This window comes from Fistularia commersonii, chromosome 14 (genome assembly GCF_037954325.1).
Source record: "Fistularia commersonii isolate RoL2024-O1a breed Wild chromosome 14, RoL_Fcom_v1.0, whole genome shotgun sequence".
Taxonomy (NCBI): domain Eukaryota; kingdom Metazoa; phylum Chordata; class Actinopteri; order Syngnathiformes; family Fistulariidae; genus Fistularia; species Fistularia commersonii.
Window position 1 is genome coordinate 11,793,754 of NC_141297.1, and position 63,752 is coordinate 11,857,505.

The window sequence follows — 63,752 nt, forward strand, 5'->3', positions numbered from 1 at the left end:
ATGCTTCTAATAACAGATGATGCTTAAAATGTTTAATTTTTTTTTCGGATTACGCAACATCACCTACTTAAAGGGAATGACTATTTAAGTAATAAATCAATATTTTAATTTGAATAGGAACCCAGTCCTTCTGATTCATGAGCCATAAAAAACAGATTTGAGGCTTAAATGAGTACTTTAAAAATAGATTTCAATCCAGGCCGTACACACAGAGTAGAAGTATAAGGCTTCAGTTATCCAAAGCTGTGTGGTTTTCGGGTTGGGGTGTCCATTATGAATGGAGGTCAGTGTTCTAACATTGCATTTGAGTTTGAGAACATTGAGTTTGTGTGTGTGTGTGCATGTTTGTGTGCGTGCGCATGTGTGTGTTCTAGTCCTAAACCTTGCATACATCTCTGTTTATTTATCTTTTAAAAATGTTTTTATACCGAAAACAACTTGTCTTTGATTGTTTGCCCCTGAGGCATTGCGGTTGCGAGATAACTACTCCCTGGGCCTCGGTTAATCTAATTTGACCTTTTAACAACATTATTGGGACATCTGCAAAGGGAGTAAGGGATTGTTGACAGATGAGAAATACGGGCATTTTCCGGGGCTTACGTCAGCAACCAGAGCCTGGGAAGTCAATGGCGGACAAACTGTCAATGTCAAATGAACTTCCAACTAGAGAATCACTTTACTGTTACTCAGCCCTAGTCTTAATGGTCTATCTCTTTTCTTTAATGCTATGTTGCATTTGATTAAAATCTTTCCTTTACTTTGTGGTATTATTAGATACACAAGTACCACTCTTTGTGTAGATCAAGTAGCCACGGTGCAGTCTAGAGGCAGTGAATGCTGAAATAAACAAAGGAGACCTCAGCAGTGGGCCTGTTAATTGTCCGCATGCAGTGCTCAGGATCAGTGAGATGGATGCAGCAGGATGCAATCATGTGATGAATTGACCCCAGTGTTAAATGCTGCCACTCAACCTTTTAAAATTCAATAAACAAGTCAGTAGGTTGTGCCGAGATTCATACCCTCATCATCGTGAATATCCTGCTGCGAAAATAGGTCACCAACAAATGTGTCCCCCGACTTCCGTATTTCAGCACCTTAAAGGGATCCCCAGTTACCAAGACATTATTGTCCTATTTGAGCATTAGTTGTACCAGCTATATGGGTTGTATACAATTGTAAAAAAAAACAAAAAAACACTCGTAGGTCCCCGTTGTTGTTAATATCGCTAAGCTGTCTGGGTAGTGATGCCATATGTTGTACTGGGCTTGGTCCCATTCACTTTACCCTAAGGTAATTTGAAGTCAAGAGAAACGTGAGTGCGGAGGATAATGCTAAAGAAAGATGTCAAAATGAGCTTCAAAATTAAGAACAAAGATGCGAAGAGGCAAGAGTCGGCCAAAGACGCTGGTGTGCGTGGGGCAACTCTGTTGCTATGCCAACATGGAGAGAGAGCGTTTGTTGTAAGGAGCTCTACTTTTTGGCATCAGCTGTTTGCTGTAGACTTACGGGCTGCTGTGTTGACTGACTGGGTGACTCATCCTCCGTGATCATGTTGATGCCATTTCTTTCGCCATCAGATGCGACTTCTGCAGTAGAGGGTTGTTGACATCCTCTCCCGCAAGCTTTTTCAGCAGCTTAAGTCGGCAAAATGCATCAAACGCATCCGGAGAGAAGTGGCAAGAACAAGGCTCGGATTCTTAGGAAGTTCGTTATATCCAGAAAGCAATTTCCCATTCTTTTCTTCTCATCTTGTCCCTTGAAAAGCTGTTTAGAATAACATCACTCTCCTTGTTTCCCTTGGGCTGGAAATTTCACCCAAAAGCAGCACAATGTAGCATTATTACTGACCATACCATACCTAACCAAGCAAAAGTTAACTCGAACGAAAAGCCAAAGTTAACACAAAGCAACCATTATATGTCATCAACCCAGTATGCATTGCGAGAGTACTATGTGTTATGAATTGCGATTTTCAAAGAAATAACAATTCATCATCCTTTTTTTAACAACACATTCTAGCATGAGACAAACATTTAAGCATATTTATGCTAATTAGTCCTCTACGGCAGGCTTCCCTTTAAGAGAGGATAGCTAACAGTTTAAGTGACAATGCTACCCTTAATGTTGCATATGATTCCATGCATTTCAGTAACTGGGCTTTTGGACATTCATTCATTCATTCATTCCCCTTTCCACTTATCTTATGGGGGGGGGGTCATAGGGTCACAGGTGGGCTGGACCCCTTCCTACCTTCCTGTCTTTGGGCAAGAGGCAGGGTACGTACTGGACTAGTCGATCACAGGACCACACATAGTGATGAACAACTGATCACTCTCATTTATACATTTGGGCAATTTAGGGTTTCCAATTTACCTTTTGTATATTTTTGGACTGTAGGAAGAAATTAGAGAAACAAGAGGAAACACGGGCATACAGGGGAGAATGTGCAAACTCCACACAGAAAGGCCTCCAGTAGATATTGGATGCGCTAACCACTGCACCACTGAACCACTGGATTTTGGACTTATATCCTATTATTTCACTTGTTGCTCAATGACAGATGAAGCATTTGGACACTTAATTCAACTACTGATTTTAAGTACTGCTTAATACCAAAATGGGATAACGCTCCTCTATAAGATTATTTTTGATTTGCTGAAAGTATGAATGGAAAAAAGTGATGTTCTGCTGAAATGATCCCTTTCAAAAACTATACATCTAATTGGGAACATTTAGGGATTTATGTAAATGCCACCCTATGGAAGATGTCAACGGATGAGATCATTCTAACTACTTTATTTACAGCTTTACAATCGTCATCAATTGAACAACATTCAGCAATTAAAAAAGAAAATCACTAAATGGGCTCAAAAAGCATAAGCCTATTTCCATCTTGCATCAAGGGATGGGAAAAATGCATGGAAGAAAGAGCAGCATTTCCATCTCAAATATAGCAGGATGTAATTATATATTTAAACTATATCAAACTGTGTATTCAACTATATTAAATTCTTAGATTAATTTCATACCAGAACTATCTGAGGTGTTCCCCATTTTGCTGGTCATTTGACATAGCTCTTTTAGATCAATTGAAATAACTAAGAGAAGTTATTTCTCTATATTTAATAGATAATAAGCACACTACGATGCAATTGAAATATACAGAATTTTATTAACAGATCCACGCCACCATGAGTTATGCTCATGATGATGTAATAGAATAACTTAGAATTAAGTATTTGTTATTCTGAGCTAATAACTATTATCTACCTAAGGCTGCACAGATCGTCAGAAGACATGTAACTTTTCCCTGCTGTGGGACGATTAAAGGAATATTCTAACTCCAATACTGTTTCTAGTGCTTTCAATATTTTGCCGTGCCATGTTGTTTAATGCACGAAAATGATGACTCTCCTGGTTAAATGTGGCCCGGGCCCCTTCTCTCCTTGACTCACTAAATGAGCCGAGTGAAGGATGTTGTGCTCTTCTGCATAAACGCTCGCAGCAAAATAGACTTTATTAAGACCCATAAAAAACAACATTAAAATTCACAACCGAGGGAGCGTCGCCTGACCCCTGGAGAATGATAAATTAGCTTGTGTTGCTCCAGCAAAACGACCATTTTATACCTTCATCTTCCCCCTCAGAGCTGACTCCTCTTCAGGGTAGAAGTGTTGCACTGGATGGTGAACAGAGATGGAGTGCAGTGTGGAAACTTAACAAGATGTCCTGCACCTCTCATTGGAAATCACTCAATAGTTGGAAATTACATTAAATTCATCTGCATTTCATATTCATCGGCGACAAATTGGAAATGCATTGAATCACTCCTTGCATATTGTACCTCCTTTTAAGCACCTCTGAATCTGACAGTGGATTTGCTTCTCCAATAATAGAGAGCAAAGGCAGATAAAATAGAGTTTAGAAATCTCCTGGCTGGCATGAGCTGTAAATGGCAAAGACATGTAATTTTTAAGGTTCTCATGTATTCAAGGAAGACCTGTGAAACAAGTGAACGATATCCTAGTCAAAGATATCACACGTGGAATGAGAGAAAAATAAGCAACATATTCCTTGAAAAGCTTTTGTAAGTGTAAAAACACATCCTCAGGTATTTAATGCCCTAGGGGGGGTACGACATTGTATTTAATCCACCTCATCACATCAAATTTCTCCTACACTCACATTATCAGCTTCAACCGCTTGCTTTGTTTGCCATGATTGTCAGAAGCCCATAGAGAATTTCAACACACTGGCAATTGACAAACCAGTATTTTGTTGCTGCAATAGCTTCATGTCAAATCCAGGTTTAGCTGGAATATAAATGTCCATACCAGCTGCATCAGCGGCAATAAACAATGAACGCCGTTTTTAGTGATTGTTACGATTATGAGTATACGCAATAACGCCGGCCCTGATACAGATTGACCTGGTGCTTCCATTGAGAGATAAAATTACTGTTTGTCATTCAAGCCATATTGCTCCTTAAATATATGATATCCTGGAAAAGTCTTGAGAAATGATGTCTAGAGAAGAGCACTAACCCTGACCGTGTGTGACGTGCTCTGCTTATCCAAGACAGAAATGTAATTGATGACTGCAGCCTCCACCTCGGAGGTAAGTTGAGGGATGGTGCTGCAGATTTCATGTGACAGCGGCATGTCAATTATCCACAAACATGCAGGTGTCTGGATGGTCAAAAAGAGAGAGCGAGAGAGACTGACAATGTGAGGGAGGGAGAGAATGATAGAATTGGCTGTAGGATTAAAGTGTCACAGTTATTTCAACTAAAAACAGTGCGCCACTACAGTATGTCCCAGTGTTCTACAGGCCATGAATTTTTTTATGCTCGTAGCCGCTGCCCCATAAGTGTCTACCTCTAATGCCGATTCACTTGCAAACCGAAGTCCCTTGTGAGTCGTCACCTGCAACTGATTAGCACTATGCTAAGCTAATGGATCAGAAAATGGATTTTTATGTGGGCATAAATGATAATTTGCTACACCGAAGCGCTGCTCAATGACGCAGGGTTTAGCAAGTCATTCTGTGGCTCGGGGAGGGTGTGTGTGTGTGTGTGTGTGTGTGTGTGTGGGGGGGGGGGCTTCATTAGGCTCGGCCAGAGATCAATCCCGACTCAGTTGGAAAAAAGAAGAAATACAATGGAGACGGATGTAGGAGTTCAAAAAACTTAACCCAAGGGTTCTCACAGAGGGAGAAATTTTCTCTCAAGTGGAAACATAATGGCTATTTTGTAAACAGAAAACAGCCAGTAGGACCAGGAGCAATCGATGTCACTGTCGATTATGTTACATCATGCCATCGTGATGCAAACCGGGGATGCTTAAAATCACTTGTATTAAGCGTGCACCTAAGAAACATCAAAAGGATGCGGACTCCTATCCATGGCATTGTACGTCTCATTAACATGTTTTAGTTTGTGCCATATTTTCAATTTATGACAAAATTGTTAGGCAGGATTCACATGGTGAAACTTTTCCATGAATATGGTCGCTTGGATATTTTCTGTTGCAACTCAGTTGCATAATCAAAGACTGTGGAATCCTGACTGTTGACGAGGCAGAAGGAGTTCCTGTGATAGATTTAGACTCAGAAATGCGCATGTAAAGATCTTAGAAAACAGCAAAACAGAAGATGGTCCCTTGAAACCTCACATGCAATACTGGCGATGTTTTTTTTTAAGTCAAACAACTGAGCGATGTCAACAAACAAATGTGGGCAGTAATATTAATATTTAATTTCTCAATACTAACAACTGACCTCACAGAGTTTATTAAGGGCTTCATGCAACGGGCAAATTGCAATTTGTGGTGTGCATGATTCACTCTGTAAAAACTAACAGTACAACTATATTTTGACAGTAATAAATGTCCTGACAATTTCGGACGGTTCCCAAGAAAGATTATTTTTTTCAGTGATGGCTTTATGGAGGTTCATCAAAAGCTTTTCTCAAAGTAAGAGCTTTCTGTTATTCTGTGTAGGAACACCACCTTTAACACCACTTGTTGGTCTTGAAAGTTCACATTCAAAACTCTGAAAACAGAATTATGCATTCTGACTGAAGAATCGGTGTCAGGAGCTCCTACTGCAAGGTAGATGAGAGAAATCCTGGCAGAGAAAACAAACCTCTCTAAATAAGGATAGACAACATGGTGATATATTATATATCTTGACTTTTATTACAAGAACTACCACCTGCCTCCATCGCCTTATGACAGCATAAGGTAAGCATAAGGACACGACCGACAAAAAATTATATACATGATGTTTGTAAACCTTCTGAGATGAGAGTGCTAATAATGACTTTGTTTTAAAAAGAAAAACATGTAATATGCCTCTATCCCAGTCATTAATCATTAATCACTATTGTTCCATGGAGTGATACGATTGACATTGATACTAGTGACATGAACCGCTTTGCGTCACACAATGTCATCAGACAACATCAGTACGGGAAAAAGATTCTCCAATTTGAAATTTAAAGAATTATAATCATCTATGATCATTCAACCTCAAGCAAAACCGCCTTTTGATGATCTTTAATCTTCATAATCCCTGCACTGTGGCAGGCCTCTGCAGGGAGCCCCTGACTCTGCGAGGGTAGTTTTAGTGAATGGAAGTAAAATGCTATTGTAAAATATATTAACAAAAAGACATCGAGTAGAACGACCAAAAGGGATAGGGGGTTCAAATTAGATTTTTTTTTCTGTTTTTTTCAGACTTTGAAATGGGTAAATTGCTCGATCCAACACAGAAAGACTGCAATGAATGATTATTCTCATGATCCATTACGATCTAAATGATCTACTCAATCAGTCACTAAGCTGTCTGACCCATAAAACAGAAAATTAGTGAAAAGCCACTGAATTAAAGCCATTAAAAAAGGTATTTTTAATCTAAATTGTTTACAACAAATGAATTGCCTGTCATAGCCTTAGAAATATGTTCTTTGGCTTCACTTGAAACTGATTTGTGGTTTCCTACTTAAGAGTAACTGTTTTTCTATGTGATCCATTCATGTAATTATCGTCTAATGTTTACTTGCATATATAAACGCATTTTAAGAGTCCCTGTGAAATACACACTGCTGTTCATTGGCAAATCTACATGGGGGAGACTTGCAGCAAACAGTGAGCAGTTAAACTGAACCCAGAACAACCCCTCTCCAGCTTGATGGGCCTGTAAAATGACAAAAAAAAAAAATCAAATAAATTTGCTGTGAACATGATGACCATAGACTATGAATACTATGTAAGAATGCATGTATGTTATGAAAAATTTTGCGTAAGTAATAAGTAAAGCATGTGACTGGAAAAACTCCTGGTTTAGTAGCACCTTTAACGCAACTCATTTGAGATGAAGAAGCTTGGACAGTCAGATACGCTTGTTGTAAAGCGTATCCGACTCTGACTGTCGAGCGTTTCATCAAGTGCAGTGATGATAGTGTGGTGCTAGGACACCTGTTTTGCTCATATGCCTGCCATGCGTGTCTGGTGTCCAATTGGCTGACCAGTGTTTGCTCAAAGTACATCCATTACTTTAATGAAGGGATGAATCAAGGGCCCTTTGGCCAAAGCCTTGTTGTACTGAAAACCCACTGCACTGAGGAGTTCGAAAGCTCTTTAATCATAAAATAAAGCTCCTAATATTAACATTCAGAGAGCTATGAATATTTCACATGATGAATCTGATATTTTGTTGGTCCTTGGTTTGAAGTCAGACCACTTTTGGACATACTTTTTGCACAAAGTATGAGCAGAAATGATCAAATCACTACAGCTCTGCAGTTAAGAAAGTAGTCCACTTTTTACATTTTTCCTGAATAACGGGATCATCCCACACAGGCTTACAGCTCTTGTGATGTAATTGGCGACGTTTGAATGCATTATACCGCATTTCATATCAAGACACACCACATACTCGAAATTAAAAGAATGCCTTCCAACAGTTCCATTTTGGACAACATTTTCCAATCCATCTTTGATGACGTTACTGTAGTAGTGTTTTGTAATTTTTTTACCAAAATTTCTTTCAGTACAAGGACAGGACATAAACAATATATATATTTATATGAAGACAGAATTTGAGATTTATATTACGTAGTCTGATGGTTTGAATTATTACATTCTTGAGATATGGATTACAGGTCCTCTGATCTAATTTAGATCGGACAAAAAAATGTTCTTTTTTTTTTTTTTTTCTGTCGGTTAGTGTTTGGTAGCAAGAACAGTTTTTGCACCTACAGAAATCAAAGGATAATTCATACATGGTGTAAAACAAAGGCTCTATGAATAAATAAATAAAAATGGAGATGTTTGGGAGATTTAGAAAACCCAATCTGGTCACATTAACAGGAACACCTGCACGACATAATGCAATTGTGACTCACCACTGCTGTAAAGCTTTTTAAACGGCTTCAGAGAGATATTAATTCATACCACAAACCGCCGTGCATCTTGAGTGTTATTTAAATCGCATTTAACTAGCTTCACTTCTTGTTTTTTGAATATCTTACCAGCGGGGTTTTAGACCAGATTTGAGGTAAGAGTTTCAGTATCATTTAAGACAAGATAAGATAATACTTTATTGATCCCCATAGGGGAAATTCAGGGTCAACTATAGTCAACTTGGTCAAAAGCATAAGGATTTGGGGCCTTATTGGAACACTGATCAAGATTTTGTTATTGTAAAGAGGTCTTGTAATTTTCCCCACAGATATTCATATTTTTATCACATTATTTAGAAGTTCCAAGTTGCATACGGGAAGTTTTAATGTTTCCCACCGACTCAGCTATTGGTGACATTGGCTATTCTTTGGTAAGACATTGAAATGGGACTGGAATACTGGAAACCCCAGGCTGGATAGAAAGACATGGAGATTCAACTGCAACACTGCTTACAGCTGTTATTTTATCAATTTCATATACGTCCTCTCGTAGTTATAAGACTCCTAAACTTGTGGTGAGATCCACAGAATGTATAGTACAATGATGAATATGTATGATGCTTGATTCTTTATGTATATATATATATATATATATATATGTATATATATATCTCAGTTATTACATATCAAGCAAATAGCAAGTCCGGCTAGGCAAAACATTTCAAATCAAAATATAGTCAATTTAGACAGTACACTGAATTACACATGAATTGATTTTAATTACAGAATTTACCTTATGTGACATACTATAGAGCTTTACCCAGTTTCAATAATATAATAATATTTTCCCCGATATAAATATCTATTTATCAAACAAAAGATGAGAAAGAATAGAGAAGTCAAACTAAGAATTCATCCATGAAAATTCAAATGAAAACCCAACTTCTGTAACATTACAAATGCTCCTTTTTTGCCAGATGGCCAGTTCTGGTCTGGGCGTGTCCCAAAAATATACAAGAGTATGAATAATGCATTGGGTATGATTTATTTCACAGTGTATTTCTGGATGCGCAAACACAAACACACACACGCACCCAGCACAAAAGCATACAGTCACTCACACACACGGATGCATACACGCACACACACACACGCGCAGGCAGGCAGACACACACACACACACACACACACACACACACACACACACACACACACACACACACACACACACACACACTAAAAACCATTAAAATGAGCCAGGGGTCTACATCTGCTAAATGCTCCCAGTTATGTGTATATGAAGTGTGAGCTTTGTTGACAAAAAAGTACTCTTCTAATCTATATTGGCATCACATAAAAAACATGAATTATATAGTAAGTCATCCAGGAAGTCCACATTTCTCGGCCGACACTGTTCACTGAGAATCACATCAGTTGTCTTCAGTGAAGTCTGTGACCAACAGAATTTCATGCTGTTTCACAATGTCCGTACTATATTTTTGGAAACATTTTGGAGGCTCCAGCCTTGTAAAGTTTCACCAGACCAAATGAGTAAAAGGTGTTAAAGAAGAGAATCCAATGGGCAATATGACCCTTGCTGAACCTCAGTCAAGTGATGACTCTTCAGCGGCAGCCTGTCAGAAAGAGAAGTGGCTGGAATATAACCCCGATGGATTCACAGTGCCGATAGTGAAGATGAGGTGTTTTTTTTTTTTGAAAGTCTTAATCAAGCCAGAAAGATACAGAAAAACTTCAAGAAGCCTCAAGACATGACAATGTCTAACAAAAAGAAATAACTTCAACAAATATTTTGCTGCTGACGACTGTTCCTCACAGGGTTTTGCTCTATAATGTATCTGTAAATTTTGTTGCCGTGACAATGTTCAACCATGCTCCTTACTAAAGACTCATAAGAGTTCTGAGAAAAGTTGACCAAATGAGCAGTCTCTCGGTTTCAGTTTTTATTCTTTTTTCTTTTCTTTTTTAAATGAAGGTCAGGCTGGGTGTAAAGTTTGACCCTTTTTGCTGAATGGACAGAATGTTTTGTTGTAGTGATTGGCCACAGTTCCTCTTGCAGCATGGATCAATGAACCTGTAGAGGAATGCAACAAGAAGACAAGGACAAAATGTTATAAGTTGACATTTTACTGTGACAATAACACAAAGGTCTGACATGCTATTCCTTTGATCTAAAAAGGCATCGATATTGTGGTAGAACATCTATCTAAAATGCATTGAAACCAACATTACAGCTGACTAAATCTTGTACATGTTAAGTTGATGCGGGACATATCAAGAACTGGGAGCATTTACAAGTCTGTACTATATGCCATATCTCATTATTAGTTTTGAAAGTCAAATTTTAATTTATCAGTATATATGGTTTTCTGTGTGTTTTACCACTATGTAAACTATGAAGGACAATTTGGCATAAAGGTTGCTGCAGCTGTTGATATTAAGTTATGATTAATTATTCATGAATTTATGCACCATGTATTCAGTGAAATGAAGCTTTCCCGTTGAGAGAAAAAAAAGCCGGATTTTTAACACATGAAGAGTCTATTTAGTCTGAAAAGTAGAATATTTAGAGCTTATGATGTTTATCTCACACACACGGAATAAATATATGAGGTGATATGTCGTTTCACTGAACAGAATGAACATGGAATATTGTGATCTGAGAAGTAATGTAGCTAAAGTCACTGGACAAATGTTGTAAAAGTCCAAGACAAAATGGCAACAGGAAATTTGAATCACTTACTTTATGGTAATCTACATTTTATTAGTGGTCAAGTAAAAGGTTTTTAGCTACTGCCCAGAATGATCGGTTATAAACTAAACCAATAAATAGGTCAACCAGGGAGTCAACCATTTTTATACCTAAAAAAATCCTATGAAAGCTACAGAACACTAAATTAATAGTACTTGTAATAGTAATAGTAATATTATTTCATGTGCAACAATCACACAAGGACTTAACTTTCACGCCCTTGTGTGAGCCCTGTCTCACGTCAGATCAGTCTGTGAGGTGAGTGAAAGAAACATGGAACAATGACATCATAAATATTCGTCCTGACTCTAAATCACTAGATCAAATTGAGAACTGACGGACAGTCTCAATCTAATGTCTCGTCATTTTATGCTTGTGCACCATCTGACAGCAGGGCCCTCTCTCTAACAAATGATGAAAATGATGAGAGCGCTATGAGAGCTTCACTATGGGTAGGTGCGGAAAATAATTTATTAGATCTTTGGCGGCAAAATAGATTTTAAAATCAGCGATGCAGCCGCTGAAAGAACAGAAAACATTTTTGCTCCATCGTATCATTATGATTTATATCGTTACTGTTCTCAGCAGTGTCATTTCCACCTTTCAGAACAGCTGATTGTAAATATGGCAGTGGCTCATTTCATAACGGCTCTATTATGTGTGAATAATGCCATCCCAGAATATTTATAGTGTGATGGTTATGTCTGGAAAGCAGATTGCTGAAGGTAGCCATGTTATGTATCCCATTTCTTGAAGGAACTTTTAACAGTCCACCAGATTTTTTTTTCACAAAATGTCACCTCTTTAACAAAGTAATTGTCTGAATAAATCTGCGAAAGAATGCTTGCATAAACGTACATGCTAATCAACTATTTCCATATGGAATACATTTCACCTCCACTGAAATTCTGCAGTTAATGACTTCATTTAACCAATCATCTGATCAAGGAACTCATTTGAATAATAATAGAATTGCATGACAAATGTGCAATATGGATAAATCCATAAATGTTAAAATTCAAACGATCCAGGGTGACAGTGGACAAATTTGACACCCAGGAATGAATAAATAAATCATTCAGACACATAAATATGAGTTGGCAAATCCACATAGAATTGCACAAATTCCCAATGCTGGCAAATAAATATTTATGACACCTCCCCATTCCCCCTTTCTCCTTGTCATTGGTAATTGTGTATGATTCATTTTGTTTTCTCAGTGGAAGAGGGGAAATCAATCTTAGAATATTGGCTAGGAGACATATAGCATGCAAATTCCGACAGCCTCTGGTTTTGGAGAGTATAAAAACTTCACCAGCACTAAGTCGTTTTCTCAAGAGAAGAATTTAACTAAAGCTCTTGTAGATTTTATTGGGTTTTTTTGAGGGTGGGGCGAAAAGTCTGTGAAAGAGATGAAAAACCTGCCAGCGTCATCAAGATAATTTGCTCCTGAATCCAGTTTAAAAAAAAAAACTTTTAATGCAACTTAACTTGAAGGCTGTAATATATAAAATTTATATCTGAACTGTCAGGCATGCCATGAAATCTCAGGAATGTCACTGTTGGCTTGTTTATCGTATTTTTCCTAAATGAAGATCATCAGGTCATCACGATAACTCGCTCCTGAACTCAGTTTAAAAAAAAACTTTTAATGCTACTGAACTTGAAGGTTATAATGTATAATATTTATATCTGAACTGTCAGGCATGCAATGAAATCTCAGGAATGTCACTGTTGGCTTGTTTATCGTATTTTTCCTAAATGAAAACCCGGCCCTTTTCTTTGATGTAACATCAGCAGGACTTTTTAGCTTCCATCCTTAAAACTTCCAGCAATTTAGTCAATCTAATTTCTACATAAACATTTATCAGAGTGATTCTTCAACCTGAAAATTTAAGGATTCTACTGATTTTTTTTCTCAATCATGGGTGACATTGTGTTAAGCTCTCCCACACATGCAATAAAACAAATGATCTATGAACTGTAATGACGGATCCAGTTCAGGGTCCAGCCTTTATTTAGCTTAGTATTTGTTGCAATACAGATAAATAGCTTTAGTTGTTCAATGAACGTGACTCATCTTTGCTTTGCCACAAAATAGGTCAAAATGTCTCTGGTTGGTTTGAGTCAAATGGAAAACATTGCAAACAACATTAAAATACATCATTAAGAACACACTCACATACTTGCTTTCGTGTTGCATCCTACGATGGCTCCTTGGGCAAAGGCTGAAAAGTAAAGTAAAGGGTCAAAAGGCTTTGAAACAGAATTCCAGCCTTCACGCAGTTTTCATTCAAATTTCCCTCAACACACTAGCCTTAGACACAGTGCAACATACTGTGTGTCCATTTAAAAGCACATATGGTATTGATTCAAAATATATCTATATAGCTTTCCTTCTGTTTAAAAGACCTTTTTAAGATGCAGCTAGTCTCCTGCAATAGAAAAAGACAAGCACGCAAAGGCCTCATCCTCGTCACCAGCATTAACAAGTCCTTTCATTCTTCCATCAATGGCATTGCACAGACAGAACATTTCATCACATCAGCTGTAGGGCAGGATGATAAACAATGTCCCTCTTGTTTCCTTCTCCAAAAACAACTTCTTGGCGCCCATATTCATCTGTAGAAGAATACATGAAAACACTTGAGCGGAGAAAGAAAGCAGCTTCCTTGTCTTCCTAATATTGGTGAATGAGCCACTTTTGTGTAGATAATGACTCAGCTAATCATAATCAGGAAGCTAATGATGTGTTTAGCCAATCGGAGGAGCTGAGGTGAGTCTGCCCGGGCAGCACATTGGCATTCCCTGCAGCTGCCTCTATACCCTGGGCTGTGCCAGGCGTTCCTGCGGCAGCAAGGAGGACTTGGTATTCTGCTGCCCACCCCACTTGTCCTACGATCTGTCGTTCTGTTGGTCCAACCATCCCACTGGCCCCTCTAAAGAGGACCGAATCGCACCTCTCCAGCAGCATGTCATCTAAATGCTAAGTACTTCCACTGCATCTTTAAATCAAAACAAGAAAAGAAATGGGTACATGAAGCGAACTGGTGGAAAGGCTTAGAAAAGCTTTCCTGAGAAAAGCTTAGAAAGCCACAATAGAATCTTGCAAGCAAACCCTTAGCTTTTTGATTACATTCATTTTCAGTGGAGAGCAAATGCACCGGGGGTATGTATGCAAGGAATCTCTTTTTGTCCCTGCAAATTTGTAAGGTAAAAAGAGGTAGTTGTTCATACACCGACCCGATGGTCCCAGCACGGAAAGTAAAATGTTTTTTTTTATTTTCCCATGACTGAAACAGCTCAGCCGCCCCTTAATAGAGCCCCCTCATCTGCCCCTTCTTCCTGTGTCAGATCCTGGTTATCGATCCAATGGATTCTTGAAATGGGGGCAGAATGCTGAGGCAGCAGAGGAGGCCAGCGCTATTAACTACTCCCACTAATTAAAAGGGTAACAAGGTGAGCTCGGCCCAATGGGACCGACCGTGCGGGAGTTGGAGTCGTCTGTTTGCCGCGCACACTCGTAAACAATGCTCATCGCCTATGGTGTTTACAAGACAGGAAATTCAAGGACATTGAAGACATTCATCTCCTGCTGGCATGAGGGATGAGGGAGATTTACCGATAAGTTATATGAGGGAGAGGGTGGGAAAAGTGGGAACACACAAATAAGCGGTTTGCTAATTGCAATGTGCGGTGAAACATGGATGCATTCGAACCTCATCTCTGAGCTGGAGGTGCCCCTGTTTTATTATCGCTTGTAAAGAATGGAAACGGAGCAGAAATGAGGACACTTGGTTCGCATAAAGTGCTGTTCCTTGATATTTGAGAGGGTACCAGTGGTACCTCCTCCTTTATCATTAATACAACATATTCTCGGATCAAAGTGTTATTAAGATAAATTATATAGCTCAAATTACACCAATAAAATCCCATCAGACATGGTAATATAACCACTGAAATCAAAACTGCAGGTAGCGCACAAACAGTGTTTGCTCACTGCTTGAGGGGAAACAAAGTGTGTATTTGGTGGCCACAAAAGTCTCACCAGCAGCCCACAAAGCTATTACAGAGGCAGCAGTGTGCCATCACTGGTAAATAAAAATCGGTGCTTGGGGTCTCTACTCACAATTGGACTCCAGCAAAGGAGACTTTTAAAGGTCCCAACCATTACCAGCCACAGGCACTTCAGTTGTTATTAGGCTCACCGAAGACCATAGGACTCATTCGTATATAAAAAAAGATCAGACAAAGAGCTTTCTCAGAGGACAAAAACAATGTAATTAACCAAAAACAGAGATGCAATATTTTTTCCAGGGGAAGTAAAAACAAAAACAAAGCCTTTTGGATTTACTTTCTGTCACTGATGTGGCACAGAAATGTGTCTAAAGTGGCGGGATTTGGATTTCTTTCTTGAGCAAATGTGATAACATCCCAACCTTATAATTTGTATAATTAATCGAATGTAATAAATAAATTGATATATGTAAAGCTGGATTATATTTTTGTACCTGGGGTTTGAGGGTAAGACTTTAATACTGACACATTTGTTCATGAATAAAGTAAATATTTACCAATATTTGCTGTTCTAAAGAAAATCAACATATTGCTATAATGGTCACTTATCAATTGGCGTGCTTTTGTTTCCCTCAGCAATGAAAAAAAAATCTGAATCTTCAGCTGCTAAATGTTCTACTGTGTCTTCTGTTCGAGTGGTAATTGTGTTTCCTAGGATTTGAAAAAACTAGACAGGTTTGGGTTCTTTGTTCATCAAGTAAAAAAACAAAACAAAACAAAACTAGAAAAGAACAGAACAATAATTATTACTGAAACTCTCGAGTTCACAGGAGCAACAACACCGGGCAATAAATCTCCGGTCCTCCATGGTCAGTACATCCATTACTATATAGAAATATGGATGAAAATGTTCCTAATGATGGATAATGCGAGATTATCCCCTGTCAGCATTAGTACCCTTACTCTTATCCTTAAAATTAAGCAAAAGAAATCGATGAAGGAAAATTAATGAAATGTGAACGCTTGACACATTAGAGAGGGTTGCTAAATATTGACGTGCAGTAATTCGAAAAATATTTTGAAAAAAAAAAAAAGATAGATAAGGTCCTTTGTGTAAATGTAGTGTGAAAATGTATAGTATACATACAAAAAGGACCCTTTTCATCTACCTTGCATTTGCTCATATTTTTACAGTGAGTGAGCTTGAATTTACCCTAAGGCCAATTTTCACACGATATTCCTGGGCAGGGAGGAGACGCAAACCCTTTACCAGACAACACATTTCATTTTCATACAAAAGTATATATTTTGACTTTACAGTCAGAAAAAGACATGTAAAATAAAAGAGAGTAGAAGCTGAAAACTATAAATGCCAAGAAGCTCCCTCCAGAGACAAGGCTGGTCCCTCTGTGTAAAATTATTGTAATTCTTTGAATATTTTAAAAAGTTTTTCAAGTTATGAAACAAGCATTACTTTTAGTGGATGAAAAAAATATTTAGGTGGCACACCATAAAACAGTAAAGATATTAATATAGGTAGAATATATCATATTGCATTATTCTGAAGAAAGTTCTGCATTTTAAAATCCACAAAAAAATTCACGTTATACAATGTGGATGCCTTTTTTTTTAATTAGTGGGGGGCACTAAAAGGAGAAAACGAAACAATGATAGTATGCTTGTCCCATCCAGAGACAGTCTTTGTGCTTTAAGTATTATAAAAAGCCTGTGTTGAAATGTGGCCTATGGCTCTGACAATTTCATACCAGATGAAACTCTGTAGAGGAGCGCTGTGCAGGGTAAAATACAAATGGCAGTTCAAAGCCTGGCAATGACAGAACTTCAATGGAGAAGCGGGTGAAATGTGCTGAAAGTGACAGCAGAAGGGACCACATTCAGTCAGGGTCTCAGACAAGGAAGAGAGGGGGCAATATACGGCAAAATGAAAAAAGAAGGCTTTTAATGGAGGTTGGCAGTATCAGAGGAAACAAAAACAACATACAGAGGAAAAAAAAAAGCGGTGCTGCTGTTACATCCTGTAAATGAATAACAAACAAATAATGTCACAAGGCTTTCTGCATTACATTATATGTTTCGCAGCTTATAAGGTGACATAGATGAATAAAGGGCAGGAGGGTTGAAAAATAGGCTGGTATTGGCACTTTCTCTTTCTAAACATCTTGAGAAATCTAACCTATTTCCATATATTTTCTGCATCACTCCACATGCTATCTCCTCAAGACTGATGATCCTGCCGCATATTCCAACAAAAAGATGAGTAACTAAAGGAGGCCGCTTTTCTTTCTGTTTGATAAATAAAAGATCTATGAACAAAGCAGAGGTAAAGAGCATATTTGCTTGGTAGGTGTTACATCCGTGTGCTCTGCATGTTTGGCAGGGATATAAATGCCATTGATAGGCCAGTTATTTTGTGAATGTATGTCCGAAGGCAAAGCGGCCTGGCAGGGTATGTTATCCCTGAGGATTCAGAGAGGGGTTGTCAAACACAATGTGACAGGAGAACTCTCTGCACACAAACTGGAATGTATATGAAACCCTGGAGCTAAGTGCCTGAAAATTTCTAGCATAAAAAGGCCCAGTCCTGGATGTCTGTCTCAATGAAATGCTGGTGGCACATTTAAAGCGTCAGATTGACAATATATTGAAAGCAGTACTTGCAGTTAATTGGAAATTTGTATCAGTCTTGGTACAAAGGGCTTCAAAAATCATCCAGCAAAGGTTAAACTCAGAATCACACTGCTGATACAGATTCTATTAGTTGTATACAGTTGTTAAAATTACCTGCCGGTTCACAAAATCTAATAATTTCAACTGTGAATGAGACTCAAAAAGCACTGGAGCATTAGAGGACACTGAGCATGCCCTGCATATCTAATATTTGGAATTGCTCCTGCCTGAAATGCAAACATCTTCTCTAATGGCCTACTAACATTTTGCAGCAAGGCCATCTAGAACATATCCTCTTATGTAGAGCTTATTCAACTGCATGTACTAGTGAAAATGGCAAAGTGCCTCTTTTTATAGTGTGAGACGGCAAGGCTTTGATATCATGAGGTTCAGTACCTGCCCCAAGGACACTTCCACTTCAGCACGTCTCCCAAAGAGCCGACCATCAAACCAGCAACCCTGGGATGACCACTTTATACCGGTGCCACGAAAATGAATAATAATTCCAAACACTGAATTAGTTCTTTCATTACGCTTTGTATTCAGGCTAAATGAATACTGCTGGCCACAGAACCACATGACCTAATGAAAATGATTTCCCCACCATAGACCTTCATCTGCAGGTGGCATCCCACTGAGAAAATAAATCTGTATGCAAGAAATCCAGTGGCCAGATCTGAGACAAATACACCAGGATATTAGGTTACACTCAAATCATAGAAGAGATGAATGCAAAGACAAATAGATTATTAAGCAATGGTAAATTAGGCTGAAAGCCAAATAAGCAGTGAAGGGCCTGTTTTTTCCCGATGATTAGATTGGTTTTTTGCCAATGGGATATGCATTTTAGATTTATTTGATTCAAAATTGCACTCACTGAGTAATGATCAGTACTGTAACATTCAGACTGTTATCCTGAATCTATTTCTGAGCGCCGATCCTTATTTTTCATGGGCACAAAACCAATGGAGCAGCACATTTCGGCACATTAGTCCATGCAAACACAATATGAGCTTAGTGATTTGATTATAACACACTTCACAGTCTCTTCACCAGCAGAAGCTCATGAGATAACATTCTGGCACTGCCATGGCCTCTCTGTCTCTCTGGGTGATTAATGAATTTGCACTCAAATACAAGTACTTTGTTGCAACAGTTGCAAATGAACAATGTAGATCTGAACTGCGTGTCTCATTATTCATGCATTTCATTTCGGTATCATACCAATCTTAATTTGGCTAATGTCTCAAGGGCCAGTACTTTGAAAATAAAATGGTGAAGTTTGCTTCATTTCCCAAAACCTTGGACTGGATTTATCTAAGAGCACTGATGAATAGTACTTCAGTTTGCAAAGAAAGAGTTCTTATTAGAGTTACATATTTGGTAGTACAGCAAATCAGAACTAAAATATATCTGAGACAAAAAACAAACAAAAAAAAGTCTCTTTTCCTGGGGATTGATTCATGAAAAAGAGGAGGTTGACCATGTACTCTATATGCCTTTATGAGTCATCTATTTTAACGCACAATTGTTTCTACCAAAACATAAAAGGTTCACCATAGTTTTGATGGTATGCTGACTTTTGAGGGAAACTAATGCCTCTTCTCTCTGAGCTGTGTGTTCCTGCTGCCGCATGATGTAATTTGAGCTGACCGGGCCACAAACTATATGAGTAATGCCTGTAGGCACAACAGGCCAGCTCAGAATCAATATAAACATATCACAGTGAAACCAAAAGGTGCTTTGCTTACTGTAATAACGTGTTTCACTTCCCTCTAACTTCATCCAGCTCCTGGTATTGCAGTAAGAATCAGCAGACTTCAACTTTAAAAAAAAATTGCAAAGGAAGGTGATCCATATCTAACAGTGATGAAATGACCTATTATCAGTGGGAATGTTTATAATGGGTTTTACTCCTCAGTTGTGCTAATTTCTGTGAACTAAATCTGAAGGGGCCCATGAGAATTGAGGCTTTGTTGTAGTTTATATTCTAGAGGCTCAAAGTGTTTGTATATGTATAGCATCTCTTGAAAAAAAGAACACGATCTTTTCATCAAATTCTGATTGAAGGAAAGTCAGACAAAGTAAACCATGTCACAGCAATAAATTAAATCTCAATTTTTTTAATTCCTTCTTAGACGCCGCGTCTTTTCCAGCCCATTAGACGAATGATTCCGATTTAACAAGATGCTGTCATCTCTACGAGAAAAATAAGCATTTCATTCAAAGCAGCATATAAGCAGCTGTATTCAGTGTGTTACATCATCTTTGAAAAGGGAGCTCATTAGAAGTCGGTCTCCAGTCAGACAGGTTGCCAGAGCAGTAGTGACCATGGCGACACATAACTACTTAACTGCCCGGTTGTTCATCATGAACATGAGTCCTTTTTAGCCGTGATGTAAGGGAGTGTTACATAATAACAATTTTGGAAAACATCTGTATTTCAGAAGAGCAATAATAATTGAAAGGGTTTTTGTATTGACAAGGTACCACAACTCAGTGCTTTTTCCTGATCTGTGTTTGTGTAATCTAATTAGTTCAGTATTCAGAACTCTGTGATTTTTCCACACACAGTGCATCTGAAATGGCACGCTGTCAAAAAAACACTTTGGGTGTGGTGATATGATATCTTGTTTACGGCAACACTGGCAAAACTACAGAAACACACTCCACTTGTGCTGGCTGTTGCTGGAACAGAGAGCACATTGCTGGGGGAGGGCCACCAGAGTAGACAACAGAGAATAAAATCTTAAGAAAAAAGAATGATCCAAGAATTTCTGACCTACTGGGTGAGTTAATGCGTGTCTATGGCCATGTGTTACCTTTGCGATAAGCCTTGACCTTGTGTGGTCCAGTAAATATAATTTCTTTCGTTAAAGTTAAGATTAGATGCTAATCTGTTTGAGCTGGGTCCCAGATAATGAATAAAAGTCAATGACATGTCCTCACAAGGACAGCTGCTCAAAATATGTGTAACACAAGAAGAAAGACTTTATTCTTTGCAGAATCCTGTTGAGGTCTGTCTGAGGGATGAAAAGAACATGAAACTCGAGTCTCAATATGATCAAAACAGGATTTTAAATTGCTTATAGTTCACACTCCAACTGCCTCAAGGCTGAGAAGTGACACAGAAACTAAATAATGATAATACTGAGGAAATAGTCAGAGTCTCATCCGGATTTCAGTTTGTTTCTATCAATGCTTATAACCGAGATCTCTGTTCACACCATGGTCTCACAAGGCAGAATGATTCACAATAGCAAAAAGGCTTTTCTTTTTCTTTCTGTCTTGTCAGCCCCCCCACCTGACTGCGATCATATAGGACTTTTACTATCATAAATGTCCCACACAAAACTATGTAAAACCCTCCGCGTTACATACACACAGCCGCCACCCCCCATTTCTCCACCTCAGAGAATATCATATGTAGACCTTTCAACGGCTCACTAGTGAAGACAAATTGCCAGCTTGTTTGGGGGCCTCCAGAGAGTGATTCATATTAATGGGTGGCTGGCAGTGGAGAGCAGGCTGCGTATGCAAACTCCATTAGAAGGTTAGGCTGAAGTGTGTGACCGGGCAGTACAACCACGAGATGCACACACTGGAGAGGCTGAGGGGGCAGTGAGTTGTTGATGCAGCAGCGTGTGCGTTTGTGTCGCTCCCTGTAAATATATTAGCCTGAATTCCCACAGTTTAAGTCAAAGCAAAGTTAAAAGTTACTGAAGTAGAATCAAAGTCAAAAGTGAGTCCCCGTGACTCTTGTGTGAATAATCAAGGTTGTGTTACACAAAAAGATGTAGCTTACACCTTCAAAAACAGTTTACATCCTTTGCATCAGATGCACTCAGTTGCACTACTTAGAGCAGCCTAACTTGAGAGAGCACTTAGTCCCACTGCTCAGAGAAACTAGGATGAGATGGAAAGAGATGAGAGTAGACTTGATGAGATGGTAATTCAAACATTTTGTGTGTCATCTGGATTCCCTTCGAACCTTTGGATCTTATTTAGGATAATTGAGCATGAACGTTTGGTTTTATTTTTCTTTACTACGTTACAATTTTATTGTACTATTTACTATTTATATATTGGGGGCAGTGTGGCGCAGGAGGTAGAGCAATTGTCTTTGGAACTGAACATTTCTGATTCGATTCCCGGCTCCTCCTACTGTGTTAAAGTGTTGTTGAGCAAGACACTGAACCCCTAGCTGCTCCCCTGGTGCTGGTGGACAGCATGCCTACTGCTCATGGCTCATCCATGATGGCTTAATTGCAGAGAACAAATTTCCCCATGGGGATTTATAAAGAATAAATTATTATTATTCTGATTTCATCCATTAAAAACCTCTGGTACCAGCCATAACCATTTCTGGTGTGCTTTGTAAGCACAGAAACAGTGAAAGGAGTTGCTCTACAAAAATCAGGACTGTACATCACTAAAATCTTGGCAACTATTTGCCATTTGTAAGCTTCAGATTGTGAATAGTAACCTTAACTAATATCTGAAAAATCTCAAGGAAAGCCCTTTCATGGGGACCAGGAACATTTGCCTTTAGTCACTGTTTTTTATATGCCTTACGTGTTGATGGCAGAGTTGTGTGTTGGAGCAAAAAAATATCATTGGCCAGTATCCTTCCCCAGAAAGCATGCCAACATCAATTTTAACAGCGAGCCTCACTTGGGTGAAGCCTGCACAGCCCTGCATGAATAATGAGTGTGCCCGAGTGTGCTGATCAGCTCTCAAACACATAGTCACACTGAATGCTTGGGTATAATTTGATTATCTGCATGTGGGGATAGATTTACTTAGAACTAAATAGTCACACTCTCCTCTAACAGATACTTTCGCACAGGTGTGGACGGAATAAGCTTGGCCAGAGGCCACGTAGCAGCCTGGATCTCCTCCCTCCATCCTTCTCTCTACACTCCATTCTGATCAATACTCTTTATAGATTTCTCATTTTTATTTGTCTTTCACATTGAGTTTTTGTTTGAATTGATGTTTTCCAAGAAAAATCTCTGGAAAAAGTCTGGGGGGGGCGGAACACCCACCAGCCTTTACACCCTCCAGCATTACATTACCTCTGATTACAGATAATTAAGAACCTGTGTAATTTGCATTATTATGTACAAGGAGAAAGCAAAACAACGGTCTAACTGTATTGCCAAGATTCTGCAATATGGTAATGCTCATGTAGATCTCCTGCCAGGCTCGACAGAGGAGGTAGAGGAGTAATAGAGGAAGTGAGAGCAATAGAAGAGAGCGGAAATAAAATCAACAATCCCAGTCACAGGTTGACCATTGGCCTTGTGTACCTGACAGGGAGAAACAACTTCTCCATCTCATCTCTTGCTGACATTGACAGGTTGAATTGCGTTGTTTAACCTTACCTGTCTGTGATGGTAAGATTTCCGAGTACCTCAGTGTCTCTCTTAACTTTCACCTAATGTGTATAGAAGTCATGGTAAAAAGTGGTAAATCTGCAGAATGTATCAATTCACCATCCTACGGGGAAATATCAGCCATGGACTCTATGTATTTCTGAATTTGATCATTAATTGACAAACTCGCAAATGTTCCCAAGCAAATGGGGGCCGAGACTAAAATGTTTTATCAATTTGAGCTAACTGATATTGCATTTTCCCCTCTGACTACATGCATACAGCCGTCTGTCAAAACATCTATACTACTGTCAAAAACACTATTTTCTAAACGTGAAAAAAATAGCAATGTCCTATTTTTCCATATTTACAATTAGCCATATATCACATTCAAGCAGGCAGACAAGTTACAATCCTAAATCCATGCCTTCTGCCAGCTTTTGGAATGCAGTATGAAAACGTAAGAATTCGGAAAGAACCCAAGCATGCACAGGGACAGCATGCAGATTTGAGTCCAAAACGGTTTTTCTGTGAGGCAATAATGCTAACCACTAAGCAACGCTAATATATACAGCCGATATATGTGAGTAAATATATATATATACATATATATATATATATATATATATATATATGTATATATATACTGCTCAAAAAAATAAAGGGAACACTTGAACAACACAATGTAACTCCAAGTCAATCACACTTCTGTGAAATCATAGTGTCCACTCAGGAAGCAACACAGATTCATTTCGACTTGTTTTAAAGACATTACATCAAAGTTGGATCAGCCTGGAGTTTGTTTTCACACTTTAATTTTGAGTGTGATTCTTATCCAGACATCCATGGGTTGATACAATTGATTTCCATTGATCATTTTTGTGTGATTTTGTTGTCAGCACATTCAACTGTGTAAAGAGCAAAGTATTTCATAAGAATATTTCATTCATTTAGATCTAGGATGTGTTTTTTAAGTGTTCCATTTATTTTTTTGAGCAGTCTATATATATGTACAATTGTATGTGTGTGTCGACACAGACAGACAGACAGACAGACAGACAGACAGACAGACAGACAGACAGACAGATAGACAGATAGACAGATAGACAGATAGATAGATAGATAGATAGATAGATAGATAGATAGATAGATAGATAGATTACTGGAGTCATATGGATCTGAGCCAGGTTTTAGTGAATTTGAGAGTAAAAGGAGCAGGTTTGAGATATTGTGATAAGGGAACAATTCCAATGATAAGGGAAGGATGAATGATAGAGGTAATTAAAGCAACCAGTGAGGGGAGACATGCTTTAACTAAAACAGTGGAGAAAGGGTCAAGCTGGCAGGTAGACAGTTTGGATTTTACAATGCTTTTTGATATACACCTGTGGCCAAAAGCATTCCAAATAATCAGAATTATGTGTTCCAATCACTGGCCACAGGAGTATAAAATCAATCACCTAGGTATGCAGACTGTTTTTACAAACATTTGCGAAAAAATTAGTCATCCTCAAGGGCTCAGTGAATTCCAGCGTGGAACTGTGATAGGGTGCCACCTGTAGCACAAATCTGGTTGTGAAATTTCCTTGCTCCTAAATATTCCTAAATCAACTGTCAGCTGTATTATAAGAAAATGTAAGTGTTTGGGATTGAAAGCAACTCAGCTACGAAGTTGTAGGCCAAGTTAACTGACGGAATGGGGTCAGCAGATGCTGAGGCGCATTGGTGCGAAGAGGTCACCAACTTTCTCCAGAGTCGATTGCTACAGACCTCCAAACTTCATGTGGCGTTCAGATAAGCTCAAGAAAAGTGCGCAGAGAGCTTCATAGAATGGGTTTCCATGGCCAATCAGCTGCATCCAAGCCACACATCACCAAGTGCAACGCAAAAAAATCCGATGCAGTGGTGTAAAGCACGCTGCCACTAGACTCAAGAGTAGTGGAGACACGTTCTCTGGAGTGACAAATTGCACTTCTCCATCTAGCAATCTGATGGATGAGTCTGGGTTTGGCGGTTGCCAGGAGAACAGTACATGTCTGACTGCATTGTGTCAAGTGTGTAGTTTGGTGAAGGGGGGGATTATAATGCGGGGTTGTCTTTCAGGGGTTGGGATTGGCCCTTTAGTTCCAGTGAAAGTAACTTTGAAACCTTCAGCATACCAAGACATTTTGGACAATTCCATGCTCCCAATTTTGTGGGAACATTTTGGAGTTGATCCCTTCCTTTTCCAACATGAATGTGCACCAGTGCACAAGGCAAGGTCCATAAAAACATGGATGACAGAGTCTGGTGTGGATGAACTTGACTGGCCTGCACAGAGTCCTGACCTCAACCGGAAAGAACACCGTTGGGATGAATTAGAGCGGAGACTGAGAGGCAGGCCCTCTCGTCCAACATCAGTTCGTGACCTCAAAAATGTGCTTCTGGAAGAATGGTCAAAAGTTCCCATTAACACACTCCTGAACCTTGTGGACAGCCTTTCCACGTCATATTGAACCCTATGGATTAGGAATGGGATGTCACTTAGTTTCATATGCGGTAGGTGGGTGAGCGAATATATTGTATCAGTAATGGATAGGAGAGTGAAGTTTGGAAAATACAGATATGGACAGAGTGGGGAACAGGGAGTCAGCTTTAGAAACAGTAGCTGCGTGAGAATCAAGAAGAATCAAGAAGAAAGACATAAGGGAATTACAGAAGTCAGCAGAACGCAAACTGCATGAGAAGGGAGAGAGTCCCGGGACCTGGTAATGTAGTTAAAAAGCGAAAAAAAGATGCTGGGTGTCAGATTCATTGGAGGAGATTAAACCGTTGTAGTACGTGGATAATGAAAAGCAGTCCTTGTAAAATATAGTCTGGTTATTGTACAGCTCCTTGTCTACTGTGAGTCTACTGCTGTCTTATAGAGGCATGCCAGTTGGCGTCCTTCAGCTTTGAGGAAACATAACATAGGTGTAAACCAGGGGTGGGCAAACTTTTTGACTCAGGGGCCGCACTGACTTTTTAAATTTGACAGACGGCCGGGTCACCACAAGATACGATACATATGGAAAAAAAAACGCATTTGTCAACGGTACATATCAGACTCGTCTGACATATGCTTTGAAAATAAGATAAGTTTGGTTTTGAATGCTCTGATGTTTGCTTGCATTTCATGCACAAACCAGTTTTTCCTTTGTTGCTTCATGTCCAGCTCATTCACGTGTATCAGTATGTTCACAGTAAAGGTTAAAACACAAAGCCAATCTTTGTCATTCAGCTCCGGAAAATTCTCAAGTGTTCTCAAGTAGCTCCAAAAATGAAATAATCTCCTGTTTGAGCTCCCACATTCATTGATCCGATCAAGCATGAAGTATGAATTCTGTATCGATCTTTGGCGGGCCGGATTAAAAAGACCAACGGGCCAGATGTGGCCCGTGGGCCGTAGTTTGCCCGCCCCTGGTGTAAACCAAAGTACAGGGCTAAAGAAGGCGACTAATTGGTGTTTCAGTGGTGCAAATGTATTGAGAAAATTGCTGTTGTCATAGTAGTGGGAAACCAGTTCATCAGTGGTCGAGAGGCTGCAGGTCTGAGGAAGGTCATTTTTGACAGATGTTTTAGAAAGTGCCAGATTCAAATTAAATAGTGCATTAGATACTAAGCCTTGATCCAGGGAGCTGTATTGCAGTGTATTCAAAGGAGCGGAAGACTAGGGCAGTCACAGGCAGGACTTTCCACTAATGCAGTGAATCATCACAAGACCCCACCCCGAGCTGTGGGCTTGTAAACAAGTGGACTGGATTCATTCAGTGAAACAAAGTCATTTGGCTGTTGCCATGTTTAAACAGGTGGAGGAGCCTGTGGATAGGAGGTAGGTCTTGATCTAGCCAGACAGCACCAACAGGAGAACCTTTAAGAACATGGCTTGCGTTGTCGTCTGACAATTTAAAACTAAGACACTCATACAATGTCATTCAACAACCGTGAAAGTATATACTCAAAAAGTGTTGACTAGACCCATGACTAGAGTGCACACAACCAGAACCAGAAACTTCTAGATAACTGAACACTGACTAGCAATTAAACAGTACATAAGCAATAACTCTGCAGATTCCCTGTTTTTACTACAGACACAATAAAAATTGATGAATGTCTATGGATTGAAACACGAGTGCCACAGAAAAAAATCCACCACTTCTAAGAGCTTGTTTCTAACCTCATAACTTGGTCTTAGTTGCCAGAAAAAGATGAATTTCTTAAATAATCTTGGTATCTTCAATCTCTCACAACTGAAACTGTGTCTATGAAATGGAAGGTCTCGGGCATTTGAAGCACACATAGCTACCTGCAACACAGCACAATAGAACACGGTTTATTAGAAGATGTTAACAATTGTGAATTGTATGACAGTGAGACCTGTATCCATTGTGACACAGTTATTGACTAGGCGAAGTGTTTTGTCGAGAGATGGGTCTATTGTTGTTCAGTCTGTGGTCAGGTTTACACTTTTCAGTGTGTCCTTCTGTGATTTTTTTTTCCATTCAGTGCTTTTAAAAACATTATTAACAACATGTCTTTAATGGTGACACAACTCAATAGAAGGAGAAATTGTTTCACTGCTAAATAAAAGAAACGTGATCAGAGCAAAGCTTGAGCCCTGCAGCGCTGGCACAATGTTGTTCGGGGAGAAATCTTACAAGGGGCAGATGACACCATATTGAAGGTTTTAAAAATGTATTGTTTTATATTCAATTATATTACTTGACTCAGGAAGAGTTCATTTACTGCTGTCCTTATTTTTCGTTCCCATCATCTTGATACATTAAAATTGCACATGGGGGGGCTTCAGTGATTGAACACATACATGTTTTAATCCAAAGTTTAAATGAAGAAATCAAAAAAAGTATCTAATTTGAGATTGAAATGTCAAATCCATGTTGTAAGCATTTTTGGCTTACAGTTGTTGGCTTTGCTGAAAAGTGCATATGAACCGAGTTCTGACAAATTTATTTCAGTTTACCACATTTTTCAAGAGTATTTTGTAATCTTGCATGCAGATGTGACAAAAAAACCGAATGCCATAATGCCGGTATTTCCACACCACATTGAACTTGTTATCGCTGATTATATTCAGCAGCGAAATACACTGAGCCACTGTAATCACTGCGCCCAGCTGTCTGGTTATGAATGCAGTTTTGGCTACCAACATAAAACTCATTTTCAATACTTTAGCAGTACTTCATCTGTGTGTTATTGCTGGGGCATCCCGGGCCCATATTGAGATCAAAATGAGGGACTGGATGAAGATGGGTGTTATCCAAATCAGGACCTAGTTCTGGGTACACAGTAACAACCATGGCATGGTTTCATGACAAGATGGTCTCAACAGCATTATGTGATTTGTATTTGCTCATTTCCAAGTCTGACTTGGCAAAATAGGCCAATTTGTTGTGAAATAAAGCTACATTATGACTCAGTGTACTAATGTACATTAAAATGGGAATAAGCAGAGTATTGCAAGATTGCACCATGTGGACCAGATATAAAAAAAGGAAAAAAGAAATGGAAAAGAAGAATGTTCCTTTTCTGTGACATTATATATAGCTGTGGTTGAATTCTTTACTCTGGACACTGATCTGGAACCATCAGATGTTTATGCAGACCAGGATCAATATAGCATGGATGCACAATGACATTAATTGAAGTTTTCCCCACCATCTAATCCTTTTTTCATTTGCAGATTTTCTGATCATTATTAAACGATTCCTTTTGCTTTTTCGCAAACGTCTTTTCTCCTAATTTTCAGATTACAGAGCTGACCTTGAAATACATGACTTTTCTGCAGTCTTCTACCCAAGGACCTCATGTGTTCCTTCTTATTCCTGCACAATTAAATATTAATTTTAGGGCTGAAAGTGCTGTACTGGATTGTGCAGAATATATAAACAGTTAAAACATTATTTTCTCCTTTCAGTAGATCTGTGGATAGAGGGGCGATTTTTAAGCTTCACAAACCAAGTTAAGTGTAATCTGAGACTGTGTCAATAAGCATTTCACAGTACCTGATATGAGCACTTTAATCTGGTGTCATCTTAGTTAGCGTAGTGTTATACAGATGTAAGGATATTCAACATATTAAGAGTGAAAGTGATTCACAAGAGTGAGTTTCATCAAGATTATTTTGAAAACGTTTAATAGAATCTAGAATCGTCTAGGTGACATTGCATTATATATAAAATATTTATATAGACTATGACTGAATTGTTAAAGCCCAGACGTCACTGTGTTCGAGTCTTATGAGGCCTAGGAAACCTGAAAGGCCTGCTGTTCAACAGAAGTATACTGCCTCTCAATCTGAGTTGATGCTCTACATCATGTGATCAGTTTACTGAGAACACACGAGCTGAGACTGTTTATGCAGGGCTTTAAGTGCATATGGAAGAAAATGCATCGCAAGTTGTAATTTACCGTGACAGTCTTGATGCGACCGCTGCCTCTGGTGCAGGTCCAGCCGGATCGGTTGAAGAGCAGGCTGCAGACCTCGCCCTCTAGGCAGGGAGTCATCTCACACCACTGACGGCTGCGCACAATTCGTGCTGGTTGGAGAAAGACAACAGGGCAAAGAGCCAAATTAGGCAGAATTTTTCAGACAGAGACTTCAGACTGTCATCATGTCTTTGGAACAAAGAACTCAACTGCCATTTGTATGCTTACTGGCAAGGAAAGCATCTTAATATGTTGATGAATCCACAACCCTGCAGCTTTTAATTAGGCTCTTGTTGAACAACCATATCTGAAATGCCTTTGATAGTAACCTTTACAGACTAGAAGCGAGTCCATAAATTATTCCCTGACTAATAGTGGCTTTCAGTCCAACTGCCTTTTACTTTTGACATTTTACTACAATTAACTTTCCTGGGAAGGTTTTCCCTGGAATAATTTTTCCCATATACATATAAATATACATACATACACACACACACACACACACACACACACACACACACATATATATATTTCTTTACTTTCTCCCACAAATGTCAGTAGAAAAATATAATACTCTGCAGAACCACAGTACTGTATCCTACACTAACTTTATGATGATATGATTTCATTTCTTGCTCCTCAAACAAGAGATTTTTCAAATGGTCTTGTGCTTCTCATTTCTAGACAACATTTGTTGTTATATTGTTAATGGTGCTATTCACAAAAAACGATGCCATCAAATGCACAACTATAAAGTGATGTACATCATGAGGAATATGTCAAACTCAGCATTTGACTAAAAATCATTCCTTTTTAGGTACATTTAGTGTCAGGTTAGGTAATCATTTGCAAACGTAACAGGGATGGCGTGGCTAAGGCGGTTAGAGCAGTCATCCTTTGAATTAAACATTCATAATTTCCCTTCCCACATTACTCCTAGCCTGTTGAAGTGTTGTTGAGCAAGACGCTGAACTCCCAACTGCTTCCCTGGTGCTGCTGATGAACTCCCTTTTGCTTACGGTTCATCCATGATGGGTTAAATGCAGTGGTCAATTTTCCTTAATGTTGTGCTGTATTTATAATAGAACTTTGTCAATAAAGATCTTTGTCTCTGTAGTAGTGGCAAAGACATTCAAAAAAGGTCCCAGGAAGTTTAATTTAGTTTCAGTTATGAGCATGAGTACAGTCATAGAGGAATACCTGTGAAACAGATGAGCCACTTATAGCAGACTATCTATAACCCCACGTCAAAATAATTTTGTCTGATAAGACTTATCATTTTTTTAAATAAAAGGGAACTCTATTTATGTGTGTGGATTCACCAGTCTTTCTCTTTTGTAGATGCATGAATAATAGATTACAAGAGCTACAAACAAGGTTACTTTGAATTTGTGCAGTTTTGTATGTTATTTAGATTTGATATCAGATTATGTCATGTAAGTATCAAAGGCATACATGCAGTGAAATATGCATTTACGATTGTCTGTGGGAAATATGCATGTACGATGATGCATTTCAAGATTAGAGGCTAACTGGTTTTCAATTGCAACACGATTTCAAATAACAACAAGTTCACCTTAAAATTTTCAGTGGTGCGGCTCAAAACCTTCCACACTAATCCTGTATGGTACTAGACAGGTAAAACATAGAACATCCCAGTAGCTTCAGTTTTTGTTTCAATCTCAAAGGGATAGAAACACAACATGCAGTGTTCTATGAGCAAAAGTGTATGAACCTGCAGAGCTCAATATGTTGCACTGGCCGCCCTTCCGGCTGCAAAGAGCGAGCCTCTGCAGCAGACGGAGACAAGTTTGATTTTTTTCACCAGCAACATGTATATATGTGATATTAAAACAGTTATAAAAAAATAAGAAAATATAAAATTGAAGTTTTTCTTTGAGACTGGCCCAAATACTATGCCGAAAGCATGTCTCATCTCTCTCTCAGTTTCCAGCTTTCTTTTCTAATCAAAAACAGGAAGCTTTGTTCTTTTGTTCTTTTTTGTCAATATATAACAATATATTACAATATATATATATATATATATCAATATATTTTTGTCAATATATTACAATTTGAGATGAATCTATAACTACCTGTAGATGGTGAAAAAAAAATTGTCAAGGAAACCTGGCATTTGCTAACCACCTTTATTTATTTATGTTTGAAACTGCAGTCAGTTCTGCTTCTCAGAGGATATTGGTCGGGTCGACCAGTGGAAGTAGGGTTACTGGGACTGAAAATAATTAAGAGTAGTATTTTCATGCTAGCAGACATGAAAAGACAGTAAAGACATAAAGTTTTGCCTGAAACTCAACATGTCACTATAAACTGGTGATGCTCTGATTCTCCCTCTGCAATCTTTCTATATGACATTGAATTAACATTTGGTTGTGGTCGAAGTGATAAGCACTGCTTGTTCTTTATACAGTGCTAAAGAAACGCTGAAAGGTTATCGGCTTCCTGTGAACCTGGCTGAGGCGGCTGCTCCTGCCTACCCAGGATCCCCCCGGGCATCACATTGTGGAACAAGGTAACATGGTCGGCAAATTGAAAGAGAGGAACTACAATTTGTTGAATGTCAAGGAGAACTGAGTGCAGAACAGAAATGTGGTGGGAGAAGGGGAGAGTAAAAGGGTGGAAAGGGAGGCCTTGTGACATTTTACTGCGAGGTATTCCTGGTCCAGCCCTTGTTAACATCCCAAATTGGTCTTTGGAGTGTCACACCTCGACTGCTGTGCTGCAATAAAGATCTGTCATCTTGTGGTATTTATCATACCAGCTGAACAGTACCTCTCATATATTTAACCGTACAAACACACACACACACACACACACACACACACACAATTACCACGCTGTAGATATAAAGCCTTTCTCCCTCTGCAAATAATAGCTATTGTTGACACACTGGAGAAAGCAGTGGTTTTTATGTCTGCCCTCACGTTGCAACTTGGCAGCAGGGAGACACAGCAGAGAAACAAAACCATCAAGAGACCTGTCATCTCACGGAACCCAACAATTTAAAGAAAATAGCGAGGTTTCATTACTGGTGTCTAAGACAAAACTTTTACACTGCCTTCATTCCAGCACAGATTGCTCACTGAGCAGAGGAAATGTAAAATGACCTTCCCTCTGACACAGCAACATGCCATGGTGAATTTTCATTTTCACGGCTTCCCGTCAGATGCAACAAAGCATAGATTTATCAGTCAGTTGCAGATGTAGTTTTGAGTATATTACAGGGTAGGCAAAACTCAATTTCCAGGGCATGGAATAAAAGCTGAGCTGGCAAAGCGGTAGTGCTGACTAACCGTGGAGTGTATCAGGCAGCCCAGAGTCACAGAGGTTAGATAAAATAAATGCATTTTTCAGCGGCCGCAGCATCCAGTGACTGGGTAGCTTGCCCTTGTTCTTTTTTCAATGTCATTCATGACATCGACTTGATATATAACTTGATGAATATCCTGCCACTGTAATCGAGATAACTTCATCAGCAACAATAGCGGGAACATACCTGCATCATTGCAGTTTGTCTTCTGTTACTCTCCATTCATCAAACCAACATGTTGCCGCGTAAAGCAGAAGACATGGTGGAATCACCCACATTTGACTATAAGCAGTCTCCAGAGCAAATTTAAGCTCCTGAGCAAAAGCAGTCTAAAAATATTTGCCTTTGGCAACCTTAAAATGCTGCTGAAATCCTAAATCCTGGTTATTAGATCACTCAGTGAGAGAAATTATAACATGAATAAAAATTAAACATTTTGCAAAATTCTACCTGTGATGGTGGCGGCAGCATAGTTGAAACATCTGCGATGATTAGATAAAAGTCTGTTTGTCTGACACTGAGGTGGCCCTTCCTGTTGCTACCGCTGTCGGAGTCCCACACCGGGACCATGAACGTCAGGCCAGGCTTGTCAGCTGCCTGAGTCCCTGCTGGGGTTCGGCTTCGGACCTCCCCCTAGATCACATGTAAGACCATCTGTCCACCCGGTGCAGAGTGCCAAGCCCTTTCCTGCCCAGCTCAACAGCACTGCCAGACGGGGCTCAGCGCAGGGCAGGAGGCAAAGAAGCATCTCAACTAGATAGACTAATAGTCTGATGAAATTTGGTCTCTACTGATGTATGAGGATACATTAAATTTTTACCAAAAACCACATGGACCTCATTTAAAATATATTAAGATGAGGTATGACAAAAGGAGACAAGTCTCTCAAAAGGAAAAAAAAAAGGATTATGAGGCTTTGAAAAATGCCACCATAAGCACAATAGCCACAAATGACAAATGTTCCTGTTGCCAATAGAGATGTGATGTATTTGTTTGTGATGGTGACATATAGTTAGGCCCAGAAATATTTGGATAGTGACACAGTCTTCTTGATTTTACCTTTGCATGCCACCACATTTGATTTGAAATGAAACAACTACAACAGAATTGAAGTGCAGATTTTAAGGTTTAATTCAAGAGGTTGAACAAAAATACAACTAAACATGTAGGAAATGTATCTATTTTTATACAAACGCTCCTCATTTCATGGGCTCAAAATGAATTGGACAAATAAGCATAAGCCTATGTAGAATGTTCCTTTCAATATTTTGATGAGAATGCTTGACCGGCTAAATTCTAGAACCCATGGGCATCACCAAATGCTGGGTATCCTCCTTTATTCTCCTGCTTTGTCAGGCCTTTACTGCAACTGTCTTCAGTTGTTGCTTGTTCGTGTCTTTCTGCCTTAAGTTTTATCTTGAGCAAGTGAAATGCATGCTTGATTGGGTTGAAATCTGGAGATTGACTCAGCCATTGCAGAATATTCCAATTCTTTGAGTTTAAAAAAACTCCTGGGTTGCTTTTGCAGTATGTTTTGGATCATCGTCCATCTGTATTGTGAAGCGCCGTCCAATCAACTTTGCTGTATTTGACTACATCTGAGCAGAAAGTATATCCCTATACTCTTCAGAATTCATCCGGCTGCTTCTGTCTTTTGTCACATCAACAATAAACACAAGTGACCCAGAGCCATTGGAAACGTTGCATGCCCATGCCATCACACTGCTTCCACCATGTTTTACAGAAGATGTGGTGTGCTTTGGATCATGAGTTGTTCAAATTCTTCTCCAAACTTTCTTCTTCCCATCATTCTGGTACAGGTTGATCTTAGTCTCATCTGTCCAAACAAGGCTATTTCAGAACTGGGCTGGCTTCTTCAGGGTTTTTTTGGCAAAGTAAATTCTGGCCTTTCTATTTTTGAGGCTGATTAATGGATTGCATCTAATGGTTCGTATTTACTCTCATGAAGTCTTCTCTTTGTGGTAGACTTAGATATGGATACACATATTTCTACTTCGTGGAGAGTGTTCATCACTTGAGTGGATGTTGTGAAGGGGTTTTTCTTCACCATGGAAAGGATTCTTTAATCATCTACCACTATTGACTTCCGTGGACGTCTACGCCTTTTTGAGTTCCCAAGCTCACCGGTCCACTCTTTTTTTTTTTCAGAATGTACCAAACTGTTGATTTGGCCACTCCTAACATTTCTGCTATCTCTCTGATGGGTGTCATCTTTTTTCAGCCTCAGGATGGTCTGTTTCATCTCTATTGAGAGCTCCTTTAACAGAATGTTGTGTGTTCACAGCAACAGCTTCCAAATGCAAATGCCACACCTAGAAACAACTCAAGACCCTTTATTTGCTGAAATGATGACAGGCTACAGCAGGAAGAGCCCATGCAGCCTTGTTATTTTTTTTGCAACTGCCCAATAACTTTTGGTCCCTTGAAAAAGAGGTGCCAACATAATAAGAAGCTATAAGTAGCAGTAATTCCTAAACTGTTCATCCAATTTGGATGTGAATACTCTAAAATTAGCTGAGTCTGCACTTTAAGCCCATATCTATGATAAAATTGTATCCTGAATGTTTTCATAAACAGCTAAAATGACAAAACTTGTGTCACTGTCCAAATATTTCTGGGCCTTCAACTGATTGAAGTGCTACCTGTGATTAGTAATTCAAAAAAAAATTAAAACCTCTGAAATGTAAATATCCTCAATTTCCTAGGTATTTTCCTGAGGCTGTATACTTCGGCTGCCTGAGTAGCTAAAGTGTGGCTGCCGACCTGGATATTGTGTTTACAAGAAACCTATGGCCTCAAATCTAGAATAGACTTGGCACCAGACTGACAAACATGTACCAGGCAAAACTATTTCATACTAGGAACAGGAAATATTTTAGTCAGATCTTATAATTGTCCCAAAAACAAAACGAACAAGAAAATAACAGTCAGGAACAGATGATTAAACTCATACCTCTCACTCAAATGAAGTTTGAGAGCTCAGCTGGGTGACGATGCTTACCTTTCATCAGATTATTGATTTATGGTGTAGTTTTTTTCTTTTTCTTTTTTTATTTATTCATCTGACAGTCACTCAATAGTCAAAAAGCAATGAGTTAGACATATACACATTTTCTGGGACCTGAACTGTATAAGAGACCTGCATTTAAACTTGAAGCTGCTGGTTTAGTAGGACTTATGCTTAGCCAATTGTGTCAAAGTCTGACTTGTGAACTCTTTGCTATGAGAAGGCTTGTGTAAATTTCACAAGAGCAATTTACTTTGGGGGAACATTTCAAGGGCAGGATGTGTGGAGGATATATGTCTGCATTGGCATTCATAGATGCCACAAGCAGCTTTCACACTTGCAATTGTCTGAGCTCAAACCAAAGGGACTGCATGTGTGAAAGCAAATGTCAGAATGAGTCGCACAAACATTAAATGGTCTGTAACCTACCACTTCCCTCGTGCACAACCTCTGTTACTGGTGATCAAGTACATCCCATGCTGAAGAAGAACGGCCAATGAAGCTCTACTACAAGGCTAGAAATATAAAAATGAGACTTAAGTCAAAGTCAATACAGTAACATTTGGACATTTTCATACCATCTGCACACCTCCTCCTTTACATTTGAAACAGAGTGCACCTTACTGTATGTTACATATGTGAACTGACCAGAATTTATGCATGAAAGGGGCTCAGATGTTAATGTTTTGTTTTGTGTGACCTTTTGTGGAGCGGAGAAGAAATCCCTCACTTACATATTAAGTGTGTGGCACAGAACTGTACGGTTATGCAGAAACACATTTCACCATCATTTGAGCTTATGAGTTTTCTTGTGGAAATAGTCTAATTGTAGTTGTATTACTCTGAGCACTCGTTCATATGTTGATTTTTAAAACAACGCTATGCATGTAATCCCTTTGGTTTGTGTTTATTGGGCTTCAATTTGTGTTGGTCACATGGTGTTTTGTACGCTCAGACTAAAAACTCAGTGGGATCTTCAAGCTCATGTATGAAGTCAACCTTGTACTTTCCTAACATTTGTAGCCCCCACACCATGCTTTTATAGGAGTAGCACTTCCCAAATCATCACTGGCTGTTATTTGCAATGGAGAGCAGAAAAGAGGGAGATGTAACAGGAAGGTTTCAAGCAGACAAGAGCAACAAGGCGGCACATTAATAATTCATTTTTGATTATCTTATTTCCTTGATTGTGGAAAGCGAAAATTAAAATTTGATTTACCTGACCAAACCAACTAAGCTCCGAACAAAATTAGATATCTAAGCTTTTAAGAGGGCAACAAAATGCGGAATATTTTTTAATAAACCACCAGGCAGATAATAAATAATTCATTCTTGAATCACTCTGTAGGGGTCAGATTTTTATACAAAACTTACTCCTAAAGGTGCAGAGTTTTCACATTTTCTAATCAGAATACTACAACATGAAAAGCAGTTTAAACATGGCGTGAGGGACAACTACCAGTTTTGCATAATTAACTTAGTGTAACTGACTCTTGGAGCAAGCATTGATGGGTTTCTCTTGGGTTTGTGAGATGACAAAAAATTGCTCTCAATATTTTTGCAGTCAGTCTGCAGGAATCTGCATCATTTAGGGTGAAAATGACATGAACATTTCAAACTGAGACATACAGAGTTTTTGTTACTTCTGTGGCTATATTTAGGGCTAGAAAACCTCTTGAGACATTTATATGGACAGAAAAATCCTGCTGTATTGACATTATGCACAAAGCTAGGTTCCCATTTAAATTATTTACTGTCAAATGCATTATACAAGTGGTTGCTGAGTCAAAAATTTTATAATGGCCTCTGTGCTCAGTTAATTATCTTTTTTCTTTTTCTCTCTTTTTTGGAGTTCAACTGTACTGTTTTTGCATACACTCGAGCAAAGCTTATGAGAAAAGAAAGGTTACCCTTTGAGCTGCAGGAAAGGTTTAATTGTGAAACATCTGTGCAAAAAGTGTTGACTTTTATTGATAGCAGCTAAACAGCAATCAAAAGAAATCTATAAAAATAATTAGCAGACAAAAACTGCCAAAGTCTGAGTGCAGCATTATATTTCCTTGACAACTGAAAGTGATAGAGTAAAAATGTAGATTATTCATTAAGACAAAAGGAAGACACAAAGCACTGAGATTGCGTTAAGAGCAAATGAAATGTGAGCGTATCTGCGCGCAGAGAAGCCTCTTACAACAAATAATGCAACATTTATAAAACAGATAGAATTGAGATAAAGGCCTCTGTCTATACAGCCTGGTTCTCTCTACAGCTGAGGTGAAGAGAGGAACAAAACAAATCTTCTGAATGTGTTTTTATGTCTGCATTATGATTCTGATTAAACCTGCCCTTCTGCTTCACCTCTCTTCAGCCTCCCATTACCTACATTTAGTGTCACATCACCTCACTGAGTGTGAATGCAGCCACATGCAGCCAGTCTCCCTACAGACTCTTATCATGGTGGCTATCAAGCTCCATGCAATTACTGTGTGATGTGGTGGCATGGCAACAACGGGCCAAGCAGAGAAAGGGAGAGGGATAGAAAGCTAGCTGAGAAACAGATTAGAATGAGAGCATAGAGACAAGCCAAAAAAATCATATAAAGTCTTCCTGTATATATACTGAAGATTAAACCTACACTGAAGTGACATAAAATTACCACAAAAATTGCAGAAACACCTTAAATGCATTTCTAAGACCTGGATTCAAGCTGTGCAGTTCTAGTGAGTGAAAAAATGTTTTAAGGAATTCATTAAATGTAGGTGAGCCAGTAGACAGGCAAAACAACAGGAATTACAATGATCAGCTAAAATAACATAAATTACAACATGATATTGTGGTGAATCATGAATATTTACAGAGTTTGAGGGGTTTATGTTTATGTTCTGTGTGATTTTGGAGTTGTTGGGAATTTTGTGGGTGCGGTTTGGGGTGCAAGGAATTCTGTTTTTTTTTTTTACCTGAGCAGGAACAGTTAGTTGTATTGCAGGCTTGTGTGGCATGTTTGTGGCCAACAACAGCTATTGCTTATTAAACGGACATTTTACCGTCAACCAGGTGTTTTCCCTGACTAAAACACTACAATATGTTATATATTTCCTTGCAGAAATCCTATATGTATATGGCAATGACTTTGTCGTAAAGCACCTGACTCCATACTTTTGAAAATGTGAAAATCTTCGAGCCACAGTTTACTTTGTATTTTTTTACCAGAGACAGAGAGCGATTGCTACGATCCATGAGCTTATAATGGTGATTATAATAGTGCAGTGGAGTTCCTATAGTCTTTCCTTTGCTGCCATGGGTCAGTCTTAAAGGTCACCAACAAACACCAAACAAGATATAGCAGGTTTGATCAGTATGATCAGTGAGTCAGAGCAAGCAAAGCTAGTAAGCTAATGCACAAATCTAAATTCCTTTTTTTGGAGAAACTGCTAAAACTAAATGCAGTTGATGCACCTATCTAATGTTACACTAAATTCCACATCATCTATGTTAAAGGAGATGAAAATTGGAAAATTTGGGAAACCTTTGGCTTTTGTGAGAGAATTTTACAATCCCACCACCATCCCAAACAATATACTGCTGATTATAATGCAACACTTTAGGAGTGTTGAATTGTGTAATTTCTTTGAAATGTATCAATAGAGGTATAGCACATCTCTAAAAACAGATACTGGCAGATCTATTGTATCATCAACGGATCATTTTATTTAGAACGCTGGAAAGGTGAGCTTGACACACCAGTTGGGGGCAGAGAAAATCTGAATATAGTGCAAACTGTGTTACTCATAATAGTGGATGAATAGGACACCATAAAGGATTGTACATTGTAAAAATACTTACATAAAATATGTAATATGATTGCTTTACATACATTGCAGTACTTTCAAAGATGTTTAAACCCTCTTCCTTTGTAACTCGTGAAAAATCCGGTCCATTGAACATTGATACATACATGGAGACTATTTACTCATCTTGTTTTAATCTCCAAGATCATGGAGGAAAGAATTCTATGCCTCCATTTTTAGAGGTCCTGCATCCATCTATCAATACAGTTGTCTCAGGTCAAACTGTATGTGGATGCCTGTACAGACACGTTACCAGACGCCTGTGGATGCTATTTTCAGTCAGGGTGCCAGACATGGCAGCTCTTCAGAGGGACAAATTCTTTTGTCTTTGGGGCTCCTGGAGTAGCAAGAAATTACTACAGCTTGAGCCAAAATATCTTGTCATTGGAATTTCTGGTTTTATGTGAAAGAAGGTATGAAAAGGCTTTAACTAATTACTCAGTACAGTCAGTATCATCTTGACCACTCCGAAACTGTGGCAGTCCCATCAAACTGAGATGTCTCCCTTTACAGGCGGGTACCGGGTTTAATGTACAGGGCAATATCACCAAGTTTTCATGTTCACTATTGTATACAAATGTTTTTGAAATTCTCATGATTTTATATTACATTTATCTGCAAAGAATAGCCAATGCAAACTAACCCTGATCATATATTTCATTGCTTCTACAGATCTGTTCAAGATATGATTTCAGGGGTGTGCAGCAATTTACCCGAAACAAAAAACAAAAACTGCATTAAAACACATTTTACTTAAGTTAAATTGGCAGAGTGAACAGGAATCAAAAAAACACACCAAGTATTTTTCCTTTATATACACTTGACAGTCACTTAGTGATGTTTCACTTTCATCAAAGGTCACTTTCCTATCAAGACACATCTCAAAAACGCAGTCATCCACTCCTACCGCTGATGTGAGAGGTATATTAAATAGACCCAGAGGACAGAAAGACCTTGCTATATGATCAACTCGATGAAAAAAAAAAAATCTGAATATTCCAAAGCCTTGGTGAATAAATGAATAAGCATTCAAATCAAAAGCAAATGTATCTGAACACATGTTGACCCAAAGGTCAGAGAAGATATTGAACCAGCGGTAGCACTAAGCTCATCACATTCTCATGTAATATGCAGCAATTCTACTTTAAAGGCTTGTGATGATGGATGCCATTTCAGCTGTCTGCAGGAAGCATTTAAATGAACCTGCGAGCAACAGGTTCCATTTTTAATGCACTGGGTATTAACAGAGTATAGGGTGTGGTGCAGCGGGAAGCCAGTAATAATCAATTTCCTGCTGCTGTAATCGTAGTTCTCTCTTAGTTAATTAGCATGTGTTGAGTGTTGCAGGGAGAGGCGTCTGCTGAGAGACAGTTGTGGTTAAAAGCAGTGTGGAAAAAGTGACAACTGTCGCACTGTGTCTTGTGTCATGGCTATTAGAGTACGGCCCCTGCGCGTCACTGAATGGTGGTGCAAAAGCTACTGATACATTTGTTTTCACAGTATTACAAGATCCAACCAATAGTGTAACCAGCAAAACATTGAGTATTTCATCCTTTCTATAATTCCTCTCTACAATATAATAACCCAGGGAAGGCCTATAGATATGAGGTCTAATTACAAAGAGAATGCAACCTTTTTCACAAGTTTTATAAGTAGTTTTTATATGGTGTGACTCCTTAAGACCGTGGAGGGTGGTTAAGTTTAACAAGATACACAATGAGGACAATGAAAAAGGCACAGAGTAATTTGCTGATGTCACACTGGCCGATGCAGACGGCCCATCACACAGTCTACCCGTCTAGGAGTCATCAAAAAGGGAGAACACAAAGTGATTATCGATCGTCTGGTTAAACAACCACAATACAGCGGTAGTCCCTTGAATGAACAAACTGCGTGTATCTAGTTTAAGCTCAGTTCCTTTTCTTTATATTTTTTTCTTCCCTTCCCATTTTTCACACACTGTTGGCAGCAGGCCAGGCCAAGGTCACTGAATGTTACTGTCACTAACAGAACATCAAGAATGAAAGATACTTATTCATTCATTCATTGACATTGACTGAAGCTAGGGGATGGACTGCTGTCCAGGAAATGCCTAGGATTGGAGGAGAAGTCCAGGGCAGTAAAAAGTGGCTTCCAAATCGGGTAGCAGTCTGACTTCATTTTAATTTAATTTTGTAGCCTGATAGTAGTAATAATACCCTTTATTCAGGCTTTAAGCGGACTCCACCGTTCCATTGTGGATTTGAAAGAGCTTTCAAATGTAAAGATTCAAAAGGATTCACTTATTGATATCACAGAAACAAGTTTTTTTTTTTTGGCCACATCACAAAATCCTGAGGAACTTTTTTAGGATTTTGTTCAGTCCATAGCTTTAAGAATGTGATATGATCAAAACCTGCAAATTTCAAGCTCTGATAATCTTTCTTTCTCAGGTGTTTGCCCGCCATCTGTCATTTGCCTTCTTCGTTTATATGTTGAATTTACAACTTGTCCCCTACCAGGGTCCAGATAATAAAATACATGTTAAGTTTCTTGTTTAGTGTTCCCATCAAAATAGCTTATCGCCATGGTTTGTTGGATCAAAAGTGTGCTTAGTATCAGTCACAATAGCAAGGGCATCCTTAATATCATGACAGCTTTTGTTTAAATTCCAAATTGTCCTAAAACAGAAAAAAATCATTAAGAGAAAAAAATGAATATGAGAGATATCTTTCACAATTGTATTTCAAACAATAAAATCAAATTATGTGTCTATGTTGCTGAGATATGCCACCACAGGGGTACTAATGCTTTTCACACACTAAAATCATGACTCTGCATGACTAGTTGTACATTTAATTCATAGTTTCAATAAGATGACTTAAAGGTTTGTGATGTAAAACCAAGCTAATGATTACCTTTGCAAATGCCTGTGTGACTAAGTAGGTTGTGATTAATTTGTAAGCGCATCGTTCTGTTGTTACATTACCAGCGATTTACATGGCTCCCTGGACTTACTAAGACTTCTCTGATGTGTGGTTTAACTGAATTGAAAGAATACCCTCGAGTGTTTTATTGCAGCATAGTTACTTGTGAGAAAAATGATATCATTTTGTTATTTTTTTCAGAATAAGCAACCATTTGGAGCCTTAACAGTTGGAAAAAAAACACACCATACTTTAAAGTAGCTTTGTTTCTATATAAGAAAGAGCAGCAATTTCAGATTTTTGCCTATTCCTCATTCATCATAACTAGGGTTTGGTTTGAGACCTGATGCTTCTCTAGCAAGCCTGGCCGTGTCCAGAGGCAAAAGAAAAGTCTGCTAGCAAACATATTGAAGGTTACCAACAAAGGACCAAATTTAGACCCGATATTGAAATCAAATCAGAAACATGATGCTGCATTTTTTTCGTTTCCACACATGGACATTTAATAGGCTCTCATTGGTCTAAACTAAATTGTATATATGGCTTTAAAAGCAGAGCTGCTGTAAGCATAGCATGTCATCAAATCTTTTTCTTCTGGAATTGCGGTGGGTCATGGCTAGCACTGCTTTTCTAGACATCTATTTATTGTATTTTAATCCCGAGGTATATTTTCTCATTCTGTAAATGCTGTCGCCGATTAAAGCAAATGAGCAAACTCCAATCTGTAAATTTTCTAATTTGCAAATGTATATATGTCAGGGTTGGGCTCACGGCAGAAGTGCACTTGATTGCCGTGCGTTGAGAGCGCATGGCTGGCCCACATAACTGGCAATCAGCGAGGGCTTAAAAGCCAGAGCTTTGGTCTCAATGATTGCCGGGTCCTTCACTCCCTTTCCTCTTTCTGCCTCCCGCATCATCTATTCGCTCCTTTTCCTTCCTCTTCCTTCTTTCCTTCTTCGGTGTATGACAGCATCCTTCGTCTGACCACCCATTCCCGACCGGGCCTTTCTCATTATGAGTTTGGATGTCAGAGATCTATCCACGACGACACCACAACCTAGTCGTTCACCGGCCAACCGGCAACCTGCTTCGTAACTGTCTGGACACATAAACTTGTTTTCCGAACTTATTTGTTTTGGTACAGAGTCTTGTGTCTGTGTGTGGGTACATCAACCTCCATCCACTTAACAATATGTACATTTTTAATTTTTTTCTTATCAAAAAACTGCTGAGGCCACTTGGTCTCTTGACTTGACTTCAGATAATATAACCAAAGTCTGCAGCATTTGCTACCAAAGGGACCAGAAAGGTCAAAGTACTTACCATCCACACAGGCTGGCCTTGCCCTGGTGGTGCCAGCGATCTGGCCTCTCCGGCAGGCGCAGCGGGCTGTCTGCCTGGCAATGGTCCGCCTGGGAATGCTGCTGTCTCTGTTGAGCATCACTATCTCACAGGTTCCCACTGCCAATTGTCCTGCCAGATACAGCAACAAGGAACAAAGTACACTACATTAGGATAATGACACAATAATGAACAGTTAGACAACTGGTGTTCTAGACACAAACAGCAGCACGGTTAAATAGACTGACTTAAATCTCAAAACAGAAAACTGAGTATTCTTGTTGTCACGTGGAAGGGGGAATCCATTCCTCCTTGGTTCTAAAAATCCTGATTGTACATTACTATTTCTAGATGCAAAGCATGGTCAAGAAAAAAAATAGTTTTTGGCAATTATTTGCCTTATTTCACATTCGATCTTTTCCCTCATCAGCAAAGAAATTAAAAAAAAAGCCAATAATTACCTGAAAGTCACCAATAAATTATTCTAAAATTAGGATGACGGAGAAACACTTTAAAGAAAATTAATGGAAAAAAAAAATTGCAACTTAAATGCAAGTTGTGTCATTTTTTGTGATTTTAAATATTGGCAAAAGTGAACTCAACATCTGCTTGTCCCTGGAGGAGTCATTTTTTTCTATTTTCATATTTTTCGTATCAAACTTCAGAGATAGTATATGATAATATCGAACACAAGTTTGCAAAAATATCATGCAATTAAGTTTTATTTCTGCCTTTGTGCCAAGTTTCAACCTGGATGAAATAACATTGTATTTGAGAGCTACAGGTATAAAATCTTTTATTTTTGGTTGATGTGGGTCAGTGTGTTGAGTGAATTTCAGAGCAGTTCAAATTACTCTACTGAGATTGTTTGCACCAGAAGAACAAGTGTCTTTCATTTATTCAGGGTGAAGAGGTGAACTTCTTGCTTGGGGACTCCGCTATAGCTCACGCGCTGCTCTGAAGATCATTTTCCTTGGCGCGATGATGAGTCAGATTGAAATTTTCCCAATAGCCGGAGGGAAATTCAAGAAGAGCAGTAACATTGATGTTTCTGGTGTTTTGATTTATTAAATGTACGTTTTTCTGTTGCTGTCACTTAACGTTAAATGTTCGAGGGAGTCAGCCGTTTTGTTGGAGAAATTATTTGGGATCCTGAGGGGACATATTTAAGTGTCCTTTATGTATGCTTTTCAAATCTGTTATTGGGAATTATTGCTTGTTAATGTTCTTGTTTTTTTTTTTTTTTACATAAACAAGGTTCAATCACATTCAGTTGGTTAAGGGTGTCTTGCTACTTTTATAGACACATTTGGATGAGCAAATATTCGAAAGTGCAAAGCCATTTTGCTACAGCCACAACTTTTAACTTTGACCACTTTAACCCCCTTAACAGCCTGCTGACATGAAGGTGATCTGTTATGTTTCAGGAACAGTTTGACCTGAACTCAGCTTGTTAAAAAAGAGAAAAGTACACCTGTATCTTTCTACCTTCAGAGAAGAAACTCAGAATGTGCGGTAACTTTCGTCTCTGGTGTATCAACAAGGAAAACTGATGAGTTACTTTTGTCTTCATGTTATTGACTGGCAGGCAGCCAGTAAAACCAAAATAAAATGTGTGAGTCTGTTTTTTTGCAATTTTTGATTTTAATATCAGATGTAATTCACTCTCCTGGCAACCAGACAAATCTTTGGAGGTCTACTTTCATTTCAATCCACAGGTCTATCCACCAGTGTTGTCAATAATTAATAAAAATAAAAAATAAAACCAATAGTGTCAGATGTGGTAGCTTTGATTCAAGGACTGGCCAACAGGGTTTGAGGAACAGGAGTTGCCGCCCCACCAATGTAGCATTTTTATAATAGAAACTGGCTCTGTGATGTGAAAACAAACCAAAACAAGAACTGCTGGAACCTCTGGATATCCAAGTTGAAATAAAAAAAAACAAAAAAAAAAAAACACACTGGACAAAGGAACACTGTGGATTTATCAACAACTACACTGCTGTGATTTTAGTTATATTAACTGCTATTAATCTTCAAGCTAGATCCTGGCTAACATAAGCTGAATTTTCCACATAACGGGATCTTTAAACTGCTGCATTCTGCCATGATGGTATCGTTATAAGCTACTATTTGTCCACTGTGCACAGAAAATCACAGAAGAGTTTCCAGTCATTGCCATTTTTGTCACTGTCGTTTAAAATATTGGTTTTATGAATAAATGAGTTAAAGGCTAATACTGTTGCTTGAATGCATTTGAATTTACGTTATTCTGACAGGCTTTTGTAGCTCTAGTGATCACTGAAATACCGAAAACTCCAGAGCTTAAATATCGAAATATATATGTTGCATAATGTCCTCCCGGATTATTTGATTATACAGTTTAACACATTTTAGATTGGGAGTGACTAGGGTAGAGTTTGCTTTTTGTTCATGGTGTTCATGGTTCACCACAGGCTGGCTTTCACTGTCGTCGCTTATCCAGTAGCATTTAAAGTTCGTTATCATTAACACGAATTGTCTAGGTGTGTACGAAAATGTAAATCCAACAGGTGTGATTGAAATTCAGTACCGGGGTTCAACTCCTGCAGAAGATGAACCCTTTACTTTTATGGTGTTTCCTGTAGCTCCAGCAGCTTCGAATCATAACTAATGCTAATCAGACTCTGAATTTGACATCACGTTGTCCCAAGGGAAAACAGGGTAAATCTCAGTTAATCATGCATCAGAATTATTGGATTTCTGGACAACTTCTCAGCTGAAGCTCTGTGATTTAAGCTGATAAAAAGGTTGTATTTCTGCATAAAAGTTATTACCTGGAACAGTATTGAAGTCATAAAAAAACATCACCTCAGTTAAGAACGACAGTGCACATTTCATTTCACAGCATTAGCAATGCTGCCCACCCTGCCCCAACTTCACTCAGCACCACCACCCGTGCACCCTCGGCTGTCTTCCTCTGAGACGAGTCCCTTTGTACACTGTGGGCGCTCAGAGGACAGGGGTGCCATCAGATATCAGTGCTCTCTGCCATGCATCACCACTGAACAGATGAATAAGCTTCATGCAATAAGCCTTAAGGCGGAGAATAGTAAAGGAAGGCGGGGGAGGGAGGCGGGGGTCTTTGTAAAGTGCCCTTCGCCACTTCTGGCACTCCATCATTGATACAGTACTTGATTCATGTGACAGGGTTTCTCACTCAGTAGCGAGGAGACACCTGGCCTTGTCTCTGTTTGACATGATGAAATGTACATTTGTCTCAAACAGCATGGAGCAACAAACCCCACTGTATTGTAGTTTTGGGTCGGGATCAAATGGGAAACAACATCAAGGGCACCCGAGAAGAGATTGACTCTCCAAACCGACCGGCAAGCTGATGACCTTATCAGTGATTCCGAAGACTAAATAAGGGCAAAGCGGCTATAGAGGCGCACTGTGATTCAAAGATACTGCTTCCAGCAAAGATATGTCTCAGCTGCACATATCAGGACTTTGATCAGACACTCTGCAGATCACCGAAGTGCATGAGCACAAATATCTAAATATCTTCATCTGCATTATGCTGCCGAGAGGAATCCATGTTCCTTATAATGTGCTATTAACTATTGTGCATAATAAGGTTATACAACTCGAGATTTACTATCAACTGACCATGGCAACTTTGCAGATTGAATATAAATCAACAGTTATCATGTGTATCTTCCTTTTCGAATGTTTTACCTTGCCTTACTCTGGGCTTGGCTTTTCTAAATGAATCAAATTAATAAGACTATGTTATTGCACTGCTGATATGTGTGACACATTAGCATGAAAATGTACTAAATTACCTGAGTGACAAAAAAAAAGGTTAGAAAACTGGGGAAGAATGCGCAAGTGAAGACCTAATAAAAAAAATCACCAGGCAAACTTGGTGACTCACAGATTAGTAAAACAATAAATAGCTAATTTGCAAACATTGAGGAAAAAAACACCTGGAAAATTTGCGCAATGTGACCAATACAAAATAATGCGTTTTTGCACTCAATATATATTGCTTCTTTCAGAAATGAGAAGATCAAAATCTAAAGGCAATGACGTTTTGAGAATACGTTATGCACACACACGCACACACACATGCACGCACGCACGCACGCACACACGCATACATACACACACACACACACACACACACACACACACACACACACACACACACACACACACACACACACGCACACACACACACACTCTCTCTCTCTCTCTCTCTCTCTCTCTCTCTATATATATATATATCGTTGTTCTGCACTATAAGGCGCATCAGATTATAAGGCACACCTTCAATAAATGGCATGTTTTAAAACTGTTTTCATATACAGGGCACACCGCATTATAAGTCTCATGGAATAGAAACTACTGTAATGGCTGGGGTTGCGTTATGCATCCATGAGATCAGTGGTCCCAAAAACTACGGCCCGCCTCCACATTTTGCACCGGCCCCTGAGCAATACCAGAGATGCTACAGATTATGATTTTCTAATCATAATGCAAATAATAATACAAATACAATCATAATGAAACATACTGGGATGAACTCCGTTCAACAACAATACTGGTAGTGAAATGTGTTGTGTTGGTAGGTGTTGGTATCAGTTTGGTTTCATGGCCTGCTTGCTTTCTGGTTTCACAGTGAATTTGATATGAGAGAGCTGCAAACAGTTGTGTTTACAGGAAAGTTAATGTTGCTTGGTCTTTTTTTCTGAGAAAAAAATTTAAAAGGGTCATTTGGTTATTATTTATTTCATAAATTGTGCTATTTATTTCATTAATAATGTAATTATTTCTTTTCTGATTTTTGGTTAATTTTTTGATTAATTTTTGGTTATGTGTGACTTTCTGGACAACAATAAATGTTTACGTTTAGACACCTCTACGATCGTCACACTTTTTGTTACAAACTGGCCTGGCCCCCCTTCAGAGAAAGGAAAAATTATTTGGCCCTCGCAGGAAAAAGGTTTGGGGACCCCTACACTAGATGAAGCTGCACTAAAGGGGATGTCAACAAAACAGTCAGATAATTCAGTCAGTCAAACTTCATTAATGGAATACAAACCAACGATCTGACAACTCTGTTCACTCCCAAAACAATTTAGTGCATTTACAAAATGGTACCATACCTACCAGTATGCCGCATTCATTGATAACAAAGTTTTTCCAACTCCATTTGTCACAGTTCAAAGCTTTTCATAGAACGAAAGCACCAAAAAGGACCACCTCTAAATTCATTGACGTTCATGTCGCTAGCTAGCGCTGTTGCCTTCATTCGAATAGTGACTGTAGAGATGCTACTATTTATTATTGATTTGTTTTACTTGAAACTCTGGTACAACAATTTCCTTCCCTTCGGGATAAATAAAGTTGTTCTTATTCTTATTCTTATTCTTACTACTTGCTGCTCCCTGTTCAACAACCCACCGTTCAGGTTTGTCCTCTAACTGTAGCCATCTCGCTTTGTTCCCTCGGAAACTGTTTGGTCTTCTTCACGTGGCGCAGGTCATCTTGTTGCTTGCACCACTTCCGTACCATTGATTCATTAATGTTGAATTCTCTCGCTGCTGCTCTATTCCCGTGTTCTACTGCATGACTGATCGCCTTGAGTTTGAACTCTGCGTCGTAAGCGTGTCTCTTAAAAGGTGTGTTGAGCCGCATTTTGTAATAACAGTGCATTTTGTAGTAAACGTCCAAAATGTAATAACTTTTTCATTTCATTATGTAATAAAGCCGAATTTGTAATAAATTTGTAATATTGTATTTGTAATTTGTAAATAAATTTGTAATAAACTAATAAACAATAATAAACATATTGAGAAGATTATTACAAAATGCACCCGCAACTTTTTTATTTTCTAGGAAATGTAATAACATGGTGCATTATGTAATAACAATTCTAAAGCATAAGTTTGTTAATTGTATTTTATTTTACTTAAAAGTATTAGTAAAAGCTAGGCCTATTATCAGTATAACTATATTAGCCTAGTAGCAGTACTTGGCAATTACTATCAGTACGCTATTCAAAGGTTGCATTAACAGAGAATATTTTATAAATTCCATGTTATTACATTTCCTAGAGGATAAAAAAGTTGCAAGTGCATTTTGTAATACTCTTCTCAAAATGTAATAACTTATTACATAATGCGGCAAAATTTATTACAAAATGCGTTGGGGCAGTTTATTACAAAATGCGGCAGTTTATTACAAAATGCGGCTTTATTACAAAATGAAATGAAAAAGTTATTACATTTTGGACGTTTATTACAAAATGCACCGTTATTACAAAATGTGGCTCAACAAGGTGCCATTTGGGGTCTTTACACTCACACAAGTGGTGTGGGACTGGAATTCCCCTTTACTGTTTTTTACTGCTGCTACTTTGGCGATGCCCCCTGACTACGATAGCCATAATTAACCAATATTGATCCATATATAAGGCGCATCGGATTATATGGGGCACTGTCGGTTTTTGAGAAAATGAAAGGCTTTGAGGTGCGCCTTACAGTGCAGAAATTACCGCGCGCATATGTGCACACAGAGCAAGAAAGCAATCTTTTTGACATAGATAGATAGATAGAGAGATAGAGAGATAGAGAGAGAGAGAGATAGAGAGATAGAGAGATAGATAGATAGATAGATAGATAGATAGATAGATAGATAGATAGATAGATAGATAGATAGATAGATAGATAGATAGATAGATAGATAGATAGATAGATAGATAGATAGATAATGCACATTTTACAATTACTGGGAAGAATTTTTAAGAAAAAAATAAAAATAAAACAAAAAAACAGATGCCTTGTAGAATTAATAACAGCATGTACTGTAGTATAGATCATATACTTCATATAGATCTAACTTTAGCATAGAGCCCTTCTGTTCCATTTTGGCCTAAATATCCTGGCATTGAATCAAACCAGTTTTCCAAGGGAGACGCAATCAGACACTAAACACTACACTGACATACAATAATAAATCCGAGTGATTATCTCCATTCCTTTGAATGTTTATAGAACATGTACTTCATAGAAGTGGTCTCTGCAGATTAAAAAAACTGGTTACAAACAAAGCTTCACTTCAGAGAGCATGACAATCATATTTAATAAGTGTATAATCATTTACTACACTGTGTGTGAAATCCAGTGATGTTTAAAAAAGCTGGTTATAAGTGAATACTGATGTAAAGTGGCTGAAGAAATCACAGACCATTCACCTAAATCCCACAACCCCCGAGCCAACTCAAAAACATGCTACTGATTAAATGTATAGTTGTATAGTCAAGGCTCATGTTTAGTGTCACTACTGCCTATGTATTTGATCGAATAAATTAATTCTGCTTTTCATTTAGCCAAAGTGAAGCTCTGCACAACGTTGCGTTGCCCAGGCCTTCTCACCATGACATTTGCAATTTCAGGGACTATGTCTTGGTCAAGGATACTGTAATGTTTGGACAGAAGGAACCTGTACAATAAGAATAGGTAGAGAAATTCATTCTACACCGTTACTTTACTTGAATCATATAATGTCATATGAGTATCAATATTGAATGAATAAGTTACTCATGAATAACTATATATTTTAAAATTCAGTCATGGCTTGAACATTTTTGGGCTCTTGAAAGTTCCAGATTTATAGCACCTGTCAATGCATCATGACTTATGAAATTTACTGCGGTCTGTTTCTTTATCTTTTGTGGCCTGTGGATGCAAAATGCATTTTGGTGTATACTGACACTAAAACTGTACTGTCACTGTTAAAATAATAAATAACATAGTTTAATGCTTATCATTCGAAATTTGGTTTAGACTCTGGAAATCATCAGAGCACCCCTTCTCTGTTTTTTGTGATAGCCTGAGAATCCCTGCGACACACAGGGAAAAATTTGACTGACGACAGGACTTAGTTCTTTCTGAGTTCTTCTTTCTACTCTTAATTCATTTTTATGACTGGAATTGCCAGGAGGCTTGTATATACACTAAAATTAAATGATGATTAAAATGTGAATTCAACATTCTAATAATTAAAATGCTACTGTTTTCTCAGCCGTTATTCTGAAAGGTGGATTTACATGTAATCAGGTTGCAGGCAAATTTAAGGAGGGATGAATGATCTCAATTATTTTACTCATAGTCATACTGAATGCTTTCTTTTTCTTTTGATGTCTTCCATGAATTCGTTCAATTTAAAAATAATTCAGCTTTGTCCAAAGCACTGGCTGGGAAAACTGTTTAATTAAGGTTATGGTAAGCAGTTCTCAGTTTAGTTTGGTCCTTGAAATTGTTTGCCATTAAATGTCATTGATCAAAAGAGAAAAATAATTCAATTTTTCTGGTCTAAAACCTCAACCGTACATATCTGTGACAAGCACAAACCCCAATAATACTAAAATCTAGGCTACATGATCTAAACCTCATACACAGATTCAACTGCAGCTCCGCATTTGAACTGATCTCCCTGTAACGCCCATTCTCATCTCACGGCTGTTTGCTATTAACAACTCAGGACGACATCAAACAGCAGTCTGAGCAGAACGGAGCATATGCTTCTCAAGGCTGCCACAGCCAAGTGCATCTCATTAACTTAACACCATTTGACGTGTGCGGTACAGTAGGTAGCGTGTAATAGGACACCAGGTGAGAGAGGCAGATGTTTGACTGACCTCATGCTGTACTCCTCCTGACACTGCCGTGATACTCTGCTGCTAAACAAGTAAGGCCGTGCAGCACAGGAGTAAAGGCATGCACTTTATATTAATGTGCCTGGTTTAAGGGGAATACCGCTGCTTGATTTCACATGCTTTTGAATACTTTAAAGTATTGCGATGAATATTTAAGCATGTGAACAACTCTGCTGAAGACAGAGGCGTGCTATGTTACCTAAGTATGCAATTGAACATGTTGGCGACTGAAATGAATTAGGAACAATGTAAAGAGAGGGAGCAGCAAGATTGAGTTTTGGATTATGTTACGCTATTAGACGATCACTTATCTACGAGCAGAAACAAAATTGTTTGTGTTTACTTTTCATGGGAGTGCCTCTGTCTGGTATCTCAGCAAGTTTGAGCTCTACAGCAACATTTTTTTGGAATAAGAAGCAGGTTAAGCTGCTACAAACTGGGTTTCATCATAAAGACCCAGTGGAGTTGCAGAGGAAGACAGAAAAGCACTCCAACCCATGAACAAGGCTACCACAGATGTGCTCTATTTGCCTGAATTTAATTCTTGTGTCAGGTATGCACACTTGTCGGCAGGGGCCTAAAAAGTGAAGCAGCAGGATGGCGGTCCCTCAGGAGAAATTGGGACTGAGCAATTTCAGTTATTTTGGGGATTCACAAGAGAGCAGACACATTGCTTAGTGGTTACTTACAATTTAAACATTAATGTTTCAGATATTCACTACCCTCTAACAGTCAGAGCTTCTATTGTGTGACATTGCCAGAGGCTGATTTAAAATAGAAAATAGTCTTCTAGTGTATGTCTTGCTCAAGCACAGTAATATAGGCCTGCTCCTAGACACGTCTTGTCCAGTTGTCCATTTGTGATATTGCAGTGTTTTTTGCACAATCGAAGTCAAAGCAGCATAACAATGAAAAGTACACAGTGAAAATTCGTTGCGGGGAAAGTGGGCTTGAGCCATAAAGGGTGAAAGTGCAATATGCCATGCAAAAGCAAACAGTTGCTCTGCTGAATGCAATGCGGAAAGGGCTGTAAAGCCACGGTGACTCACTTCAAATTTCACTCAGACAGCCCTCTAGGATGCCCTTCTTTAACGCATACAGATAAAATGGTGAGCAACAGAGGCCCATTATGCCCCCATAAGCATTGTACTGTAATGCATGATTGTATGAAGTGTGGCTTTAATATTCAAGTACAACCCGCTCAGAAAATATAATCATAGCATCAGGGAGGAAATAGAGTAGGACACGAGACAGAAGACACACAAGTCACATCATTTACTCTGCCAGTGATAAGAGCGGGTTCAACCCCAAAGCCTGCGAAAGACAAAACAACAATGGCGAAATACACTGAGCGGAGCTCTACTTTCAACCATAGGGGAGGTCAAAGCTGATGGCTTGAATTCATATACAAAGCGATGAAATTTGAGCTTTCTGTGCTGCCAAATTGATTAAGCTGCAAAATATCTTTCCAGTTTGTTCCATAAACATGCTCATAGTTTTACAGCTTCTCCGCCTTTAGAAGGAGGCTTCGATGATTTGCTTACAATTTACAGACAAGGTCATAATCAAAGCAGACTCCCTTTGCATACCTAATAACACCTTGAAAAAGACTAGAATAGAAATGATCCTTTTCCTGCAAATAAGTCTGTGGTTGTCGGCTACAGATTATATTGATACGTCAACGGAGGGGCCTGATATAAAAAGAGAAGAAACACAAGCCCGTATGATGACTAGGTCTAAAACACATAAGCATATTTGCTGAATATTAAAAAAATGTGATTCCGATTCAGAATGATTTGTCTGGAGAAAAATGAGTCTTACGTGAAATGTGTTTGTTCGTTTGGGCAGGAGGAGACACATCACTGTCGACGACGCACAGATCGCAATGACTGTGTGAACCGTTCATCAAAGGAACAGCTGTGCTGATTGTTGAGCCCCATTGAGTTCAAAATTTAGTGACATGGCCCGTAGTCGTATCTCACACAATGTGTCCTGTCAGTCCCATCGGCAGCTTGTTCTGCAGAGCGGAATGATGTCAGATGGATTGCTGTGTCTCCTTCTCAGTTACAGAAGGACCTGTTTCAAAACCCCTGATTGGATTATTCAGATAAATCAGTGCAGCATTTTCGCCATGACGAGCGATGTGATGTTGAAGAAGCACTGGTTTGTCAGAGTTGAGGAGGTCGGTTGATGGATTAATAGACGACATTCCTTTCAACACAGCATATTAGTCATGTGTATCAGGTCTTTTGTTTACATGGTTGGATATATTTGCTGCATTGTTTGAATTAGAGAGGGAAACACCTCAAGAATACTGAGGGAAAAAGGTGTCAACAATATGTAATTTAAAAGTGCCATAATTGAGAATTTTATGGCCACCTGGGGCAGCAGGAAACACAGAGCACATAGCATGTAATGCATTATTGACACAATGTTGTAATGGCTAATGCTTAACATATAATAGGTTGTTTACGCACTTGCGGAGCAACATTAATTTAACTTTGTGTTTCAAGCTGCCTGCTGAAGGTAGGCCAATGTTCATTCTAATTCAAAACAGCTATTAAGGATGCTCATAATGAACACTTTAACATTTAAGCAACAATAACAACTTTGAGTGGTTAGTGCTATCTGTGAAACGGTTAATAAAATATCACTGCGTGCTGACATTGGCCACTTAACTGAGCCACTATGTCCCCAATCCCGAGTTGTCAGAGAACATCTGGCCATGTTCTCCACCACATGCCTTACAGTCGACAGAAGATAACCCTATAATTTGTTGCTTTGGTGCTACTTCTGAATGGCTGTAGAATCCAAAGCTCAAAAGGAGGCTCCAGCTACATTTTTTCTCTTCTCTTTCATTTGTCTTAGATTAAAAATGTTAAAATATTACCTTGGGATAAATCTAATATTCTGCAGAAATTAGGCAGGGGGAGGGAGCTTCATGCAAACTGAGAAGTGCAACTACCATAGCTGATTTCGTGTTTTGTAATTTACTGAATCTGAATAAAAGCAAATCAGTGTAAAAATAACAGCAGGGTCTCTCGATATGATTACTTCATTATGTTATGTGTCCTGTGAGGAAGTAATAGTAAAATTTTATACTTCATTAAGGATTAAATCAACTCAACAATGCTTATGTGATTTTGATGTTAAAAATAATTAAACGATATGTAGATTTTGATTGTGTAAATGGATTGTCTAGTTTTAATCAGAAGAAAAACACTCTTTAGCTGTCTTAAAGATGATTGCCACTGCCTAGGACACACAGGACAGGTGGACAGATAACATACAAGATGCCCAGTTTGCACAAGCAAAATTAAAAACTTCAGCCTTTGGTCGGGATTTGCCAGAGAATGCCTGTGATTTTCCCAGCTGTATAAAAGTCCAATAAGAGGTCCACTGGAATATTTTTTATTTTGTTGATTTTCCTTTTGTTTACTCGTTTGTTTTTGATTGTCAGTTTGTCAAAGACTTGCAGAGGAGGAGGAGGTGAAACAGTTTATGTGTACAATATATGAGCCGTTTGCGAGTGTTCCCTGTTTATGCTCTAAAACATGGTGGTCCATAGGTCTATGTAATTATCTTCACACTGATATATCATATTTTTCATGGTATGGGGTGTTTAGCTGGGAACTAAGAGTTCAGAAAAACAACAAAAACATCTGTAGAATTAGGTCAATTACTGTGTTGGAAACATGTTTTTTCCTTGAATCCCTGATTAAGCTTCATGCATTTGCTAGTCATTGACTTCTTGTAACTATCATATTATTTTAGAAGAAGGCTTCTAGACCTAACAATGCAACTTAAGTCTGGATATGCTCATGCACAAAAATCCTTTGTTGTGAATCCTGTAACATGGCTATAACTTGAACATGCTCATACGGATATAATAAACAGTTGGTTGTGTGAAACACAGAATACATTTGAGAAATGCACGTCATCTTCTTAAGATAACAGTAAACATTTGGCTGGTGTCAGGTATCTGTCAGATGACAAATACAAAGTGAGCACTGCCGGCAGCTATAATCGATAGTTTTAATGATATCAATGTATCAAAAGATAAACTGTAACGTCAGAATAACTGTGATGGACTGACTACTTCTCCCCTCAGCTCGCCCACTACTTGACTGTTCTTCACTGTCATGGTTTACTGTGTTGTTTTCTCTCACAACACCCACCTGTTTTCTGAGGGAGAAGCTCAGAAAAAAAATCTTTATGTGCTACCTGCACAGAACCAAATGGTAAATATTTCCCACGGGAACTGAGAGAGGCCAAGCTCTGAACAAAATCAGAGAGAATGTACATTCATTACATGGATAAGTATAGCTATAGAGTACAGCACAATATTAGACCGAGATTTGCAGGCCAGGGAGCCACGAGTCTGAAAAGCAAAACTGAGCTGTCGATGTATAATGAGAGAAAGGAGTTTGAGTGCAAACATAACAGCTACCGACAAAACCCAATCAAAACATTTGTTGATGCAGGACATGTCAAACAATTTAAGGTTACCTAAAGTAAACCTCGATCCAGAGAGTTTTGTATAAATACATGTTTAAAACAAACAAACAAAAAAACAACATAAAAATGTAAAAAGAAATGACTGAATCAACATGCTTGATAAAATTTTGTTTAGCTTTCAATTGCCATCAAAGATTGTTGTTAATTCATTGTTTAACCTATTTGAACATGGCTTATTTGATTTTTTAAAATTAACTCTTCACTGCTCAGTGGGTGTGTCATTGCAAACTGGTCATGTAGTAATGGGTCGCAATATTCTACAAAGATTTTGACAAAGATGAGGAAAATGTCACAAAAGCAAAACAGTGTCTTGGTTACAGTTAGCTTAAGCAATGCACAATGGAATGGTTTGATTACATTTTTCTTCAAAGAAAGAATGGCCATGCTGCTTCTATCCAATTCTAGATTACGTTTAAAAAGAGCCCAAACAATGTCCCCCCCCCTGAACACACGCTGAGAAAGCAGACGTTTGACTATGTTCTACCTGCACTGGCGATCTGAAGTGTGGTCCCGTGAGGAAATCCAGACATTTTTAAATTTATTGTTGAATAAACTGGAAATGTCGAGAGCTCCTGACAGGCCATTCATCGAGACAGGCACTTGCCCAATGGCATGCATGGACAGGGCGACTATGCTTTGATTTCCTGTCCTGGCTGGCATGACAAATGAACTACAAGGAGGGCGGAGACAGAGCAGCCTTTCACACCACCGCTTGGCTTCACCTCTGCCCGGCAATTCATACACACACCAGCTTACAAAATATCCAAGAGACTTAGAGGGCCAGCTTCCAGTTATGGATATGAAGTGGAGAAATTTCAGGGTGGCAGTGAGTAAAAACAAGCATGAAAGTGGTGAGGTTACACGAGCAGCAACCATGAGTAAGAAGCTTGCTTGCAAAAGAAATTAAGTTTGCTGGAGGGCTTTGAGAAAAAGGGAGAGAAAAAAAAATGATTACAGACATTGATTAAAAAACATGATACACGACATTCTTAAAACTCAGCTCATTTCTGGCACCAGAGGTGTGCAACTCATTTCAAAGCTGAACTTTTAACCAACCGGGAGATTCTATTTACTTTTGGAGTATCGGGGGTTGTAAAGTTCGCAAGAGATTGATTAAACAATTTTCTACAATAACCTGCTAATGAGATCATTTGTAGATGAAAATGAGTCAATAATAAAGGGCTGAAGGGAAGGGGAGGGCCCAATGTGGTTCCTCAGATAATGTGCAGAAGCGAGGGGCTGACGACAGCTGCATTTTCGGAGAAAACTCTGCAAATTAGAGGCAAAGGGAGCACATTTCAGCACTCAGGCAGTTCATTTTTCACATCAGTGTCTGCTTTTATTCCTGGCAAGCTCCCAGAGACATTGATGTAGGCACTATCCCTCCTCCACAGCGGTAATTATCCCGCTGGCCAATGCTTGATGAAAAGATCTTATCTCCAAAACTTGGTGTTCAACATCTCCCAACAAGAACCACAGCTTTAAGCTCGTGCCCCGTGTTCTCAGTGACACTCTAGTCGGAAATGTTTTGGCATAGCAGAAGCCGATGAATTGCGGAGTAATATCCTTTTGCTTTCTATTCCGTGTCAGGGTGAAGGTGTAATTGCACCAGAAGATGTATTATTCAGAAGAAAAGCATGGCACTGATGGATATGGCCATTTCCAGAGTTAAATTACAAAGCTCTGCAGGCAAGAGACTAGTCTTTTCCTGTCGGCAGCTGAAATCAAACCAACCTGTGTTGCAGGTTACATTCTAATCCACTCGGTTTCAAAAGCCTGCTTCATCCACAGACGAGGCAACTGTGAAACTGTTGTAGTGCCAAGGGGGATCCTGTAGAAATTCTCTAAAATTAGTTCATGTCCTATGGTTACATAATATATGTGTTAAGGGCATAAATATCAATTCTCAGGCTGCCCCATGAACGGATCTCACTAAATCCGCTGAGTTGAACAGCGCAACAAGGTCACCCTAAATGGAGTGTTGATGAAAACAGAAAACGCGAGGAGCTATTTTATTTAACACAATTGGGATTTTCTCCACATGATAACAGGATGCGAGAACAACATCGGAGTAAAAGCCTTCAGAGACCGTGCTCAAGTCATAAATAGCTGCAAGTGTCCTTACCCTCTCTGAGCAGATGGGAGTAGATGAGCCAGAGGAGCAGCAGACAGCAGAGTGACGCACCTCCACCTGCGGAGAGCGTCTTCACTCCAGACTGCATCCTACACCTTGTGCCTTGTTTTAGACTATCCAAACTTTGAACGTTTGCGACTCTTAGATGTCAAGCTGATCGGCTGAAGTGTGGCTTATCCAGTCTGGTCTCCACAGCCTGGCGCCGGCATCCATTTTGAGGTTATAATATGAAGAGGGACAGATTAAAATCCCCCTTTTGCTTTTCAAATTCCCTCGGTGAGCTGCATATCCACCCAGGCACACACGCGCGCGCAAACACACGCACACACATACACACACGCACACACACAGGCAGCGTAATGTGGGCAGATCTGGTCAAGTTTACGCAGCAGTGGTGTGAGGAGCTGAGATCCACTGGCTTGCTCCTTCAAAGAACTGGAGGTGTGCAGAGGGGAGAAAAAGAAGCAATCCCTTGCGGTTTGGATCCTCACGGGGAGACGATGGTGGGGGTAAAGTCAGTCGCTAAAAAGGAAAAAAAAAAAGAAGCTTTATCCCGCTCTTTTTGCTCCGCACAATCATGGATCAAATCCACCGGCAATTTCTGCGCGCAGCGCGGCTGTGCGGCACCAGTGAGTCCAGCCGGACATGACTAACCTGCCAATGAGCACCGAAACTTCAGCAGAAACTCCGGATCTCTCCCCCTCCCCTCGCCTCCCACCACGCACCAAAAAAAGAAGAAGCAAAAAAAAAAAAAAAAAAAAAAAAAAAACTAGTTGCACGGATGCGTTACGGAATGGCACGTCAACAAACCCAAGCGCCGCGCTTCGCCGGACGGATCGCGCCCGGAGCGGTTGCGGGGCTGCAGTGACACACGCCCGTCAACTGTATGAGCGGTGCGCGGGGGACTGGGTGGATGGGGGCGGTAGGAAAACTCCCGGAGACGATGCCTTTCGGACACACGGATCAAAGCAGACACTCCCGTTTGCGCAGTCGAAGGTTGTGCGTGTTCGACCAGTTCTTTTGCTTGCGGCCGATGAAGAGGAAGACTCCTCGTTCCACGGATGGAGACGCCGCTGCCGCTGCTGCTGCACCCCGACTTGCCTTGAGTTATGATTTCCCCATCCTCTCCCTCTCTCTCTCTCTCTCTCCCTCTCTCTCTCTCTCATACACAGACCCACAAACACACACACACGGACACAGTGTCCTAATTCCTCCCTCTCAGAGGAAAAACATGGACTCCGATGTGTAACAAACTGTATCTGATGATGACGCTTGTTGATGCTTTTGATATTAAGACATAATAAAAGGTCCTATCTCAGTCCAAAAAGAGAAAAGAAGGTACAAGCAGCCCTCCCTTATCATCCCTGAGACTGTTCATACCCCCTCCAGAATTGTTGATGTGTGCATTACATAGTATTAGAGGTTGATGGAAGCTTGTGCCCCCTGAGTGTGATCCGAAACCCCGCTGAATTGAGTCTTCTGAAAGAACCATTTAAGACGCCTTTACTGTCATGGGACGATCCTAATAAGACACACACACACCTGCACCCGATTCAACGAACAGTAAGACTTCACTTTATTAGCAGATGGAGAAGCCCCCCCTCCTGTGCACTGCTGTGCTATCAGCTTCTAAATGAACGACTTTTATGATGACGTATAGGTCGTGAGAAGGAGGCCCGCCACATCATTACTGTCACATCATGAAAAATTATAGACACTCACACTATTTTCAGTATTAAGGACATACTTTGCAGACCTCCCCTACCCGCTTCCCGCCACACTGTCACATCAGAGAATCATGTCACATCATAAACTGGCTTGCATCTCAGTTTCTCCACAGATTGGCTCTGTTTGGGCGCCTGTGGGAGAAATAGAGGGAGACTTCCATTGCATACTTGTGCTTTTGAGTTCTGCAGCTTGTCTCAGTCAGGTACCTGCACAAAGAGCCTCCTTTCAGTCTGGAGCAGTGATGTTGCAGCACCGTTGCAGTCGAATTTGTTATTACAACTGCAGGCTTGTGGAAAGTCATCCATTCGTTAACTTACTGCTTACCCTGCACTCGGGGTTACGGGGGAGCTGTCATTTGTATTGTACTGAATGTTACATTTAAAGTTGTCAGCTAAAAAAACAACAGAAAAACATAGAAGATATCAATTAATTCATGTGATTGTGACATGACTAGCATCATCTATCTCAACCTTCAAGAAACAGGTAAAAACTGTTCTCTTTCAGGACTTTTTACTGCGCTGATGCCCCAGATCAGGTTAGGGAGCAAGTTAGGCTATGCAGTGTGTGTGTGTGTGTACGTTTGTGTATGTATTTGTCAATAAAAAAAAAACAACTCACCAACCCAAGCTTACTGTTCTGTATATTTCCTGTGCATCGTGTATTTGCAAGTGTATTTGCAGTCCCTATGTCCTCTATTGTAAGTCGCTTTGGATAAAAGCGTCTGCCAAATGCAATGTAATTTAATGTAATGCAATGTTGTGCAGAGGCTTCATTACTGTGTCATGCATGTGATTTCCACACTTTTGCTTCAGCTGAATAACCATGCGCCTAAACTTTGCCGTTGCTGACTGATTCACTTTCAAATTTCAAGTCTCTTGTCAGTTCCATTTACTGAACTACACCTTTTTGACCTTGTAAGTATTATATCATAATAATTTTGTATTCAACAATGAAAACAATTGGGAAAATTGCCCCAAATGAGTGAGTGAATATTGTCTGTCTGTATGTATATGTGGCCCTGTGATTGACTGGCGACCAGTCCAGGGTGTACCCCGCTTCTATGACAGCTGGGATCGGCTCCAGCATCCCCCCGACCCTGAGTGCAGGATAAGCCCCTGAAGATGGATGGATGGATTCAACAAAGAATGATTTGCCCTTTTCAGGATTACTTAAGTCCTCTGAACCCAAACATCACTGCCCTCTACTGTTTGAAAACAGGCTATTGTTATTTGAATATGGTATTTGTTCAGGTGACGGGTGTCATCACGAAGTCATATATCATCACCATATATCATGCCTCCCCCTCCCTGTGAATAAAGCCCTGTATCTATAGACTGCAGTGCAAGGTTTTAATTCCTTGCCTTTGTCTTTCCAGTGGCCAGTCAGAGGTCTTGTCAAGCTAATTTCCAAATCTCCCCAGATTGAAAAAAAAAAAAACATCATCCCCACAATTTTATACTACTTTGATCTACACATTTGATGTTCAGTTCATTGCATAATAACTTTAAGACTGTTAGCACACTGTCTTACACTTGCATTTTGTTCTTTCCAGTTTTGGCAACTTTGGGCTGTGGGGTGACGGCTGCTCTCTGTCTCACAGGCTCTCTTGCTCAGTCAGTTTCCCTCACATGAAAGGCAGGTGGAGCAGTTTGAAGGCTGGATGTTTCATGTAAAAATACACTCGCTGGAAATATGAAAACGCAATGTAATGCACGTTACTAAGGGATGCTAAGGATGGAGCCGACTGTTTTTACAGTGACATGCAAATGTCCACATGATCCAAGACCGGAAAAAGTGAGTCTGCATTGCTTTTCATTTTATCCTGAACTGACTGTCATGTTATTGTTCATACTTGTAAAGCCTCCACCCTTTGCCCCCATTTTAAGGGAGGGGGCTGTTTTTTTTCCCCCCTTTCTATTTATTTTTATAATGCAGCAGATGAAATTAATTTCAAACAAAGTAGTTTGTCCTTTTCGTTCTCTTTGCCTGCTATAATTGATGTGTATTTTTGTGTCGCTGAATATGTATATATTGTGCATATATATTACCTAAATATTTGCAGTACAACTGGTATGTTTATGTGCCTGTTTGATGATAATACTTGTCTTCTTGTGAAACAGAAAGGCTTACTAATGTGATGCATAGTTGCTGAGGAAACAGGATGTAAAATAGTTACTGCCATCCCGAACCTATAGCTCTAAAATGATTAAATCCAATCATTTGGCTGCATGGTAAATAACTCAATTTTTGCTCTGCTAAGAGTTGCTGTATCCCAAATGGTGTTACATAATAGACCAATTTGTATTATTGCAAATCAAAGTTTGTAGTGTGTTTCTGCATAATTTTTCGGTTTTCAGGATACAGTTTAAAGATTTACTTTCATGCTTTATATCTACCTTTTCAACAGCAGAAAGAGAAACAACTTATAGTTACATGAAAAATAAAATAAAAGTTGGGACTTATTTCAACTAACCTGACTGACTGTAATTCAA

At 39.1% G+C, this 63,752-nt stretch overlaps 1 protein-coding gene across 4 annotated transcripts; it reads right to left on the bottom strand.

Annotated features, from left to right (window-relative positions):
* Nucleotides 1-9,163: 9,163 nt before the first annotated feature.
* tafa5l (TAFA chemokine like family member 5, like) lies at nt 9,164-60,644 on the bottom strand. Of its 4 annotated transcripts, none has more exons than XM_086160039.1 (6): nt 60,187-60,644; nt 59,524-60,054; nt 44,156-44,305; nt 29,705-29,832; nt 13,361-13,402; nt 9,164-10,496 (listed from the first exon to the last, which is right to left on the bottom strand). In XM_086160039.1, the coding sequence occupies exons 2-5, from the start codon at nt 59,618-59,620 to the stop codon at nt 13,379-13,381; spliced, it is 399 nt and encodes a 132-aa protein (XP_086016165.1). In that variant the 5' UTR covers nt 59,621-60,054; nt 60,187-60,644; the 3' UTR covers nt 9,164-10,496; nt 13,361-13,378. The 4 variants fall into 4 exon arrangements, with proteins under 4 accessions (XP_086016165.1, XP_086016167.1, XP_086016164.1 ...); XM_086160041.1 differs by having other exon boundaries at nt 13,357-13,402; XM_086160038.1 differs by having other exon boundaries at nt 59,524-60,644.
* Between the last annotated feature and the right edge of the window lie 3,108 nt (nt 60,645-63,752).

Bases quoted from the DNA above. Each gene is read 5' to 3' on its own strand.
- tafa5l (XM_086160039.1), bottom strand. From the start codon at position 59,620: ATGCAGTCTGGAGTGAAGACGCTCTCCGCAGGTGGAGGTGCGTCACTC. The intron at 44,306-59,523 runs GTAAGGACACTT...TGTATCTGGCAG, and splicing joins CTCCCATCTGCTCAGAGAGG to GACAATTGGCAGTGGGAACC. The intron at 29,833-44,155 runs GTAAGTACTTTG...TTCTCCAACCAG, and splicing joins AAGGCCAGCCTGTGTGGATG to CACGAATTGTGCGCAGCCGT.